At 41.4% G+C, this 51,165-nt stretch overlaps 1 long non-coding RNA gene across 1 annotated transcript; it reads left to right on the top strand.

Annotated features, from left to right (window-relative positions):
* The first annotated feature begins 8,496 nt into the window (after window positions 1-8,496).
* LOC114092448 (uncharacterized) lies at window positions 8,497-31,069 on the top strand. The gene is made up of 6 exons (XR_003582724.2): window positions 8,497-8,937; window positions 10,072-10,128; window positions 11,218-11,307; window positions 11,441-11,532; window positions 21,944-22,058; window positions 30,824-31,069. It is a non-coding gene; the product is annotated as an uncharacterized lncRNA (long non-coding RNA).
* The last annotated feature ends 20,096 nt before the right edge of the window (window positions 31,070-51,165 follow it).

Genomic DNA, 51,165 nt, shown 5'->3' with positions numbered 1-51,165 from the left:
AGCAGTTTAGCTCTTATCTCGCTTCTCTTCTCCTATCCTCAGGTAGATATGCAGCGGTGAGGGCGTGGACAGATTAGATATCTGTTGTAGGGTCACAAATTATCCCCAAATTCAGCTGCTTAAACATTTATTCCCTGCTGTTTCTGCAGTTGAGAGATTTGGGAGCATCTTAGCCAGGTACTAAGATGCTTATGAGGCTAGGATGAGGACATTGGCTGGGACTGTCATTGTCTTCAAGCTTGAATGGGACTGGAAGATCCACTTCCAAGGAAGCTCACTCCTGTGGCAGGAGGCCTTGGTTCCTCACCATGTGGGCCCTTGTATAGGGTCCCCACAGTGTGACAGCCAACTTCACTCTGAATGATGAGAGAGAAAGAGAGAGAGCGTGTGTGTGTTTGACATCAATCTGAATGTTTTATGTCAGTATACATGTCATGTTTAATTGTTTCCTAAATTAATTAGGTCTCATGATGAAAAAAAAAATTTGCTCTCACCAGTCTCAAAACACATCTATTTATCTCTTGCTACATGGTACAGAGTAAAGAGGGCTTACATGAGCTACTACTTATTAGGCAGGACTTAGGGTAAATTATTAATCCTCTGAGCCCCAATACATACATGTACAGGACAGTATTGTATATTATTTATAGTCATCAAGGCTCTGAGATTGATATACATGTTTATATTTTTTCATTTTTTGTTGTACATAGGAGATAATTAATGTACACAATTTGCAAAGCAAAGATGCATAATGTGTCCAATTTGTGATTTTTGTTAGACTTTAGTGACAGAAATAGCTGTCAACCTTTCCTTGCATTTATGTATGAACATGTGACATGGAGACAATAGAACATGAGTGTGGTGGTTTTCTTCTCGGGTAAGGATTTTATATTTATTTATTTATGTGAGACACCAGGGAGTGAATCCAGAGGCACTTTGTCACTGAGGTACATCCCTGGTTCTTTATATTTTTTTTTTATTTTAAGGCAGGGTCTCACTAAGTTGGTTAGGATCTCGTTAAATTGCTGAGGCTGGCTCTGAACTGGCGATTCTCTTGCCTCAGCCTCCCCAGTGCCTGCAATTACAGGCATGAGCCACTGTGCCTGGCAGAGAGGTAGGATTTTAGAAGAGAACATGTCTTCTCCATTCTATCTTTTCCCTTTTGTTAGCTGGATGTAGAAGACAAAAAAGTCCTTCGAGATAGTGGAACCACAAGAGATATGGATCCTGGGGTTCCTAATTCACCCCTGGGAAGACAGCTGCCCATCACCCAGGAACACCTGCCTTGGACTACTTCATAAGGAAGAAATAAACATTTCATATTAGGTTCATTTATTATAGCAGGTAGTGTTAATCACCCTGGTAAATTTATAAATTGGGATTTTGATGTGGGGTTAATGTAATAAAAAACTAAATATATTGCACTGGCTTAGCAGTTGGATGGTGGATGGCAGACATCCTGATATCAAAGGCTGAGAAGATGGAGACCTGTGGAAAGAGGACAAAGCATTTGGTAAAATCTGTTGCTGATAATAATTTACAAGGCAAGGCCAAGTTCCGGACAAGCCTCTATCTCCAGGGAAGAGGTTGGTTATTATGGACTGTATTTGAAGGTATAGTAAGACCTGTGCACTCAGGCAAGGATCTGTTTGAGTGAGTGTGGAGATTAAAGAGACTAGATAAAATTCAGAGAGCTGATGCTTCAAAGGATTGGAAAAGTAAACTACTTTTTTTTTTTTTTAATCTCAATCTGCAGACTGTATGACTGCAAAAGGCTTTGAATAGCTTAGGTTCATTTAAACATTTCAATCTACTAGAAATTATTCCAGCTACTAGAGAAGGACTGATCTCTGCCCTCAAGGACTTTATGATTTAAGAGGAGATAATACATGTGTACAAATAACTGTATAGGAAGATGATTCACAATCAAGACACATATTACTATGAACAGCACAGGAATTACCATGTTCTGAGAGAACCCAGAATACAGGTTCTTGAGAGGACTGGGGAACTTGGACTTGGTTGCTCATCTATCCCTCAAACCTACGAATGAATGGACTTCAGTCGTCTCTCACTCTCATCTTCATCTTGTTGAAGCCCCAAGGTTCAAATCTGATCTGTGGTTCAGATTTGATACATTGGGCGTTGAGATGATGCCTCAGGTCAGCCCATGCCTTCCTTATCTGTGTTCTTCCCTGACTTCACAAGTCATCCACACTGAGATTTGTATAGGTTCCACCCTTAAGAAGCTATGTTAGTCAGTTTTCTGTTACTGTGACAAAATACCTGAGATACACAACTTAAAGGAGGGAAGATTTCATTTGGCTCATAATTTCAGAGATTTCAATTGATGGCTGCTTGGCTCTGTCATTTCTGGGGTCTGTGTTGAGACAGAACACCATGGTGGAGATTGCATGGTGGAACTAACCTGCTTACCTCATGGTGACTCAGAAGTAGATAAAGAAATAAGAGGCTTAGGACAAGATAAATCCTTTCAGGACATGCACCCAGTGTGCTACTCCTTTCTATTTCCCGAAGTTTCCACTACCTCTCAATAGTGGGGATCAGGACTTCAACACTTGAACCTTTGAGGGACACTCCAGATCCAAATTATAACACAGTCACATTTCCATGAAGAGAGAAGACAGGGCCTGGGGAGTGGTAGCTCAGTGATAGAACACTTACTTAGCATGCAGGAAGCCCAGAGTTCAATCCCCAGGACCACCAGAGAGAGAGAGAGAGAGAGAAAGAGGGCCCCGTTATCCCCATCCTCCTTCAATTTCCACCCAATCCTGAATTGCCCCACTCCTGAAAGCTCCATTTGCTTGCTGAGACGGCCTGTTCCCATTGTCTCTTGCTTTTTAAAGTCATTCTCTGGGAAAGAACGAGAACTCGCAGCTCTTTATGGTTTCCTGGCATGCGCCTAGTACTTCTTAGCTTGCTTTATTGCCTCTTTAGCTGTGCAGGGCGTTTATCTAAATATAGAACAGTAGGACACTGTGGATAGGACTGGAGTAAGATAACATTTTCTTTATGATCAATGCTGTTTCATCTTCCCTTGAACAGGAGATACTGTTCTTTTCTCAGAGTGGCAAGAGTGGGCAGCAAAAAGAAACGATATTGAACTTGCAGAGCTGTCCAAAAGTGGAAGTTAATTGTTGCAAAGCCTTCTAAGGTCACAAGGCCCAGGCACTTGGTGCTCTAGACACTGGCTCAGCTGTGACCTTAGGCAAGCCACACAATGATGGTCAGCAGCTCATAGTGCCCTTTGGAGGCAGGGCAATGTGGAAGCGGCACAGTGTTCTGCAGACCTGAATTAGATCCTCTGCTTTGCCTCTCTCGTATGGGTGACCTTGGGTAAAGTACTTGTCTTCATCTATGCAAAGGGGGGATACTAACGAAACCTATCTCATAGGGCTCTTATGGGGATCAGTGAGATGAACATATCTAAATTATTCCTCACATTCTCAAGAAATAGGTGAATATTTTGTGGCAATTTGTGATCTCATTTTTAATTTTATTTCTGGAAGGAGTGATCTGTGTATGAACAAGAAGCAGCTCTCACTTACTCTATGGATCAGGTTCAAGTCCTTCAGGGGCATCACTCATCCAGGTCAGAGGGATGGTCTGCTGGAGGTAGTGGTTAGAACGGGGGTTCTAGCCAGCGTCCAGGGTTCAAATCCCTGTGTGTGACCTTGAGCAATTGCTCAACTTCTCTGAGCCACAGTCCTTTATCTGCAACTCCAAATTGAAACTTTCTGCAGCCTTCACCTATATAGTGATATATATAGTGATATATATATATATATATATATATATATATATATATATATATATATACACACACACATACATATACATACATACATACATACATATACATACATACATACACACTATTTTTTTGGTAAAGAAAATTTATGTTTGAATTTATGGGATTGCCCAAGACCTTGAAGGTAGTTCTGTAATATATATATTATATGCACTCTGTTGCCTTCACTAAACCCAGATGCTGAACTCCAAGACTCATCTGGTTTCTAGAGATTTGAACCCAGGCCTTGGGATACACCCCCACAGGGCTGCTGAGCTCCATCGACTATATGTGATCCTCTGAGAATCTCATTAGTTATTATTATCACTTTTGCAACTGTATTTTATAGCAGCTAATATTACCCCCTTTTTACATATGAGGAAAATAAGGCCCAGAGAAATAAAGTAGTTACTTAGCTCAAAAAAATCCAAATGGGGCATTGCTGACCTCAAATTCCGTACAGCCTTGGAAACAGGTGAGTTCCCAGGGACCCTGTGCCCTAGAAGAGTCAACTCCAGGAAAGATTCCACCCAGAGAGGTTAGAGTCACGGTGAGCTGGGGCTGTGCATTCCTGATGTCCCCACAGGTTGACCAGCTCTGGATGGGCTCCCCCCTCTCAGAGGCCTGGTGGAGGAGGGAAGGGTGGTGCTGGTGAGGCTGCCCACAGGGAGCTGCCCACCAGGCACGGCTGATGAGAAAGCCTGGCTGGTCCCCATCCAGCTGCCCTGCTCCGTCCCCTTTTCTAACTGTCACCGTGTGTTAGTTTGAATACTCTAGAAGATGACCTAGAGAAAAGGATCTGGATGCAAGTAGCTGATTTGTAAAGTACAGGAAACACTATTCGGCAGTGAGAGAGTGACAGAGGGGAAGGGAGACAGCCGATCACGGTGTGTCATTATGCCAGCTTCAGTTGTGAGTGACTGAGACGGGGGAAACTTGGAGTCATGGAGCACCACGTGCTTGGGAACATCCTGTGCAAGGGACGAGGGAGCAGAGGATTGATGCCCTACCTCTGCAGAGAGGCTGGTTGATGGCTGCTCCTAGAGGAGCAGGTGACCAGAAGCACAGGGTCTTTCACATTTTGGAAGGTCCAGTCTAAGGGCGAAGAGTGAAGCACTGACAGGGCCGGGACACACCCTTGGGCCCAGCTCTGGGTCCAAGCAGGAACAGCCTTATCTGTGAAAAGCCCGGGATTGGTGCCGTCTCACTCACTGTGGGTTTGTTGATAAACCCACCTGCCGTCAGAAAGTTCCCACCACTTTGCCCTTTGTGACACCTAAAACTTGTGCCACAAGTCACCAGTCTCCTGAGACCACTAATGAAATATCAATATATTACCCAGGAGAAGCAACCAGTGAACCTTTCCTTTCCTAGCTGAGAGATCTGCCTTGGGGGACTAGGACTTGGACCCAAGATATTCTGATGGAAGCAGATCAGGACAATTCTGGATAGTGGGATGGGGGACAAGGAAAGAAGGGTCACCTTGATGAAGACCCTGGGTATGCTGTCACTGTTAGATTGGAGGTGGCCTCTGAGGACAGAGACATCAAACAGAGACCCAAAAGTGTCTCCCAGAGAAGGAAGGGAACCAAGGGGATATTTTCCTCTTTGGCAGTTTTCTCTCTCTGGAAAAGAAGCCGTCCTTCCCTGTGGCTGAGATGGCTAGCTCCTGGACGACAGGCCCACATCTTCTTGCCTTCTTCTCCCGGAACCCAGCGCCCTGGGACACACCCGTCACACGATTTTGTGACACGTTTAACCGAACTGAACAGCCGAGGGCTCGGTGCCCCACTCTAGTTTCCACCTGCCAGTTCCCTTCTGACCTCGCTGGGAGCAGCCCCTCATTTATTTAAAAGAATCCTCCATCTCTCCACTTCTCTTCTATGGAAAGAAGCCACACCCACAGCTTACCTATTGGTAGTGAGACTTTCAGCAAGATACTGACTCTGTTTATCCACAGATCAAATAGAGAGGATGCCCTTGACTCAGCCAGCTGGTCATGAAGCCTCGATGAGGATATCACGAGCTGAATGTATCCCCTTATGCTGTTGCTCTGTCCTGCCATGTGACTGTATTTGGAGTTAGGATCGAGAGGGAGAAGGGGAAGCCTTCACTCAACAGGACTGGTATCCTTGGAAGAAAGCAGACATGACACTCGTCCCCCCTGCCCCCATGGTGTGCATGGAAGAAAGGCCATGTGAGGACACAGCAAGAAATCAAGTCTCTGTCAGCCAGGAAGAGGCCTCACCAGAAACTGAGTTTACCTACACCTTGATCTGGGACTTCTAGTGTCCAAAACTGTAAGAAAACACACTCTGATTGTTTAAGCCACCATTCTGTGGTATTTTGTTATGGCAGCCCCGGCAGACTAATACCCAGGTGACTTGTGGAAAAGGCTTTGGTACATCTCCTGGCACAAGGTAAGAGATTCATTAAGGATAGCAGTTTGTATTCCTTCTTAAAAAACACTTATCTTTCTAGGACAGAATTCTGGAAACTCCAAGGCCAAATAGCTGCAAATCCACTTGAAGCCTCTGATGAGCAATTGAGGGCATCAGAGAGAAAGCAAACCACAGCCACTAAACTTCTTCTATCCTGTTTCTGTGTTTAAGTCATGATGATTTGTGTCAAATAATATGACTGCACCCTTCCTCGGAGGGACTTAATGCGCTTGTGCCAACTGCTTATCCATTGGTCAAATGTCTGCATCCAAGGATGAGTTAATGGGCTGTCTTAGAGGGCCAGGTGCCTGAGGCTAGGACTGTGCACAGAGAGCCACTAATAAAATAAAATAATTGGATTCGTTCCACCCTGTCTAGTTTAGACTGTACAGTCAGGAAGCAGGCCAGGCTGAGTGGCTTTAGGAATTGCAGGGTTGAATTTACACTACAAGGCAGATTTTACTTCAATCCGTGTCAGCCTTGATCAACGGTTGATCTGTCACTTTTAGAGGTCCAGCTACTCCTGACTCGTGGGCACATCAGGGAGAGGCTGTGCACAAGACACTCTGAGGTTCTGGTTTCACAGTGTCTACATTCCTCAGAACACCCCATAAGCAAGGTCTCCAAGTGGATTTCTGGGCTACAGATCTCCTGAGACAGGATGAGGGAGGAAGTAGCTGAAGCTTCTCAAGTAATCGTGATTCTCTTTGCCTTCATGTTCAATCCTAATGAATGCTTTAAAGATGGCACTAAAATCCATTTGAGAGACTAGAACCATCTGGGATCATTGGTCAGAGCTTTAAATGGTGCAAAAAGAGGGAAAAATGGGCTGACTTCTGCTACGTAGGGAGGGGTTACATTGGCTTCATTGAAACCAGTTGAAGGTGTTCTTTTGCTTTATTCGCCCCAAGTTTTTCTTTAAATTAAGGCTGTCCAGTGGTTTCCAGAGACTCCATAGGTTCTGTTGAAATTTCTTTTGTCCTTTCCTCTTACTGAATCTCCGTGACCCTGACTTCACAGGGTTGGATGTTGCAGCCCAGAGGAGCACTTGCCATTAGTACCTCCATCACAGATGGATGAAAGGCCCAACGCTGACTCAGTGAACCTGCTTCTTTTTGTACCTCCCTGACACTAAGTGTTTGCTCATAGACTCAACGTTGTTTCGATGTGTTCATTAACTTCAAACACCCACTCAACATCCACCTTCGAAGGCCCTGGGAGCGCTGCAGCAAATGAGATGCAGATCCTGCCTTCAAAGAGCTCCAGTTTAGTGGGAGGGCAGAGGGATAGTAACTAACATATGGCCACCAAGGAGGGCGAGGCATGGAGAAAGGCTTTGAAGAGAACAGCAGTGGCCTTGGAGGTTACCTCCCAGGAGGGAAGAAAGAGAGAGGAGCGTTTGTGGGAGGAACAATTTAATTGGAAATAAAGAAGCAGCCAGCAGGTTGTTCTGACAGAATCAGTCTTTTTGATGCATGGCTGAAGGCAGCTGGTGATGCTGGTGTCGATGAAACAATTATTTGGCACACAACGAATAAGGAAAATACGGGAGGGACAAAGCAAAGACAGGAAGTGATGGAGAAAGGGAGGGAAGGAGGTAGGAGGGAGTTACTCATCTGGCTTGAGAAAATATCATCAGCCAATCCATCCATAACCCCATCCCATAATCTCAGCTCCTTCTCCAAGGAGGAGTTGAGAGACTGGTCAACCAGAGCTTCGTTCTGGTGTCCATAAGACCTGGCTAATGACACCATATCCCTTATTTCCCTTATTTCTTGGAAAACTGGGGAATGGAGTCAACTTGTAGAAAACCCATGAGAAATTTATTGACTTAGGGAAAACAATGACAATCAAGATGGTTTTTGTTACAGGGGTGAAATTAAGATGAATAAAATTAAATATGTTATTATCTTAATTGAACATTATAGTTATTAGCGCCTACCTTTGAATTTGTTGGCTGGTGGCCAAAATCTGTGACCAATAGGTTGGAAGGTTATTTCAATGGCATCATTAAAAAAAAGTTTCCAGAGACATGTCCCAGCCTATATCTACACAAATGTAGGGTAAGGAAAGAGAGACGAGGGGCAAGAGAAGGATATACTAGCTACTAAGTTTAAACTCAAACTTAAGGATTTGTTTTTACGTGAATTGGAGCCAGTGGTAAGCCCTGTCTGGTGGCCATCTGGGGAGAAAGAAGGGGCACCAGGGAGGAAGTCTTCCTGAGAGGACCCACACCCTTCCAGGTCTGCATCCCCCTCATTGTTTTCTTTTTCTGCCAGTAAATCACTGGTATTAATTAATAGGATTTGGTTTTGATTTTTTTCCACACAACTGTTTGTACATATCTGGAGGCTCAACTGTTAATGCAAAAGAAATTTCCTCAAACATTTTCAGACCAGAGACCAGACGACAGAAATCATGACTTATTCATCTTTGCATTCTGAGTACCCAGAGCAGATTCTCCATGTGTTCATCATATAAATTAATGAGTTTCCTTGCTCCACCTCCTTTTACCACCAGAAAACCTATTTCTTTAACAAATATTTATTAATTATCTCTATTTGTCAGGTGCTGAGTCAGGCAGTAAGAGTGAGCAAGAGAGACACGACCCTGTTTTTTGCAGAGTTTGCAGCCCAGGAAGAAAGACAATAATTAAAGCAGGCGTTATGATCTCATCACAGTATGGTAAGTGAGAAGCTAAGGGGTCCAGCATCGGGGGACCACATCTGTTGGGGGAGTGGATCAAGGGATGCTTCCAGATGTGAACGAGTCCAATGAAGTTAGCTGGAGTTCTGAGTTCTAAGGGAGCTTACAATCCTTTTAGAGAACAAGAGTGTCATGCATGTAAAAGTAAGAAACTGCTTCAGAAGACACTCTTGTGTTCGGTGTTAGACTATGGATCATAAAGGGTAGAAAGCGGTGAAATCAGTGAGGACCTATGTAGGCTTGGAAGTTTTCCAAGAGAAAGTGACACTTTGTCGGCCCTCAGAGATGGGTAGAGCAATGGAATAGAATGAGAGGATAGTCTGTTGGCTTACCACCCTGAACTTGCCTGATCTCATCTGGTCTCCAAAGCTAAGCAGGGCCAGGTTGGATTAGTAGTATTTGAACGCAAGACCAAAAGAAGAAAAGGTAGAAATAAGAGTCACACACAGTTGGGAAACTGAGCCCTAGATGGATGGTGTCAGGAGACAGGCAGGCTAGATTTACAAGATCTGGGAAGTCAAGCAGAAATGAAAATGTAAACAGAATCCTTTTCTCATGACTATTCTCAATAATGTGCTAAAATCTATACATGTTAACTCTTAGTCTGGGTTAAGTTTGGAGGAGGAAATGTTTAGCAACAGGTCTATTGAAAGGAAAGTGAGAAAGCGAGAGACCGGTGAGCTAGAAATGAAGGATGGAGACCAGACGAGATCAAAGCTGACAAATAAAGGCCATCCCTCTGTAGAGTGGAGAGAGGCCCCGAGATGTTCAGGGGTTCAGCTTTTGTGGGGCAGGGGCTTGGCGGTGTAGCTGTGTTGCTATGGGATAGGCTTGGGAGTGCATGCATCAGAGCTAGGCGGGTGGGAATAGCATGGGATTGGCTTAGGTGATGGTGCCATGGGGCTTTCCAGAGCAAAGGGGTCGTGTCCTTCTGGGATTGACTTAGGGTTATGGTACCATGGGGTAGGTCACTAATGGGGGTGGGGGAAATTCAGGTAAGAGGAAGTACAGGAAAGTGAAACTTATCTCATAAGATGGTGGTTAACATTTAAGATGGCTGCTCAAATGTTGTCAATACCCTATATCTATAATAAATTTTCTCTCCATATTAAGGGAGAATCCATGAGAAAGAACACAAACCAGTCTTCATGTGACCATGCAGACTTCCAGGTAAACGCACTAATGATATTTGTTAGCCCAGGGTTCTTATCTATGGAATTCTCTTAGAAAGAAGTACCTGGTTGGCCTAGCTTGCTCATTTATAACAAATCTAGAATCTATTGGTATACTGAGATGGGTTCTATGATTAAGTTCTATATCTGAGCATGATATGAAGATATTTCATGATGGCTCTTTTCCGTGAGGTAATGTGACCACATACGTGGCTTGAAGACCTGTGTTCATCTGGGCAAGAGGATATCTTGGTGAGGCTTGATAGGACTTTGGGAGCTATATTACTCCTGCTTCACCCCAGCCTTGAGATTGCTCATTTTGTTGAAATTATTAGTGAAGTTTGAAACTGGATTAAGATCCCTATTCTTGTCTATTATCTTTCACATAATCCTTTTATTATCTTATGTACAGAATATAGGATCTCTTGGATGCTCCAGTGGCGCAATCGGTTAGCATTCGGTACTTATACAGAACATAGGATCTCACATCAACCCTGTAAGTTAGGTCCCCAGAAAAAATGATTTGTCTAATATCACAGAGTAAGGAAGTAGCAGGTTACGAATTCAAACCCAGATCTGAATTCACATTCTTTCCCTGATTTACATGACTGACTCCCTTTTAACAACTTGAATTAACAGAACGGGTCATTGGGGCCTCAGGAAAGTCCTAGAAAACCATCAGGGTCCTCATCAGGTCTTTGAGATTCACTTCCCCAAAGTAAAATTTTAACCAGAAAATTCTGATGTACAATCTGATTCAGTTGAGACCCAAGAAGTAGTGTTTGTGTCACATTTTCCATGGAAATTCATTTTCACCAGAGGCAAAACACAGCTCCATTGGGACTCCACAAATCATGGAGTGTTTGTGTGCTATCTGGGGAATAATATCACATTCTTTGAAGGCTGAGAGAATATCCTCTGCCCTTGATCAAAATCAGATGATATAACTGGAGTTGCAAATTCCATGTTTAACCTTAATGTGGAAGTTGAGCCTTATGGGAAGGCTTGGGATCAGCCACATTTCACATGGGCTTCAGATTTATGACTATATTTGTATGCATTCATTCATGACTCAAATTTTTCCTAGGAGCGTTTGCAAAGCCATTAGGATCACTTCCTGCCAGGGAACTTGAGGTTCCTTTTTTAAAAGAACCAGCATGTGTACAAGAGGAAACAGGTAGGCCATAGTACATCAGTGATATTGGTCTGTAATTTTCTTTCCTTAATGTGTCTTTATCTGGTTTGGGTATCAGGGTGATACTGGCTTCATAGAATCTCTCTCTCTCTCTCTCTTTTTTTTTCTGTACAAGTGTCTAAATCTAGCTGCCTCAGGTCAAGGAACTCCCTTCGTATGGGACAGGTGTATCCTGTGGTACCTTAGGTCCTGTTAAAAGTGTCACAGGTGAGTCATTGAATAAATCAGGTGAGAAATTTTAAAATTCTTAGAATCAAATGAAAATAGAAATATAACCTACTAGAACCTCTGGATACTACAAAGACAATTCTAAGAGGAAAGTTCACAGCTTGAGTGCTACTTAAAAATTCAGAAAAATTTCCAAATAAATAACTTAATGGTCATTTCAAGGCCTTAGAAAAACAACAAACCAATTCTAAAGCCAACAGAAAGAATCAAATAATGATGATCAGAACAAAAATTAGTAAAATAGTGAATAAAAAATACAAAGAATCAATGAAATAAAGAGTTGGTTCTTTGAAAAGATAAATATTATTGGTAAATTCTTAGCCAAACTAATCAAAAGAAAGAGAGAAGACCTGAATTAATAAAATTAGAGGTAAAAAAGATGTCCCAACAAACATTGCTGAAATCAAGATTTCATTAGGGATTGTTTTTAAAACTTATATTCCAATAAATGGGAAATCTAGAAAAAATTGACAGATTTCTAGGCACATACAGCCTACCAAAATTGAACCAAGAGGATATAGAAAACCTAAGAAGACCAATATCAAGCAATGGGATTGAGGCAGAAATTAAAAAAAAAAAAAAAAAAAAAAAACTGTCCAACAAAGAAAACTCTAGGATCCATGGCTGAATTCTACCAGACTTTTAAAAAGAACTAATGCCAATGCTTCTCAAATTATTTCATGAAACAGAAAGGGAGGAAATACCTCCAAACTCATTCTATGAAGCCAGTATCACCCTGATACCCAAACCAGATAAAGACACATTAAGGAAAGAAAATTACAGACCAATATCACTGATGTACATAGATGCAAAAATCCTTAATAAAATATGAGAACACAGAATTCAGAAACACATTACAAACCTGTACACAGTGATCAAGTTGGTCTCCTTTTCAGGATTCAATAGTAACTCAACATATTCAACTCAATCACATAAAACGAGCCAACGATAAAAATCACATGATCATTTCAATAGATTCAGAAAGTGTTCAACAAAATTCAGCACCCATTCGTTATAAAAGTCCTGAAAAAAATCACCATCATAAAGTTTATATATGACAAACTCAAAGCCAATATCATACTGAACGGGGAAAACCGAAAATATTTTCTCTGAAATCAGGAACAAGACAGAGGTATCTGCTTTTACCACTCCTATTCAATATAGTACTTGAAGTTTTAGCCAGAGCAATTAGATAAAATAAGAAAATAAAAAGGATACAAATAGGGAAACCTATCTATACTTAGAAAATCCCAAAAGCTCCACCAGAAGACTTCTAGAGCTGAGAAACAAATTCAGCAACGTTATCAAGATACAAAATTAACATATAAAAATCAGTAGCTTTCTATGCACCAGTTGAATTGTTTGAGAAAAAAAAAAATCGGAAGACAATTCCACTTAGCCTCAAAAACGAACAATAAAACAAAATATTTAAAAACCCAAGGGATAAATCTAACCAGAGGTAAAAGAGCTGTACAATGAAAACAGCAAAGCACTGAAAAAAAAATAGAAGACACCAGAAGATGGAGAGCCCTCCCATGTTCTTGGATAGGCAGGATCAATATTGTTAAAATGGCCATATTACCAAAAGTGATCTACAGATTTAATGCAATCTCCATCGAAATACCAACATTCTTCACAGAAGTATAAAAGCAATCCTAAAATTCATGTGGAAGAATAAGAGATCCTGAGAAGCCAAAGCAATTCTGAGCTAAAAGAGCAATCAATGCTGGAGGTATCACGTTACCTCATTTCAATCACACCACAAATCCATAGTAACAAAAACTGCATGGTACTGGCCTAAAAACAGACACATAGACCAGTGATACAGAATAGAAGACACAGAGACAAACCCACACAGATACAGTCATCTGGTTCTTGACAAAGGTGCCAAAAACATACATTGGAGAAAAGACAGCCTTTCTAACAAATGTTGCTGGGAAATGTGGATGTACTTATGTAGAAGAGTGAAACTAGATCCCTGTCTGTCCCTCTACATAAAAGTCAATCCAAATTGGATCGCAGACCTAGGAGTTAGACTAGAACTGCAACTGTTAGAAGAAAACACGGGGCAGCCCTGCATCGTGCAGGCGTAGGCAATGACTTCCTCCGAAGGATCCCTAAAACTCAGGAACAGTACCAAAAATTAACGAGCAGGATGGCATCAAATTTTAAAGTTTCTACACAGTAAAGGAAACAATAGGGTGAAGGAAGAGCCCACAGAATGGGCGAAAATCTTTACCATACACTCTTCTGACAGAAGGTTAATATGCAGAATATATAATGAACTAAAAACATGCAAGAACTGCAATAAATAACAATCAATAAATGGGAAAATGAACTAAACACAAATTTCTCAAAAGAAGAAGTACAAATGACCAACAAATATATGAAAAAATCTTCAACATCTTCAGCAATCAGGGATATACCAATCAAAATTATATCAAGATCTGTCTCACTCCAGTTAGAATGGGGATTATCAATACCAATAAATTCTGGTAAGGATGCAGGGGGGAAAATACCCTTTTACAGTGTTGGTAGAACAGCAAATTAGTAAAAACACTATGGAAATCATCACAGAGGTTCCTCAAAAGACTAGGAATGGAGCCACCATGTAACCCAGGTTTCTCACTCCTTGATATTTACCCCAAAGAACTAAATAATATAGTGATATATGCAGACATTGGTTAACAGCAATGCAATTGGCAATAACCAAGTTATGGAAGCAACCTAGGTGTCCATGCACAGATGAATAGATTAAGAAAATATACACAATGGAGTTTTACTCAGTCACAGAGAAGAATGAAATAATGTCACTTTCAGTAAAATGAATAAAACTGGAGAGCTTTACATCAAGTGAAATAAGGTTGACTCAAAAAGTCAAGGGTCAAATATTTTCTCTCATATGTGGAAACTGGAGAGAAAAAAAACAAGAAATAAAATCTCATTAAAATAGAAGGGAGTGGTGTATTAAGAATTTTAATGCAAAAATAAATAAATAAATAATAAATAAATAAAATAGAAGGGAGAACAATAAAGTAGAGAAAGGGGATCAAGAAGGAAGGAAGAGAAGAAAGCATGGGGAAATCCTGAGGAATGAAATCAACCAAATTATGCTATGTCCAGAATGAAAATGCCAGAATGGATTCCATTATTAAGTACAAATATAATGCACTATGAAATAAAGAGTTATTAATTAATAATAATAGAAGGGACTCCAGTGGAGTAGAGCAAGAGGATCAGAAGGATGGGGAGGGGAGTGAACAAGGAGGTATTGGAGAATAAGACTGATGAAAGTATGTTATGTGCATATACAGATATGGCACAATGAATTCCACTATTATGTGTAATTATAATGCAGCAATTAGAAAATACAAGAAACAATTAATGCTGGTAAGGTATGGGGGAAATAGAACTCTTATATAATGTTGATAGGAATGAAAATGAATATAACCATTATGGAAGTCAGTCAGGACGTTCTTCAAAAGACTAGGAATGGTGATCCGGTTCCCTAGTATTTACCGCCCCCCTCAAATTAAAGTCAGCATATGATAGAGATGCTTGCATACCCATGTTTACAGCAGTGAAACTCACAATAGCCAAGTTATGGAGCCAGTCCAGACGTCCACTAACAGATGAGTGGATAAAGAAAACGTGGTCTATATACACAATGAAGTTTTACTCAGCCATAAAGAAGAAGAAAATTATGTCATTTTCAGGAAAATAGATGAAACTAAAGAGCATTATATTAGATGAAATAAGTTAGACTCAGGAAGTCAAGGACAAATGTTTTATCTCATATGTGGAAGCCAGAGAGAAAAAAAGTAAAAAAGACACCTCATGAAAACCGAAGGGAGAATGGTGAAGTAGAGGAAAGGATCAGGGTTGTGGAAAAAGGGAGGGAAAGGGGAGATACTTGGGAAGTTGATCAAATTATTTTATCTGAAAGTATGAATATGTCACAAAGAATGTCACTTTTATGCATAATTAGCATGCACCAATAAATTTTTTTTAAGTGCCATAGAACATGCATAGCTGGGATGTGACAGATTGGCCCATGCCTGGACCTCTCTCTCAGGGCTGCCAGCATCTTTAATGGACAGATGGAGCTGTCTTCCCTTCCTTGTTTGTGCCTCTTTAATCACCTTTACAGGCGGCTAGCATATATCTAGCTGATAAAAGTGCTTAGTAAACATCTGAATTGTAATAGCCCTAGAAAGATGTCTAACCTGATAATTTTTCTATCTTCTGATACAAGAACACCAGAATCTTTTTTTATTTCATGATTTGGGAAAAAAATACATTTATAGTTTCAGCCATTGAAAGAGATGTGAAGGATACAACAGATTTGTCCCAACTGCATTTCTCCATGAAGAACACCAGAATCTTTATTTCAAGAATCAAAGCAGATCCACACAGACCATAAGAATCTATACCAGTATGTCCAGGGGAACTTTAGCTTAGGTCTTTATAAGAAAAGTAAAAAGCATGGCTGAGAAAATCTATAAAGCTGGGTTGAGAAAAGACAGTAGCCTGGTGTAGATGTTGGGTTTTTCTTTTTCTGGAACCTCCTGATTCTCTTCTTAGCTTGTATTGTTAGCCTCCCTTTGGTGTTCACTGGACTATTACTGCTTTTGCTTGCTTTTGGACCTTATCATCTTCAGAGTCCTTAGTCTTTGTTCTAAGTGCTTTTATTCAGCATTCCTTTATATATGACTTTTCACAGTTTTAAGGACTTTGATTCTTTCCAAGACAAGGCAAAACACCAAAACACTGGCTATTCACTCTGTTCACCACCCACTTGCCTCCTGATGGTACGGTATCTTTCCAAACCCAGTGCTTGATGTTCTTTTTGTCCTGGTGCCATGTTCTATGCATTCTTTCACTTGCCTGCCATGAAATGAAGGGAAAAAAATCAATAAACATGGTGGTTTTTTGGAGGAAAGAGTGAACTCCAACTGAATATGGAGTCACCACAATGTGCCACAGGGCTACTTGGTAATGTCATATTCTATTGGTAGGATCTACAAGCAGACAGAATGCAACAATAAAAGTGGTTTAAACAATGAAGGGTCTAATTTTTGATGGTGGTTAAATACAGTAATGAGATTATTAGGACTCCCTATTGACTTTCTGTAATTCTTTAGCTCTTGCCTGTGGATGCAAAATGGCGCCCCAGCCATCTTTAGCTGGACATTATGTCATTTCACAGCAATATCGAAAGGAAGGCAAGGAGAGGGTGCATCTTAGTGGAATTATCTCTCTTTCTCTCTTAAATAGGAGGAAAAGTTTTTGAAGAATATGCTCCCTAGGAGATTTACCCTTAAATACCATGGGCCAGAATAGGTCACAAGTCTATTCCTTACCTTCAAGAAACTGAGAACCTAACTGGCTTCTACAGTGAAAGTGGATTTTATGTGTTACGAAGGAGGAGAGTTGTTGGGGAGCTAACTACAGCCACTAAATACCCTCCTGATGTGCAGCACCCCAGGAGTGGATTATATTTAATCATTTCACATCTGCTGTCACATGGGTTGTACATGTAGTTAATATGAAGTCATAGAAGAAAAAGATCAAAAGCCTTCAGTATGAATCCATCCTGTCTCTTCTAGGGACAGATGGTTGTCTCCCCTAAGCTTTTTTCTTTTAAATATTCATGAGCTTCATCATTTTAACCATTGTTCTGAGTGCATTTCAGTGGCCTTAAGTACCTTCACATTGTTTTGCAACCATTACCATCTCCCATCTCTGGAATGATTTCATATTCCCAAACTGAAATTGAAGAATATCTCCCCCTTCCTCCCTCCCCTCAACCCCTGGAAACCACCATTCTATTCTCTGGGTCTAGGTACCTGATACAAGTAGAATCACATAACATTTGTCTTCAAACTCAATTTTAAAATGTATAGTAGCCCTTCTTGAAGTGCCCCCTCTTTCTCTCCCTCCTCCTTCTCTACTTCCCCCTCTTCCCTTCTTCCTCTCTTCCTCCTTCTCCTTCTCCCCTCATCCCAAAACTTTTCCATACCTCAAGGCTCAACATGGAGAGACCATGGGGATCTTCCCTCCTCTTTGAGTGTTTGACTTTCACTCAGCCCTTGTGGACACTGTCTCACGCTATATTAACCATAATTTTGTGAGTGAATTATCTCCCCACCTAGACTGTGGCCTCTTGCAGAGCATAGACTACGTGTGGATCTTACTTTCTTTTCTCTCCTCCACAAATTGTCCCTCAGACAATACTTGTCAGATTCCCTGTTGTTTTTAGGAAAGCCACACAGACCAGCTTAATAATCAAGCAGTTCTCGCTTAAGTGTGGTTACGTTTCATGGGTTGAAACTTAACTTGATTTTGTTTTTAAAAAGTCTTCCCTAAGATGGACAAAAGATGTCCAGTGTCCTCATTAAGCCTGCATGTAGACTTGAGGCTGGATATCAGGCCACCTTAGCTAAGCCAAGATCATGGAAACACCAGATTCACACAACACTGTTTCCTCGAAAACCTACTTGCCTCATATTAAGATCACTTGTTTTTTAGTAGTTAAGAGTCAGCAACCATTTCTCAGTCTGAAGAAGATTCCCTCATTTCTAGAAAAGTCATAGCTGGGTAGTCCAGAGCCTCTGACAAGCCTTTAGTTTTCACAGACACACCTGCTCTGTGGTGGTTTAATATCTACTGAGAACCAGAAGCTTTAACACATACACACACACACACACACACACACACACAGACTTAACAAGAGGTAGATTTGGCTTAGCATCTTAATCACTGAATAAGTGACTAGTAAAAGATTTTAGCAACCAGGGTGTCATGTTGATGGCATATTGTCCTTGCATGATCAACACTAGCAAAGTTAACATTAGTCATCCTAGGGAGTGGTGATTCTAGGTGTGTTCTAACCCTCTTTGTCCCCCCAACCTCTAGTGACAGGCTCAGAGCTTCAAGTTCAAGGGAGAGCAATAAGAAGCTGGAATTGTCTACTTTTGGTAAACATTCCCAGGTCCCTTCTCTGAAGATGTACCTCAGAGTCACCTGGAAGAACAGGGAAGGGAGTTAATTAATCTGCTTATTTAAACATACCGTGAAAGATCAGGATAACCTATTTGAATCTCAGAAAGCACACAAACTAGTTGAATGTGTTAGTCAATGTCTGGCTTCCTGAACTGGCTTATTAAGGGATGCCAGGGACTTCCCCTTTCTTTCCTCTGCAGAACTATAAAACAACAATCTGGGTGGCTGAATGGAAGGGCACCTTGGAGAGAACCTCTGTCTAACAATGCCACAGTTTCCTCTTTAGTTTGCTTGTTTTTTACAAGCTGGGGAAAATTAAGAAACGTTAAGATTGCTTCCGATTGGTATCGTTTAATGAAAACGTTGTGTACTTCTTATAAAACAGTTTTGATTCAGATTCTTATGTAAAAGTTAGGAGGGGCTGGTGAGCATTTTGATATCAGAGAGTCACTTCCCCAATCAGAAGCAAGAGCACCTTAGGTCTCTGTATTCGGAAATGAAGTGAATGATCTCTCTAGAATTGTGGCCAGCCACAAAGGAAAGTTTGTGGGTGCATCTAAAAGGTGTGTTCTCTGTGAAAATAGGGTGAAGGGAACATTGACGATAAGAAATAAAAATGTTAAGATGGAAACCAAGATTTTCTCTTTGATAAGAGTAACAGACAATGACGGTCTTTTTCCTCTGTGTTGAGTCTGGCACCAAGGCAGACTCCCTGGGGAGATGCAGATGGCTCGGACACTTTTACATCTGTACATTTATTCACTCACTTTATCCGTCTCTTCATGGTTCATTCATCATTTGTCCAAAATCATTGATTAGGGACCTATTACATCTCCTGCACTGGGGATCAAATGATGGATACAGAGTTCCCTGGAGGAAATCTGGTCTGCTGGAGGGGGCTCATTAGAGTAAACACAGCGATGTACTGGGCTTAGTACAGATACCCACAGACACATAGAGAGAAAGAGCCCCTGACATCTCTGGATGGCTGGGAAGGATTCATAGAGAGTGAAATTTGAAGTGAGCGTTCATAGGTTAAACAATTGAGAAAGAAAATCTCACTGAGGGTTGGTCCTGTGCAAAAGCACTGAGGTATGACTGGGTAGGCAGAGATCAGGGAAGAGCATAAAGTGAGAGGATGGAGTGCCAGTCAGAAGCTGCCAGAAAGAGATGGGGCCGAGCACCGTGAGACCCAACTCAAGGGCCAAAAGGCACAAGTGCAACTGCCCACACAGTCCACATCCCCACACCCCACCACACACACACACACACACCCCACTCCCACACAGTGCACCCCACACATATGCCCCACCCTGCACTGCATGCCTACCACCCTCATTTCAGCTAAATCCCTCCAGACACAGCAAAGTGGGCTCTGCTGAATCCCCCAAGCACAGAACAGGGATCTGGGACACTGAGGGACTTTGGGGAAGAGGATCCAACTTGCTCTTCAGCTCAGGGGTGGCATGCACACATCATCACTGGCCTGTAAGTTCATTGCATCAGGACCAGATCTGACTCAGGCCCCAGTTGGTCCTCTGTGCTTAACACGGTAGCTGGCATAAATAAGTGAAGAAAGCCATGTGGAAAAAGAACTTGTGTGAAACAAACCATTGTCAGGCTCATGAAGAGGGTACTGCAAGAATCCAGGTGAGCAATTACAGTGAGATGGAGAAGAAGGGTCAGAAGGTAGACCAGCACTCTCCAATAGAACTCTCTGCAGGGATGGAAACGTTCTGTTTTTCACTCTATGTTAGGCAAGCCAGGAGCCACGAATGGCTCTTGCGTATTTGAAAAGTGGTAGAGAGGCTGAGGTCCTGGATTTTTACTTTTAATTAATTTAAATTTAAATAGTCATATGTGACCATTGACTACCATATTGAACCACAGAGTTCCAGAATTTTCTGTGGTAGAATCCAAAGTACTTGCAAACAGTTGGATTTTTTCACCAGTTCAATCAATAAATGTTTATTGATTATTGACTTTGTTCCTCGTGGGAAAGTGGGGCCAGTTTGTGGCAATAACGCCAGGTATTTAGGCTTTGTAAGGAGCATGATAAAGGAGCTCCTGCACGGGTGATCAGGTATGAATGGCACAGACACATCCCGGGCTCATAGAGCTGGCATTTTTTTGGAAGCAATAGAGTGAAAAAGAAAGAAAAAAGTTCATGAAGAAAATCAAATCAATTTTTAATGGGAGAACTTGCTGTTTCATTGTTAGAGGTTTTGAGTTCTTTATGTATTTTGGATATTAATCCCTTATTAGATGAATAGTTGGTAAATATTTTCTCCCATTCTGTAGGTTGCCTTTCACTGTTGATAGTTTCCCTTGCTGTGAGGAAGCTTCTTTGTTCGGTATAATATCATTTGCTTATTCTGGCTTTTGTCTCCTATGTTTTTGGGGACATGTGTTAAAAAGCATCAGTCAATTAAAAAGTGGTATGGCTTACATGTAGGTCCTTGACCCATTTTGGTTGACTTTTGTACAGTGTGGGAGATACGGGTCAAGTTTCAGTCTTGTCAGTTTCATAGCACCATTTGTTGAAGAGGCTGTCCTTTCTCCAGTGTAGGTTTATGGTGCCTTTGTCAAGAATCCGTTGGCTGTAGATGTGTGGCTTATTTGGGGCTCTCTATGCCATCCCATTGGCCCATGTGTGTGGTTTTACACCAGCACTGTGCTGTTTCGGTTACTATGGCTCCGTAGTAGGTCCTGAAATCAGGTATTGTGATGTCTCCTGCTTTGTTATTTTCTTTCTCATATGTAAGAGCTAAAAAAAAGTTGACCTGGATGTAGAGTAGTGCTTACTAGGCACTACTAGTGGGGGGGCGGGGAGGGATAAAGAGAGGTTGGATGACACAGTTAGATAGAAAGACTATGTTGTGGTGTAAAGCAGCCCAGTGGAGTGGCTACGGTTAACGATGACCTATTATACATTTTATGAGGACCTAGGAAAGAGGAGCTTGAAGGTTCCAAACATGAAGAAAAGATATGAATGACCCTGATTTGATCAGTGCATGCTGTAGGAACGTGTTGGGATGGCGGACGGTTCTGCATCAATACGTACAATTAATACGTGTTAATTACAAAAGTTTAGAAAGGAAATGAGCTAAAAAAGAAAAGGAAACCATCAGCTATGACCACAAGTGGAGGGATAGCGGGCAGGAGTTTACACAGGACTAGCCTAGCCAGGGAAAAGCTCTCTGAAAGGTGACAACTTGAGAATTGGATGAGGAGAAAGTTAAGGGAAGTAAGAAACAAAAAAACCCAAACAAGAACGAGAATAATCATTGACGAAGAAAAGCAATGAAACTCAACATGAGAACCCTTAGAGCAAGAGAGGATCTATTCCATATTCAAGTCTAACTTGCTCTTTTCCTATCTCCAGAAATGAAACTAAATCCCAGAGAGATAAAGAGACTCACCTAAGGCCACACAGCCAACCAATAACCTCAGTGCCAAGAGACTCTTAATTCCCAACTTCCACCTCCCTGCCCTGCTGGGTAAGTGTCTCTTGAAACTCATTTTCCTTATTAGGAAAATAGATTATTGAGAAATGAAAAATGTAACTTAGACAAAGCGTAAAAAGAGTAGCTATTTTCATTATTGGATTTGTTTTAATCTTCTTATACTGTGTCCCTCAAGTAACTGTTATGATTTTAGCACTGTGAAAGTATAATATAAAAATTTAGTAATTTAATAATGCAAAAATCATGAGAGGCCAACGAGCGTTCAGCTCCTGGTTATCGGGTTGTCCTTGTCTGGTGAATCTCAGCATTGGGCTTGGAGGCAGCTGCTGGACTTTCAGAAGCTGTCAGGACGGAGGTAACCAGCCCCTGCACTGCTGGCCTTGAAAACCCCACCTCATTAAGGGTGGTGAGTGTCACAGTCCAAAGATGATTCTGAGGAGGAAAGGGAGGTTGTGGTTTTCCCAGCAGACTGAGCTGTCATCAAGCTCTTTATAGAAAGCTGCTGCAGACAGGGGCTGAAAAGAAGATGAAGGCTTCAACAGGATGTGAAAGTTGAATGATGAAAAGGTGCGCTAGGCGCTCAGGGCCCCGGGAGGAGTTCTCTGCATCCAAGCTGAGAATCAGGCCTTCCCTTGGTTACGGGTGATTTTATATCATCCTTCCTCCCCTATCACAGCTCTGCTCTTTGAGCTTGTGTCTTTTGTGAATGTTCAAATAGGACAAATAATAGGGTAACAAGGTCATGGCTTTGCCAGAGTGACAGACAGTGTGGGAATATACCTACTGGCTCTCCTGGACCTTTCTCTGTCCTTTGACTTCTCCAACCACACCTTTGGGTTCAACCCATGCGCTTCCCATTCCATTGTCCTACATCTAAATTGGGTGTTTATGGAGCCACCTGTGAGTTATAATTAAGAGATTGATATGACTCCTACACGAGCACCAGAACTTCACTGAAAATGTGGCCATGACAACTGTGGATTGCATGTGAAAGAGGGACCTGAGAGCCACGTCTAAGGCTCATTGCCCACTGCTCATGACCTCATCATTCCAATATCACAGGACCTTTCCCCAGACCAGACCACTGTCACCTCCTACCATTCCCGAACTGCAGAGAGACCCGTCAGGATAATGTCTCTGTGCCTTCCAGCCCTCCATGTTTTCCAACACCCTGCAGTGGACACAGTGTCCTACAGAAGCAGAAGATCCACATCCTTGGTCTGAATTTATCAGGTCTCAATTTCAGCCTTTGCCATTTGGCTCACGATAGGAGCACTGGCAAATCTGTTAATTTCTCTGAACTTCCATTTCCTCAAATATGAAGTTGGAATGATGTCTACCATCAAAGGGATCTAAGAATAATAATAATAAAAAAACACTACTGTAATATGAAAATGCTTTGAAAAATACTACTCAAGTGAACACATGTATTCAATAGTCTGCATATGCCACATAGTGTTTTGTGGAAAAATTAAAATTTAATGAATATTAAATTATATTCACATCACTTTATTCATCTGTCTGCCCATGCATACACATATACATTCATATATACATTCAGTGAAGTTTTATGAAACAACCAGCTTGACCAGCACTGCACGGATGGTAGGTAAGGTGTATTATTGTGAACAGTCCAGATATTACTTATATTAGTCAGAGTTCTCTAGAGAAACAGAACCAAAAGGATGTATATATTTATAGAAAGAGCTATATTTTAAGTAATTGTTTCATGCAATTTTTGTAAACGTGGGTGAGTCCCAAGGTCTGCTGGGTGAGTCAGCTGTGGAAACCCCAGGAGAATCAGTGGTGTGGTCACTGAAGGCCAGCAGGCTCAAGACCCAGAAAGAGCCATTATTTCAGTTTGAGTCCAAAGGCAGGAGAAAAGCCACTGTGCCAGTTCAAAGGCAATCAGGCAAGAATTCTCTCTTATCTGTAGGATGGTCAGCCTTTTTGTTCTATTTATGCCTTCTGCTGCTTGGATGAGGCCTGGCATGTTAGGGAGGCATCTGCTTTCCTTAGTCTACCGATTTAAATGTTCATCTCAAAAAAAGAAAAAGAAAACAAAGAGTTCATCTTATTCAAACCACCTTCATAGAAGCATGCCAAATAATGTTGGACCAAGTATCTGGGCACCCCATAGCCCAATCAAACTAACTCATAAAACTTACCATCACATTCCTCCTGGAACTCACCATCTATGCAGGGGAAAGAGACACAGTGGAACCATAATCATGCAAATACATAGATAATTAAAGAGTGTGTGAAGTGCTATGAAGGGGAAATGCAGGTCCCCCAAGAGTGAGGATAATAGTGGAAGCCTATAAATATGACACTTAAGTTTTCACCAACTTGATGCAAGGCTTTCCCTGCAGCAGAAAATGCATAGAAGAATTAAGACCTCAAGACTATGGCAAATTCAAAGATCCAAAAGACCTTATGGAAGTTAGGTATGGTGCTGCCAGATGTGAGCAGGCAGAGGGAGAGTCCCAGACAGCTCCTGGGATTCTGTTACAAGGGGACTTAGAAGTTTGGAGAGGGGAGGAAGCATGAAATAGAGGTTACCAGACTGAGAAAACGACCTTGCTAAAGAAATCTAGTAACAGGGTCCAGAGGTTCATTTAAAGTGAGACAGGCTATGGGAGGGGGAGTATGGAAGGATTAGACGAACTCTAGATATGGCAAAGGGTTGGGAGGGGAATGGAGGGGGCTTGGGGGTAAAAAAGATGGTGGAATGAGATGGACATCATTACCCTAAGTACATGTATGAAGACAGGAATGATGTGAGTATACTTTATATACAACCAGAGATATGAAAAATTGTGCTGTCTATGTGCAATATGAATTGTAATGCATTCTGCTATCAAATATAACAAATTAGAATAAAAAACAAAGAAATAAAAAAGTGATACAGGCTAGAATCCATAAAGATTCCAATCTTTCAGGTTGTGACATATTCTTATAACATTTTGTTCAACATTTCAGTGTAAATACATAAATTAATTTTAGCTTTCCATTGTGACTCTCTATTTTACATTGTTTTATATGAACATCTCCACAGGTTTGCAACCCATAAACTTGTTAGTTTAAAGAATTGTATATTATTTCATCATAGTTCCCATCATGATATTTCTGGCCCTTCCATACTTTCATGTGGTTTTTAGTTCTATATACTTTCCCCACCTTAAATATAGTGCCACTGAGACTATCGTTTGAAATAGCTTTGCTTTCTTTTCTTTCTTTCTTTCTTATTTTCTTTTTCTTTCTTTCTTTTCTTTTCTTTTTTTTTTTTTGGTACCCGGGATTGAACCCTGGGAAGCTTAACCACTGAACCACATTCCCAGCTCTTTTTAATATTTTATTTAGAGACAGGGTCTCTCTGAGTTGCTTAGGGCCTTGCTAAGTTGCTGAGACTGGCTTTGAACTTGCGATCCTCCTGCCTCAGCCTCCTCAGCCACTGGAGTCACTGGCACGCACCACCATACCCAGCCATAGTTTTGCTTTCTCACAAGTTCTTTTTTGAAGTTCCATTCCCCTCACGGTCACTTCTCTGCATTATGGCCACTCTGATTCTATAACTGTTGTGTCACACTTCATTGGTCCTCCCTGGACTCAGGAATTCCCATGCTACCAGGTGCTTCCGGGGCATTGGATGGGGCAGGTAGTGGCAGGCAGGAAGAGGTTCATGCTCATTAGGACAGAGAGTGCTTTCTGTGTTAATGCTAAGCTTTATCCTTGGGATACTGCCTCTGCTAGAAGTTGGTTCTGAACCTAGAATCTCCATGGTCCCTGTCTCCTTCACTTTGCAATCTCCCCTAAGGGCCTATTAAGTTCTCAGTAAGTGTTTTACCTGGAACAAAATACATCTTTGGTAGTGGCAGTGAAGTGAATTGTTGTTCATAAAATCTCCATGACTGTAATTAACTGAAAGTTAGAGTTACATCATCCAAGGCAAATAGTTCCCTGGGCACCAATATTTTTATTTGTTTCTTTACTTAGTGTATTCATTCTGAATTTCTTGATGTTGTTGAGAAATTAGTCAGGGACCAATTCAGCAAGCCAAGCATGTATCAGGGAAATTCGTCCAACTCACTTCTCCTTGGCTGATCAGAGCTCACCCACTCCTCTGACCTGGTGTTATCTCTTGTGCACTTATTTTCCATACTGGCCAAGAAGCTAATTGAACAAAACAAAGTAACTGGATTCATTTGATTTGGAGCAAGGGTGAATTTTAAGTTTGTTTCTCTGGGAGGAAAAAAAGATCTATTCCTGATGTCAAGTATACTATCATAGAGTGATAATTTAGATTGAAGTTCTTGACGATTGAAGAATAAGTTCCAAAGGGTTTCTCTATTTTATTTAAGAAAAAAATGTGGGGGCAGGACTCAGGGTGTAGCTCAGTGGTAGAACACTTGACCAGCTTGCATGGGCCCTGAGTTCAATCCACCAGTTTTACCAAGAAAAAAAAAAGAGAGAGAGAGACAAAAATGGAAATGAATAACTATTTTTAATCTTATTCTTTTTATCTATTGTAAAATAAGAGATAGACTTCTACTAGAAACTTAGCTATATTGGTCAGAAGGACCATCACTGTCAGTCTATAGCTAATAATAGCAATGATGATAACATGTAACGACTACCAAGTGTGAAGTATGGGCCACACAGTCATTTGCATTCGACATCCTGAGGTGAGGTGGGTTTTTCTCAAGGCCACAAAGATGGTGGGTGTTGGAGTCAAGGTATAAAGTGTGGTCCAAGACCAGCGTCCCTAATCTCTTCTCCACACCAATGATCTGACAGCTGGAGGCAGTGTGGGCTAACAGCCCAAGCCCCTGCCCAGGGATCAGAGCATCAAGAATCATGTGTCATGTTTGACCAGGTGCCGTGGTGCATGCCTGAATACCCAGCAGCTGAGGAGGCTGAGACAGGAGAATCATGAGTTCAAAGCCAGCCTCAGCAAAAACAAGGTGCTACGCAACTCAGTGAGACCCTGTCTCTAAATAAAATACAAAATAGGGCTGGGGATGTGGCTTAGTAGGCAAGTGCCCCTGAGTTCAATCCCTAGTACTCCCCTCTCCCCCCAAAAAAGAAGAATCATGTGTCATGTTAGCCTAGAATCTGTTGGGTAAATTTAGGTAATCTCATAAACTCCTTGAGGTTCTGTTTTCTACAAAGCAAAGAGACACCTGTTTTTTCTAACTCCCACTGTAAAAGAATGCTGGATAGTAGATGGGAAAGTACCTTGACAACCATCCTTGCAGTCCTATGGGACTTTTGTTTTGTACTGTGATGGCTATGATGATGTAGCAAGATTTTCATACTTTAAATATGAGACATGCATTAGCTGCTCTGGGAAGAGGTTGCTTAAAGGGGTTAAATTTGAGTGGACCACCTCGGAATGTTGGAGTCCAAATTAAATCATCTGATAAGCTGATGTGCCAGGGCAGCAGATAATTCATAGTCAGGAGCTGTCGGGAATTATGCAGGTTGTGTATGTAACTTGATTGAGGCAGTGACAGGTGCATTCAAAGCATGTTCCAGGCTCTCTAGACATTTAGACTTCCTTCTAGGAAAGCTGGCTGTTGTGGCAGGCTCTCTCCAGCAACTGCAGGCTGGGTTTTGGTCATGACAGGTCATGAGGTAGGGTTCCAGAACAGGATAGGGGTGCAACAGGGATCAGGTGGTCTGCAGAGTGGTATAGCTCCACCGTGTCTTGAACAGGACATTGCAGCTCTATTGCATGTCTTGGGGTTCTAGATGTCGGAACCTATTTCATAACTAGTTCAGGTAGAATGCTTTATATTAATCCAAATTTCATCCATGCTTCATATAAATCCAGTACACCAGTGGACTCAATCTCCACGGAGATGAAATATCTCTTATAAAAGTTGATCAAATGCAACATTCTCGACCCCATTCCAAGAGATCACTATTCCATGGTTCTAGGGTAAGAACCAAGAATCTACATGCAAAAAGTTCTTTAGTGATTTTGATGCAGATCATGTAAAATTTCCAGTCTCAGGGGGAAAGTGTAGTAGATAAGGGAAAGCGTCTGAACAAGAACTACCATGACAAAGAGTTGAAAATCAACGTTAATTGAGAGTTGACCATGAAACAGGTGCTCTCTTCTAAATACTGGCCATCTCATTTAATCCTCATGGCGATCCTCTGAAATTCACGCTAATATTCCCTCCATTTTCCAAACAGGGCAACAGAGGCACATATTAGTTAATAAGATACAGACACTTATGATAACACCTCCTGCTCCTGCTTTCATAGTAAAATGTGTATGTTTGAATAACTCAGAACTTGGTTGAAAAGGAATAGATTGCTCAAACCCAACCCAGAGACATAGCTATTGCTCCAATCATTCCAGAAATATAGCCCCATTCTAATACTAAAAACCCATGGCAACCCAGCCATTTACAGTAGGGATGGAGCTTGGGGGAGATTGCCCATTCAAGAATCTTTTTCAGAGTAGGCACATTTTGAGACCGGGAACCACAAGTTCTAGTAATTCCTCAGCCTCTACTGCTGAAGTTGCTCTTCTCCCAATCAACTTTCTCTTATTTGGAACCTGTTGAAATGAGGCAGGCCTCGCACTTGCCTATCAGGTTTATGGAATTAAGAACATTAGGCTAGGAACATAGCTCAGTTGGTAGAGTGCTTGCCTCGTATGCATAAGGTCTTGGGTTCAATCCCTAGTACCACACACACACTAAAAAATGTGTAAGCTTCTACTAATTAAAAATAAAATGTTCATGATTTATGGCCTGTTCTCATTTAATTGAGAGTAGGAGTACACTCACTGAATTCTATATTTACCCTATTGAATTCTATATTTACCCTATGTCATAGAATAATTCATTTGACTCTCGCCCTTTTCCTTAGCTAGAAGAACAAAAAGGGAGAAGACTTAGGGAACCTCTTAACTAGAAATAGTTTTTGGGAATAATCAGCCAGCCCCAAGAGAGTTATTTCTTGAATGATTCGTTACACATGTTCTTTATGGATTTAACTATTCATGGACTATGATTTAAAAAATCTTGAAGTTGGCTGAACATGGTTCACAAATTTTGGAGCTCCAGAATTTTAGTCTTATGTTTGTAAGTTCCTGACTACTACAATGTTCCAGTTGATTATTCTGCTAGCACCCCTACCACCAAACAAATCCCAAACCAAATCAAGGTCCCCATCGATTACTTTCTCTCTCCTAATGGCCCTATTTCTGTTCAGTCACATGGTTCTCTCTGTCCAGCTTCAAATGACATCCACCCTCCCTAGAATCAGGTGTGAGAGATGTCCACAGTTTCACCCAGGCCTGCTTTTACTCTTCCAAAACCCCATCACCATCACCACCACAATTCAGATGCCTTTCCACCTGGAACTGTCTGGGCCATATTCTGGAACCTTCTCCCAACATCTTCCTTCTCTGTTCTTCCTATAGTTCTTCTTCCTACAATGGCTCCGGCATATTGAAACCTTCTTACACTCAAAAATCTTCCCATAACTTTTATTGCTGGACAAATAGAGTTCAAATTTACTAAACTCAAAGTCTTATGTACCAGACCTTCTGTAATTATCTTCTGTAGTATCTGTCTAGCCATGCATCCTACAAATTCTTTATGAGCTTTTTGCTATTCACAAGGCTGACTTAGCCATCAGATATGAGAGGCACATTGCCTAGTCCCATAATGTTTTTTAGAGTTCCATGATGTTTTAGTTTATTTTAAAGTCAAAAGAAAAAATGAACCTAATCCAAGTTGGATTATATTAACATTTATACTAGTATGGTTATAAAACGTAATTTTGAGTATTTTTTAATAAAAGAAGGAACCCATGAAAGAATTTATGTTTCAGTCTCATAAAAGTCATAATGCAAATTCCATTTATTCGTTCACTATTCATTCATTCAACCAACAAAATATTCATTGGACTTCTGCTATTTTTCAGGCACTAAGGAAACAGTCTCGATTATCAGAGGCTTTAGATGCTACTATTAGAGACAGAGAAGTAAACAAAGATAGCAACAAAATGATTATAAATTATGGCACATGTTGAGATCTAAACGTGGGCTGAGAGAGAAAGAACATTGGCAGGAAGAGGTCCTACAATAGATGTGATGGTCAGAAAAGGTCTTTTTGGAGAAGATAATATATGACCTCCGAGTTAAAGGTATAGGAAAAAAGCTGACCTTACAAATAGAAGTAGAAAGAACATTCCAACTGAATTTCTGGGTGAGACTCGTGCATCTGGGCTGTCGCTCTGTTTCCTGGATACTCCCAATGAAGAAAGAGACTCTGGCCTTGATGAGGTTCTCAACAATTTACACTCTTCTGTTTCCATGGTTTTGCTCAAACTACTCCCTTTCCCTAGAGTTCCTTCTCCTCTACCTCCCTTTCTCTATCTTTCAAAGCCTCATCCATCCTCTAAGGCCCAGTTCAAATGCCACCACTAAGCCACTGCCTCAGGGATTCCTCCTCCGAACAGACCTACTGAAAGTGAGCTAGCTTGCCCTTGAACCTGCCACTCACTCAAGTGCTTACCACTTATAATCTGCTGCCCTTTCTTTCATATCTCTCCTATATCCATGACTTGCCACAATTTCCTTGAAGGTAAAGTCTATCTTTTATATCTTGGCATTTCTTAAACTACCTCCACAGTGACCCTCACATATTAGAAATACAGAAAAGTTCTTCTGGATACATGAAATATGAATGAGGGCATGATTCCAAGGCTGGCTGTGTCTCCACATTGTATTTCCACAACCTTTCCTTTATTTCTTTTATTTCCTCTTCCAGGTTAGGGCAGCTCTGACTGCTGCTGGGACTGTGACACTGGTGGTGAGACTCTGCATATTAAAACAGTGTGGAGAGAGAAGAGGAATGGTCAATGAGCTCAGGAGGGTGTGGTGTCTTCGGCAAAGACACGAATAAATCACTAAGAAACGGAAACAGAATTCAGCCCCAGTACATAGAACTGAAAACTAAAAAAACTAAACACAAACAAATAAGCAAGGAAGTGTGTGTGTGTGTGTGTGTGTGTGTGTGTGTGTGTGTGTAGGTACAGAAAGAATGTGTACAATAAATAAAAGATTAAAAGCTAGATGCCTGCTGGTGGGACTGAAACGTAGTAATTTTACATTAGGATTGTTCTACTTTTCTTTGGGGAAATCAGTCTTCAAAGATTTTTTTTACACCTTGAGTTAGACAAAGAGATTGGCATTGTAGGTGGTTCTCCAGCAAGCCATGGGTGTAAAACAGAGCCCCGATGAGGGTGGGTATAGCTATGCATCCTTGGGAACTGTGGGGAGCAGCACATTGGGCTAGCAAAGCAAGAAGAGAGAGGAAACCATACTCCCACCAGAGCACGGGTGTTTAAATAGCATGCCACGGTTGCGTGGTTGTCAGGTTCGGGTTGCTGGTTCTTAGCGGACGGTGACAAGTCAGAGGCAGTCCATTCTACCAGTCAGAAATGCAGAAAAGCCTTGCACAATTCAAACGGCAAAGTGAAAAATACGGCAATCCGAAGAGCAGCGGCCGAGGGAGTGGTGTGAGTCCTGGGAGCTGTTTTTAATCAACTCTCTAAGAAGGTCAGGTGTGAAGAACCGGGTGAAAACATCACTGAACACTGGCCTGAGATGGGGTGAAGTATTGCTGATGGGATGAGTAAGTGGGGTGGGCATGGTGGTGAGGGAACAGTACTTCCTGAGCCCCACAAGTGATGCAGGTTTAAAGGGCCTCTAGGGCCACACCCTGAGTGCCCTGAAGGAGCCAGTTGGCTCAAGCTCCACCCACGGGTGCTTGTTTGTCCTCCAGTTGTTGGCTGTCTGTTCATTCCACAAATAGTTATTCCACCTACTGAATGAGGCACTGTCACAGATTCTGGGAGAAGAGGTGAGAAAAAAATCAGGCCAAAATCCTGCCCTCATGGAGCTTATATTCCAAAGAGTCAAGAACATAAGGACATATTTTATGGTAAAGAGAATGTATGCTTAGATTCTAAAGACTCTAAAGACAATCCTTAGCTGAATTGTCTACCTAAAATAGACAGTAAAGAAGATACAACAGAAGATACAAAATGTGCCAGATGGTGGTAAGTAGCTCGGAGCACCCAAAGCAGGGCAAGCTGACTGGGAGGTAAGGCCATCAGACAAGATCCCTCAGAAATGGAGACTGTTGAGGAAACACCTGAAGTTCAGTGAGAGGGTTAGCGTGTGGGTATTTGGGGAAAGCATTCCAAGCAGGGCAAATAGCCAGGCAAACCCCCTGAGGTAGGACATGCCTGGTGAGCTGGGGGACACCGGGGGAAGGATGTGGCTAGAGCCGAGGGAGACAGGGGAAGGCATTAAGAGAAAAGTTCGGAGAAGTCACTGGGGACAAATCATGGGGCACCCCTGCAAGGACTTTGCTGTGGGTGTAACTTTGGACAGATGAGTTACCTAGAATGACCTCTAAGAAGTGATATGCTTCTCCTCACTCCCATTTCCATCACAGGGGGAATAGCCAGGGAGAAAGGATTGCATTTCAAGGGACAGCTTGGAGCGCAGGCTCCGGGACCTCAGCAGTAGAGTTGGGTGTCTGTAGGCCAAGGGCCTCAGGAGATATGAATGCAAACATTCTATCACATCTTCTCAGGATTTCCTACAGAAGAGAGATCTGCAGTAATAGTCCATGGTGGAAAATGAACCAAGTGTTATCTTCATGGATTTATTGATCTATGAGGTGCCCTGAATCAGGACCCCAATCTCCCACATCTGTGGGTGGAATGTCCTCACTACCTGCCATCCCTTATTATCACCTCTCTTCTGAGACCTAAGGTCCAAGTCATATCACCTCCTTTAAAAAACAAACAAACAAACAAAAAAAACCAACTCAGTGAGGGATAATTTGCACATTATAAAACTCACCTCACCTATTCTTAGTATTCCATTCAATGATTTTTAGTAAATGTACAGAATCATATAGTCATCATCATGATCCCATTTTAGAATAACTTTATCACCCCAAAATGTTTCTTTGTGCCTACTTATGGTCAATTCTGCTTGCCCTTTCAACCCCAGACAACCACTGATTGATTGGTTTTCTGTGTCTCCAGATTTTCCATTTCTGGAAATTTCATATAAATGGAATGATACAATATGTAGCATATTGTGTGTGGCTTCTCTCACATAATGTTTTGCATAATGTGTTAATGTTGTAGTCTGTATCACTAGTTGGCTCCTTTTCTTTTTTAAATAGCTGTCTATTGCATGGCTAGACCAGTTTGCTTTTCCTTTCTTCAGTTGATGGACATTTGGATTGTTTCTGGATTTGGGCTATTTTGTGTAATTCTGCTGTGAATGTGTAAGTCTCTGTGTGGACACATGTTTAGAAACTCTTGTGTAGATATCTGGATATGGAATTGCTGATTGTATGGTACATATATGATTAACTTTATCAGACGTTGCTACATTGTTTCCACAATGGCTCAATCATATTTCATTTCCACGTGGACCAGGCTTCTATGCCTCCATAGAAGAGTTATTGTTTTTTTTTTAAATCTAGTCATTTTAATGAGGGTTCAGTGTAATTCAGTTTGATTTTAAGTTGCATCTCTTTGGTAACTAAGGATGTAAGCATTTTTTTTTCATGCACTTATTAGCTTTTCCTTGTTTTCTTTGGTGAAGGGTCTTCACGTCTTTTGGCCATTTTTAAATTGGATTGTCTTCCTATTATTGGGTTATTCAAGTTTCTTATATATCTGAAAGCAAGTACTTCATCAGGTCTATGTTTTACAGCTTTTTCTCTCAGTGACTGCCTTGTCCTATTCTTTTCCTCACTGGTTTTTACAAGAGCAAATTTTTAATTTTGATAAAGTCCCATTTATCCAACTTTTTTTTAATGGATTATGCTCCTGGTGTCATATCTTAGAATTCTATACCCAATTCAATATAACTAAAGTTTTTTCCTTATGTTTTCTCCTCTAAGTTTTATAATTTTATATCTACATTAAGTCTATAATTCATTTTGAGTTGATTTTTGTACACAGTATGATGTATCATCAACATTTTTTTTCTTTTTCTGCATATGAATATCTAATTGTCACAATGCCATTTGTTGGAAAGACTATCCTGCCTCCATTGACCTGCACATTTGTCAAAAATCAATTGACTGTAAACGTAAGGCTTTATTTCTGGACTCTCAGTTCAGTTCCATTGATCTCTTTGCCCATCCTTTGACAATCAATGTTTTGATTACTGTAGCTTTATGGTAAGCTTGAAAATGAGTAGTATACATCCTTTGACTTATTCCTTTTTTTCCAGATGGTTTCAGCTCTTCCATTTTCTTTGCATTTTCATATGAATTTCAGAATTAGCTTGTCTATTGCTACAAAAACAATTCCCTCCTGAGTACATTATAGGTATTATGTTGAATTATAGATCATTCTGGGGAGACTTGTTATTTTAATAATAATGAATCTATAATTCATGAATGTAAAATGTATTTCTATTTATTTAGCAATATTTTGTGGTGTTTGTTGTACAATTTCTGTCTTGCACTTGTTCTGTTAGATTGATTCCTAAGTATTTTATTCTTGATATTATTCTAAATAGAATTCTTAATTTCATTTTGGGATTGTTCTTTGCTAATATATAGAAACACAATTGATTTTATACATTTCTGTATTCTGTACCTTGCTAAATTTTTTTAATTAATACTAACAGATTTTTTGTGTAGATTTCTTAGGATTTTCTACATACAAGATTATAATGTTTGTAAATAAAGGCAGTTTTTTTTCTTCCATTCCAACTGATATGCCTTTGATTTTTTTTCTTGCCTTATTAAACTAACTGACATTGATACAAAGTTGAATAAAAGAAATAACAATGCTTGTCTTTATTCCCAATCTTAGCAGGAAAATGTTCAATATTTTATCATTAAGTACGATATGAGCAATAGGTTGCGTGTAGATGTACCTTTTTCAGGTTAAAAAAATTCCTTTGCATAACTAGTTTGATAATAGTTCTTATCATGAATGTTGAATTTTATTAAAGACTTTTTTTGCATTTCCTGAGATACTTACATGAATTTTGGTTATTATTCTATCAATTTAGTATATTATATTAGTTGATATTTAAACACTAAATCTTATGTTCCCTGGTTAAATTCCACTTAGAGATAGAACATAATTCTTTTACTATGTTTCTGGGTTAAACTTGCTAAAAATTTAAGGATTTTTTTCACATATATTGATGAGGGATATCAGTCAGATTTTTCTGTTCACGAGATGTCTACCTGATTTTTGTATCAGGGGAATACTAGGTTCATAGAATGTGTTTGGAAGAGTTTCCTGCTACTCTTTTCTGAAAGTGTTTGTGAAGAATTAGAACTATTTCTTTTTTAAACATTTGTTAGAATTCACCATTGAAGCCATTTGGGCCTGATATTTTCTTTGAGCAAGATTTTAAATTAATAATTTAATTTCTCTGGTTTAGGCTTATTTGGATTTTATAGTCTTGAATTAGTTTAGGTAAATTATGTTTCTGTAGAGATTTGTCCATACACTTAAGTTGTCCAACTTGTTGGTATAAAGCTGTTCACAATATATCACAATCCTTTAATTTTGAGGTTGGTAGTGTTTACCCTAATTTTTTCCCCTAATTTTAATAATTTGTGTCTTTGTTTTATTTTTTTGTTTAGTCTAGCTAAAGATTCTCAATTTTGTTGTTCTTTTTAAGAAATGGTTTGGGTTTCTTAAGTTTTTTTCTACTGTTTTCCCTTATTGTTTTTTGCTTAAACTTTTCTATTTTCTTTCATCTGCTTGATTTGGGTTTATTTAGCTCCTCTACTTCTAGTTCATTATGGTAGAAGTTTAGATGCTGATTTAATGTCATTCTTCTGGTCTAATGTAGGTGTTTACAGCTAAATATTTCCCTCTATTCTCTGCTGTAGCTGAATTTCATAAATTTGAATGGGCCAAGTTTTCATTTTTGTTCAGTTCAAAATATTTAAACATTTTTCCTTCTGATGTTTCATTTGACAAATGGGTTATTTAGAAGTGTTTGGTTTAATTTCCAAGAACTTGGTGATTTCCAAACTTCCTTATGTTGTTGATTTCTAATTTAAGTGCATTGTGTTTGGAGAACATACTTTTTATTATTTTGAACCTTTCATATTTATTGAAACTTGTTTTATGGCCTAGCATATGGTCTGTTCTGCAGAATGTTCCATGTGTACTTGAAAAGAAGGTCTATTCTGCTGTCATTGGATGGAATGTTCACAAACATCACTGAGATCCATTATTGTTTAGGTCTTCAGTATCCTTGTTGATTTTCTATCCTGTTGTTCAATCAGTTATTGAGAATGTGACATTAACTTCTCAAACTGTCATTTTTGGGCACTGGCATGTCTTGCTTAGGTTATTGTAATAGCTTAGAATTCCCCATCCACCATCTCAGCTTAATTTTTCTCCTTAGGACTTATCATCATCTGACTTAGTATTTATTTTATTGTATACTAAATAAATATATCATCACTGATATATACCTATCACCTAGAATAGTCCCTGACATGTATTTGTCACTCAAAATATTTGGTGGATGAATAAATGCATCACCAAACAAACGGGGAAGTGTAAGACTTTCCATCCTCACCATCTGGAGGATATCTGAAATAGATTAATATCCATGGAATGCTGAGATGGACTGGGGCAAAGGGTGGGAGATATAAAGGATACCCACTGCTTTGAGCCATAGGAAGAAATTCTCCCTTTCCCTTATTGCTTGTCCTTGGGTTTTATCTTTCTTGAATTTTCTAGTAATCATAGTGGTGGGCACTTGAAGACCAGAACTAGGTGCAGGTCTTAAGGAAATAGACCACAGTGCTTGATTTTGATCCAAGCTATTTGGCTTTATTCTCCAGGCAAAGGAATCCCTGTGGCCCTGTGCAGCTCAATAGAGTTTGATTCCCAGCAGAGAGGACAAAGAGGGGCTAACCCTTCAGAGCAATGAACACAGAGGTTTCCCCTGCATGTGTACTTTCCTCTCCTGAGCCTTAAAGAAGCTGTCATAGGAAGCAGGTCCAAGACTGAGTGTTCATTTTCCAGCCAAATATCATTCCATCCTAGCATGATTGACATGTCTACTCAGATATACATCTTGACATAGCTTTTGAAACTTAAACTTTATCCTGCTTTGGAGGGCTATGTTATACAACATCTTAGGAAAAAAGGAAAAACAAAACAGAATCCAGCATATGCTAGTTAATGGTGGTTGGCATGTTTCAAGATACTTTACAAGTATCTGGCAAGTCCAGATACTTTGCATAATCCATATGCTTAATCAATTCAAAAGATTGGCTGATATTTTCCTTTTACTCATGAAAGTTATACCTGAGTCTTTTTTTTTCCCTTATAGAGCCTGTATAACAAATGGGAGTTCAGGGGAGAGGTCTGCCCTGGAACGGAAGTTTTGGCACCATATATAAATAGACAGTAATTGAAGATGTGAAGATGGATCACAGTCCATGGAGAGTGAGAAGAGACAAACACATAAGACAAAACACTGAGGAATGATAATATTTAGTGGCTGAGTAGAGGATGATAAGCCTGATGCTGAGAAGGAGCAGCCAGAGAGGTAGAAGGAAAAGTGGGATGGTATTATATGTGGGAAGGTATTGGAACTTTTCTGAAAACTTGCAATTGTCCTTGCTTTGTGGAGTCTAACTCCTGGTTAAGCACCTATTATTAATAATAAATTCTTTATATGTGTGGTGCTAGGGATTGAGCTCAGGGCCTTATGCCTACTAGGTAAGCACTTTACTATTGAGCTACACTCCCAGTAATAATAAATTCTCCTTAGTTAAATGAGAATTGAAATTGTTCTTGACATCAGACATGTAGTTCTCAGCCTGAGGTACCTAGAACACCAGTGGCATGGAGACTTTGTGTTAACAGCACTCTGTGTTTTCATGAAAATGATTGTCCTCCAATCTTTTGTGTCACTCTGCAAGTGTGACATACTCTACTGATGACCTCATTATTCACCTATGACATTTTCATATTGTAGTAGTAATTTGAATATTTAACACTGGTGAAACATGACAACAAAAATTATACAAATAAAGTTCAACTATTGCAACAAGTTTCCTGGTAATGAAATCATTTCTTATTTTGTGTTTAATATTTGTGGTAATAAATCACCAGTGAATTTTTATTTTAGTTCCTTCATCTCAGTAGCAAATTAATTTGTAAGGAGAATACTATTTTGTTTGCTTCATTTATTCACTCATTCATCTATCAACATATACTAGGTGCTACTGCATGCCAGACCCTGGGAATGTAAAGACATTAAGGCCTAGTTCTCAAGTTCTGGTGTGCATCAAAACTACTGGCAAATCTGTTAGTGTGATACACACATCCCAACTCTACCCCTGACGTTCAGTGGGTCCAAGAATCTATTTTTTATAACATGCTTTTCATGTGATCTGATGTTCAATAAAGTTACATAACCATCGGTCTATGTAAAAACATTTAATAAAAAAACTGAATGTAATAAAATGTAAGAGTGTTAGAAATACATATAGGATAGAATGTACAATAAATTTTGTGTCTTACCATAGCAAGAATCTGTATACTTAACAATATATTGAGATTTTCAATGGTAATGGAGTTTTTTATTAGGGTTTTAATGCTGTAGCAATATGATTTATTTCTATTAATATATTGCAGAAATTTTGAATGTTCTTAAAATGATCATAAAGGTAAGAGAACGCTATAAACATACAATATTACTATATTGATGCATATAACTTATTCTAGTAGAATTGAGGAAAGGATTTGATAGTTTCTACTAAAAACTCTAGGGAGCTATTCTATGTTGTTACAGAACTAGTTCTTTCATAAATAAGAGCGTTCTTTTTTCCCCTTTGTCTACTAAGCTCTTTTGCAGACTGTTGACACAGAAGGTTCCAGTAGCATTGGAAAAGTAATCATAGTGGTTTTTCTACTGAAACTCCAGCAATGATACAAAATGCAAAACTCTGGGTCTTGCACTGAAAGAAATGAGCTTTCTTTGAAAGAATAATTGGTGTTTATTTCTTAAAAGGAGACACTCATTCACCATGTCATTTACAAGGAAACCTTGGCTATGAGGGACAGATCAGCCTACTCCCATTGGAGAGAAGCTGTGATGTTCTTTGATTTCAAGACTTGGTGGGAAGAGATACAGATTACAAGCAATTATTTAGCAAGTCCAAGTCAAAGATTGATTTTTTTTTAAAAAACAACACAGGAATTTGGAAACACTTCTGAAATTTCTTCAAACTTCCTCTGCAGAATGTCTCTTGAAGTAGCACTTCATGAAATGAGTCAAGAAGGATTAGATCATCACTGGAATTCCTATTATCCCTCTCCATACAGAGAAACTACACATCCCAGACTCCTTTGCAGCATATATGGTCATATGACTAAGTACTAGCCAATAGAATGTGCATGGAAGTGATGTGCACCATTTTTAGAGTTATAAAATCTTCCTACTGTGGTTCCCACACACCTTCTCTGTCTGTTACTGGATGATGATGACATCCAGGCAGCCTTGGAAGCCACAAGTTGAAAATGGCAGGGCCTTTGGCAGCCTGGGTCCTTGGATGACTCAATGGAGTAGAAACTACCCATCCCCTCTCTTTCCCATCCCAGTGTCAATGGATTTTGCTGGCGGGGAAAAAAAAAAAAAAGATGTTTTTGCTGTATTAATCCTCTGAAATGCTGGAGTATGTTTGTCACAGAGTGAGCCTTTTCTAACTAGCTCAGGAAGTGAGGACATAGGCAAGACTGTACCATGAAGACCATGCACGGGACTATTGATTCTGGAAGCCAGAGTCCTGAACATGGTTCCATAATTCTCCTGAATATGTTGCCCCATCGCAATTTCCCACTAAAACTGTATAGGAAAGCCTCCTCTGACTCTGGGGGACTGGGTTTAGTCTTCAAGAACAGCTCGCGAGCCGACATTTCTCCTGGCCTTCAGAATGTGGTCCTAGCACCACATAAAGCATAAATCAACACTCAGAAAATCTAACTCCAAAATATGAAGAGAACAAAATGGGATAGAAGGAAATCAGAGGCACAGCCACACAGGAACATGACATGTAGCAGAGAAAGCACCAGGGCCCAGGGCCATCTCAAGGCCCCTCATGCCTTGCCACAGACTGGCCAGCTCTGTCAACTAAGTTTAACGGACAATCCTCTAGGTCTTTTAAATGTCTTATTGTAAGGAAGTCACGGAGAAAATTTCACAATGTTCAGAGGCATCCTTACTGGTTATGAAGAAGGTTTGTCTTCCCTTTTAAGAGGCAGTTGAGGCTTCTACCCATGGAAAGCCACTCTTACACTCTAACACCTTATTCTGAGTGAGCAGCTTTCTCTGGGTATTTATGATACTGCCCATTTCAAATATGATCTTGGCATGTAGAAAAACTATTTGCAACTTGAATTTATTTTAACTTTAGTTTTGTTCGTATCCAAAATATTCCTCTAAGCCTTAAAACCTTTGGTCACTTGGGGTATCTTTCTCTCTCCTCCCTGTCCCATTGAGTAAAATGGCCGCCATCTGTGCCAGAGTTGTTTTACACCAGGCCTTGTGCATGGCCTTTACGTGCTTTAACTTCATCTTCATGTGAAGTGGACACTATCATTATCCCCATTCTGCAGATGAAAAAATGGAGGCATCAAGTGGTTAAATAGCTTGGCCATGCTCCTACAGCTAGGAAAGGGCAAAAGCATGGCTCAGAGGCCAGCACTGACCCCCAAGCCTCTGCCCTTAACCATTGTTCTATGCTGCCTCCACTGGTATTCAACAGAGTTTTGCTGGTGTAGGAGATCTCTCGGGAGGCTAGTGAATCCTTCAGGAGGGCCAATAAAGCGGTGAGTCCACCAGACCTTCAAGTTTGCAACCTTTTCTTTATTCCCGAACAGTTTCCCAGGGTAATGTGGGCAGCTCTCAGCAAGGTGCTGGGTTCTGGCATGCTGATATCCTGGGGCTGTTGCCACAATCTTCCAGGAAGGAGAAGCTAGAAGAGAAGCTTGTTGGCTCCGGCACGTTCTTAACGAGCAGGAGAAGAGCTGTTCTGTGGGTCCAATCTGTCACTGTGTCTATATTTAGCACCATCTGCCAGGAATATTTCCAACTGCCTATTTTAGTACACGCCGCTTTGTGCAAATGCGACTGTCCACCAGCAGCTCCTGGGAAACCAAGGGCACTAAGTGGATTTTCTGGTTTTTATTTTGTGTTGAGAGTTGGCCCTTCAGTCAACCTTCAGATGAGATATGGAAGAGGATGGGGGCAGGGTTTTCCCATGATGCTAGTCCCAGGGGCCCTCAATTTTAGTGGCTCAAAAGTCATCTGTGGGTGGCAGTGTCAGAGGAGGTGGAGGTGGTTGTCAGTGGTGTTGCAGAGGAAAGGAACAGAAAAGGCCCAAGGTCCTTTTGCAGATCCCTGAGGCAGTGACGGCCTTGCCCATTTCAGAGTTCCCCACTGCATCTCTGAAATCAGAACAGTTTCCGGCAGCTCAGCCAGCTCCCAGCTGACCCATCTCAGTAGAAAGTGGGGGCTCCCACTTACTGGTGACTTCCGTTGTGCCAGTGTCCAGTGCTTGCACCAGTGTTTCTGCCATAAACCTCCCTCTGAGGGAGCTTCTAATATTAGTTCCATTTTACAGATAAGGAAACTGAGCCTTAGAGAGAGTTGTGGACTTGCCTAAGGGCACATTGTTTGCAAGTGAAGGACTCAGAATTCAAACTTAGGCCCACCTAACGTCAGATCTCATGGTTTCCACCATCATTTTTGTACTGACCAATTCTATACATTCAACCTATCCAGTTTCTTCCCCCAGTTATAGACTGCAGCGTTTTTTCTTTTGTTTTGATTTTTATTTTTTTGCATGTATTTTGATCTCCAACTTATTTTCCAGGCTCACTGTTTAATTGAATTCGAGGAACTCTGACCACAAGTTTGTTTTCCAGCTCCCATTGCAACCAGGCTGTCTTCCCTGGATAGCCCTCCCACATGTGCCACAGGAATAGCACAACAAGGTAGTGTGACAACAGGGGTTGTCCCCAGCCTTGGGTAAGGACAGGTTGGTGGGAACAATAGAGCAGCCTTCTGAGAGATGTGCTCAGAAGGGTTCAGAATCTGGCTCCATAGATGGCAAGGGCCACTTGGAAAAGGAATTGCCACTAGGCCTGGGGCTGGACTGAGAAGACCGACCATGGAGGGAGGAGGCTTATTGACCCCCTGTCCTGGGTGACCTAGCAATCTTGAGAGTAGCTAAACCCAGGAAATTCCTAAATTCTTATCATAGAAAAATCTCAAAAAGTATATGTACTTTAAAAAAAATAAGCACTGTTCCGGAGATCAATTTTCATTATCTCACCCTAGGATGAAGGTTAGGAGCACTGATTGCATGCACGCTTGGGGAGGTGGGGCACTGAGTCTCTGGGCCATCCAGAGACTGAAGAATGGGAATGGCACATAAATAAAACTAAAAATCATATCTTTGACCATCAAACATCATCCTTTCTCATTATATATTCATATATAACAAGACACCCTTAAGATTAGTGGTTTCGGACTAGAGCCATCATTTATTATTATCTCCCATGGATTTGGGAGGCTGACGGGTCTTGGTTGGTGGCTCCTGCAGTTGCCATCAGACAATGAATGGGGTAGAGTCATCTCATAGACTTCCCCACTGGCTGTCAGCAGGGTCCTCTGTTCAGCTGTCTATCGGGACACTTACCTATGGGCTCTTCTATGGTCTGGGCCTCCCCTCAGCATGGAGACTGTGCTTCCACAAGGAGAGAGAGGCCAAGAGAATAAGGCAAATTCTGTATCGCCTTTTATGACCTTAGTCTTAGAAGTTGTCAGAAGTTGCACAATGTCACAGTACAATCCCACCATAATCCTAGTCAGTAGAAATGCAAGAGGAGAGAACATCGATGTATTTATTAAAGGGAGGAATGTCAACACCCATTTGTAAGAAGGACTTGTGGTGTGGGCTACATACTGTGGTGGCCATCTGGAAAAATACAACTTGTAACACCAAAGGCATTGGACTAGGGAAAGAACTTGGATTTAAAACAAATTATGCGGAGCCAGTGTCAAGAGAATCAAGAGTCCCAGCAGTTCTTTTGTCTATTCCACAAATGTCCATGGTACTTATGTGCCAGAAACTAGGGATACAGCCAGAGCCAAGGCCCTGGCCTTCGTGGTCTGTGGGGATACAGTAAGCTGGTGCTCAAATAAATACAGAAGCCCTCTGAGGAAATAATAAATTCAAGTAAGGACACCAACAATACTGGGATGTCTACTTTAGATAAAGTGCTTCAGGAAGGCCTTCCTAAAGTGGGAATGTTTGAGCAAGGAGTGGAGCATGCAGTATGGAGAAAGGGCACCCTGGACTGAGGGAGAGCCGGAGCACAGTCCCTGTGGAGGAGAAAGCTTGGCCTGGTCAAGGAGTGGGGAGAAGCCTGTGGTTAGAGTGGAGGGTCGAGTTGGAGGAGGACAGGAAATGGCGTGTGAGAGTGGCTAGTGGTTAACACTGAATTCAGGGCAAAATCCATTTCAAAACATTGCTTTTGCTGCTAGTTGTTTCCCTAGGTCTTAGGATGGAAGAACAACTCCTCCTCCCTAAAAGATATCCATCGTTAATATAGACTTCCTGTTTTCTGAATGCAAATGACCATTCCATTTGGGGCAGAGCTGAGTGAATACAAATTCCAGAAAACATCCCTGACATGAATGTAGAAACATCTGGCCACCCTCGGGGTACTTCCCACCACTCCGAAGCAGCCAATCTGGTCTTTGTCAGGGCATCTTTCTCTTCAGAGGGTAGCCATGACAACGGAGTAGCATGCTGTGGGGCTGCAGTGGCCCTCTATTTACCCACAGAATTATGAATCAATGCAGTGTCAGCTTTTGCCTTTGTGGTAAACAAACGACCTTCTCCTTGATTCAATTAATGCTTTATTTTATTTTTACTATGACTCTTTTATAACAAGATGATTGATATAGGGCTGGGGATATAGCTCAGTGGGTAGAGTGCTTGCTCTGGGTTCAATACTCAGCACCACACACACAAAAAAATTCAAAATCAAAATGATTGATATGATCTACAGCATCCTTTCTTGAAATTATTTGACCAGAATCCCTGTGTTTGTTTTCTATTGCTGCTTCAATAAAAATTCCCACAAAGTTAACAGCTAGATAACATGAGCGTCTTTTGTAGGTTGGAAGGCTGACATGGTCTCTCCAGGCTAAAATTAAGGTATGGTGAGTCTGCATTCCTTTCTTCAGGCCCAAAGGGGAGGTCATTTGTGTTCTTGGCGGTTGGGCCTGTGGTCTCCATTTTCTTGCACTTTCAGTGGAGGGTGATTCCCAGCTTCTGGAGGCTCCCACATTCTTTAGCCCACGGCTCCTTCCTGTCTCATCAAACCTAGCAGAGGTGCATCAAATTCCTCTCACCTTGTGACTCTCTCCCTCCTTCTTCCGACTTATTGCTCCCTGACAAAACCAGGAAACTTTTTCAGCTTTTGAGGTCACCCTGGTTACATTGGGCTCACCTGGATAGTCTGGGACAATCTTCCCACCTCAAGGTCCCTAACCTTAGTCTCATCTGCAAAATTTGTTTTACCACTTAAGTGAACACAGTGACAGGTCCCAGGGATTAGGAGAAGGGGTGCATTATTGTGTCTGAAGTCACACTCCTTCCTTGACCCCACTAAACCAGAGTTTAATGGAATACAGCTTGGTAAGCACTGCCCCAAAGGTATCAAGAGGGATAAATTCTAGACAGGAAAGAAATAAATTCTCTAGGGACACTGATATCAACCAAAGCACCAGGTGAGCCCTGGGCCAGGTGGAGGTTGGATTCCTCCGTGTGGTTGGAATGAGTGAGCAGAGTAGTATTAGGTTAAAGCATGAACCACGTTTACCTTCTTGCCTACCCAGAAGTTTAAATCAGGTTTCTGACGGGGCTCATCTGTCAAGAATAATCTGTCCATAATACCTAAGGGAGAGGGAGGGACAGCTACTGCTTGAGGTGTTTTTCGTAGTCCTCTTACATAAAGATCACACCAGCTGGTGACAGTGAACCAGGCATCTGAACCTCTGTGAAGTGGGTTCATTTGAGATTTGACTCAATCCTTTATGGGGCTGGTGCGCGCATTCTACAGCGGCTGTGAGCAACAGCTCATAGCTTCCCCTTTCTCTGGGAATGACCCTTACAGCGGAGGAGAGCGGCCTCAGATAGAGGTCATCCCTCGAATCACCCCTTGCCCCCAACACACACACACACACACTCACACACACACACACACACACACACACAATCTGTGATATCATTTATGCTTCAGAGTCTTCTGTGAATCAAATTTGGATTTTTCTTCCTGAGACCACATCCCTGCTCCACTGGTTCATTTCATTTCTTGCTTCCCTTCCTTCCTTACAAGTTTTTCCTGAATGAATTAATAAATCATGTGTCTTCAAAATCCTGCCTCAGGTTCTGCTTCCAAAGACTTGACCCAAGTTTTTCTGCTCCCTAATTCCAAATTCTTGCTTTCTGAAGGTACCTGGCCTAGGACAACAGCCGGAGGAAAGATTCCTGACTCACGGGGCCACTCCCTCTTCTAGGTATGTGGCTGAATAAATCCAAAGAAGTTTGTTTATTTGCAAAAGTAGGGTGTAGGGTGGGGAATTGGCGCATGATTCTACAGACTTAGGTCTGGGGGAAGGACTAGAAGTGGGAGCTGAGAATTAAAGTTTAAATAAAATGTTCTAAGGTCCACTCCACTGCAGGCTCCTGACAGGCAGGGACTGTGTTCCTCTTGTCCACTACTGTGGCCCTGGGCTTCGCACAGTAGCTGGCACGTGTGGACCCTGTGGCCTTTTGAGTGAGTAATGGAGAGAAGCAGTAGGAGGTGGGGAGACTCAGGAGGTTCTGTGGGGGCAAGAGGACCATGCTCCTTTGCACCCTCTCAAATTCTTCTGGGATAGCTAGACTTCTGGAATGTTCCCAGGAATTAGAGACCATTGACCTTTCTCCACAGGAGTCAGGATTTCCTCCTTCCATACCCAGGGGAGATCCCAGCAGCCTTCTCCTAAACAAAGAACACATTCTGCCTTTTAAAGGGCTGGTGAATCCCTGGGTTAGGCTTCAATTATTTTTATTACTATGTTATTTAAATTTGTATAAGATTAGGTGTTAAGTCACTTTACTTTAGTGCTTATGTAAGACTAACAAACTCATATGATTGAAATTATGAAAAAGTCTCCAAACAAGTATAAATAAAGATACCAACATTAATGAAATGTGACATAATATTGTTTTGCTAAAGTGCAATCTCAGCAAATGATCTGGTGCTGACCGTCCAAACCTGAGTTCTGTAGAAATGAGGCACCCACATTACCATGTCACTAGCACAAACATCTTTCTCCCCTCTTGGCTTTTCTCTCTTCAAATTACTTCTAACCCTTCGTTTTGATAAAGAGCATCCTGCTGTTTTTTAGTTTTCAACAGATGTAAACACATTTATATGTTAAGTTTATCTCTCTTCATTAATCTGATAAAGTGACTTTTACTTTGCACTGATGTGACCACAAAGCAAACAGAGGTGGGGATCATGTAGTCCCTGTGTGATATATTGACCATTCAGATCATTTAGAATATACAAGCTTATAAGAATAAACATACTCTATTTTCTAAATATGCATCACACATATGAATGTTTATACATATACATGTATATATGCACACCTATGTTACATGAGATAATCATCAAATTTTAACTTTAAATGGCAAATTAAAACATTATTTTAGAAACTCATAAACCCTTGAGGAACACTTCTTTCATCACACTGTGATCTGAAAGGCCAATTCTCTGGGTACATTTTTATTTCTCCTTCTGTCATGTGTATGCATTTGGTTCAACAGAACATAAGATTAATTTTCTTTACCTTCCCCTTGTATAGGCAACTATCATACATATATGTTTGTCTATTACAGAGCAACCAATCAGCACCATTTATTGAGTGCCTAGCATAATTACATTTATTTATTTATTTATTTATTTATTTATTGGTACCAAGGATTGAACTCAGGGGTGCTTAACCACTGAGCCACATCCCTAGCCCTTTTTATGTTTTATTTTGAGACAAAGTCTTACTAAGTTGCTTAGGATCTGGCTAAATTGCTGAAGCTGGCTTTGAACTTGTGATCCCCCTGCCTCAGCCTCCAGAGCTGCTACAATTATAGGCATGCAACACTGTGCCCAGCTGTAACTACTTCTTGACTTTACAAGAACTCTGAAAAATAGATCATCTTATTAACATTACGATGATTGTTATTGTGATTCATGTTTTAAAATGAGAAGCCTGGAACTCAGAGAAGTTAGGAGGCTTGCCCAAGAACATAGTCATGCCTAAGGCAGGGCTTGGGCACAATTCTGCCTAAGCTCAGATCAAACATTCTTGCTCCTTGCTGATTCCCCGGGGTATTGAAAGGTACGTGGCCCATGGTAGGTGCTCAGAGGATATTTCTGGAATAAGTGCAAGAAGAGTGAACTGTTTCATCACAGTCACCTCCACCCACAGCTGTTGGAACTGTTCTCCATCACAGGTGGCAAAGCCCAGGAGAGCAGCAAGGAAGGGTTACCTCACCTCGGCTTCCCCTGAATGTCTACATAAGGCAGGTGCCCAAATGCATGTTAATTTAAATTGATTTGATCTCTCCCTTGGCTCAGTCATAGAAAATTTCTTCAAAGCTGGTTAAAATGAGAAAAGAGACCTTAGGAAGAAAATGTGTTTTGGTTGACAGGAGCCGCCCGCTGGCCTCCAACAGAATGAGATGCTTTGGCTACCTGCTCCTGAGGCCGGACTGCAAGCCCTGCTAGGTAATGCAAGCAAAGTGCAGTGTGATCAGAGAGCAGCAAAACCACGGAGCAGCCTGCCAAGTGCAGAGTCACCGAAGCAAGTAGTGTAAATGATGGAATGTAAGAGACAGAGACCTTTCTAGAAAAAGCCAGGGTACCCAGAAGGGACAGTGTGGAAGGGTGGAAATGGCAGGAGTCTTCCCCTCCCCTTGCAGGAGGTTCTTGGTGAGTGGTTTATAAAACGCCTTTGAATTCGCCGAAGGAGCTGCTCTCTGGATCATGGAAGGCTGCAAAGTTCCTCTGATCTTCTGAGGTTCCTGTACTCTTTCTGCCAAGGCTTTTCCTCCGTCTGACAAACCAAACTGGGGGCTCCCCAGTTCATTTGCATCGACACTTGCCCCCTCTTTATTGCTTTTGATCTTTGCTCTTCCATAATTACCAGGCTCCTGCTTTCCCCTTGCTCAACAGTAAAATTTCTCGCTGCCCAGGCCACTGACAGCTTCTTCTCCCGCCCATTACTGGTGTGCGGAGTGCTGGCCAACAGGCCGCTTGGCTCTCCCTGCCCTGGGTTTCCTCTCACCCACTTACCCAGGAGACAGGAGACAGCTGCACCTACTCAGTCCCCAGATGTCTGCTACATTGCAAGGTGTCTTTGGTGACTGGGTTCCTTTCAAAAGCTGGGCAACTTTCCACACATCACCAGAGACGGGGTGGAGGAAGGGAACTGGTGTCTGCACACTGTCCACCGGTGCCAGACATTGGACCACGTGCCCAGGGGACACCAGCCCCAGCCAGCTGAGCGCGATCCACAATTCCCAGATCAGGAAACAGATTCTCCTGTGACACAGTGAGGAAATCCGAGGTCAGTTCCAGATGTCTGGCCCAGCTTCCAGGAACTTCTCCCACAAACACACCGGAAGGGGCTCCCACTTCTCTTCTCCACCTCCTCTCCTCAGAGGAACTTCTTCTTCCCTCTCTTTTCCACATCAAACGCTGCTGATTCAACTAACCAACTTGTGACTTATCCAGTTTTGTTCTTCAGCCCTTCTCGATATGCTTCCCTTCAGAACACGGTGTTCATTCACCCCAGATTTTCCAGGGTGTTTTCAATGTCGTGCAATGTTATGATTTTTAATAAATTTATTTTGCTACATTTATGACCCAATATGATTTTATGTTATATCATTGTAAAGCATTTCATGCAGAAAAAAAAATTTTGTCAAATGCTATTCCCTGATTTTTTAATCAGAAAATGCATTTCCTCGCCGATGTACATACCAAGTCTGAAACAGATCAGAGCAAATGTTGTGTCCTAATTATTCTGTCTGCCCTGCCCTGCCCCTCCCTCTCTCCCTCCCTCCCTTCCTTCCTTCTTCCTTTCCTTTCCTTTTCCTCCCTCCCTCCTTCTCTCCCTCCCTCCCTCCCTCTCTCCCTCCCTTCTTTCTGTTCTCTTTCCCAGGCACAGGGAGGACTCTCATGCATCCCTCATTGCAAGCCCAGCCCCAGCACCTTCCAACCTTTCTCCAGGCAGATACTTGACAATAAGGTCTCTGCTTCCCTCCGGCACCGAGAGCCAGGATGCTTTCCTCAATCCTGTGGCCACAGCTAATCCCCCTGGAGCTCCCCTCCCCAACACCCTGAGTGGAGAACGAGGCTGGGCATCTCAGACTTGGGCATCTAAGAGAAAGTCCCTGCTCTCCCCCAGGAAGCCCCTTCTGGACTGGCCTTCCTCCCTGTCCATGGACAGCACCTCTTTCCATACCACTGAGTCATTTCCTCTCAGGGACTTTCTCATTAACCGCCCCCTGTTTGCTTGAGCCCTGGAGCTCCTCTCTGAGTTCCCTGAAGTGTAATTAATGGCCCAGGACCTTCCCCCAATCCCTGCCATTGCTGTTCTCCTTCCCACTCTCCTCTCTTGGCTGGAGCCTCTACACTGTGTACTCATATGAACAAAGCCCCAGAGTTTTTAAATCTGTGAGGGAAACAGGGGTTACCACTCCTCTCCTGCATGGCATTGCTGGAAGGATAGTTTGGGAAGAGAAGTTTCTAGAAGCACACACCAGAGGCCATGCTGTCTGACCAAACAGATTGGGAGCTATCCCCTGGGTGACAGGTCTCTGTCCACTCTTCAAATCCCTGACCCAGTAAAGTGTGAAGCCCACATAATCTAATGGCTCCCCAAGCAGCACCCTGAAACTTGGAAAGTTGCTTTCAAAGTATATTTACAATCACGGATCACCAGCAGACTCTGGCACCTGCCACAGGTGTGAGTAGATGTGACTTGCACATTCCTTCCTGGCCTCTTCCCCTCTGACTCCAGGGCCATCCGCCTCAGTCCTCCACAATGCTCATCTTGCTTCTGGGCTCTTCACCTGTGACCTCCTGGATCCTGGACCATAAATGATCCTTTTCCTCTTGGATTTTTTTTTTTTTAATCTATTTCCCCTGGCCTTTCCCAATTGGTCTACAAACTACTTAAGTCTCCATTTCCAAACAAGTCTTTGGTTGGCTGGCCTCCTAGGTCCTTCTATTTATATCCCCCAGGGGGCGCCACTCACCGTGCATTCCAGGTAAAGGAGCAGCGGTCCCTGGTGTTTTCATCTACATAGACTAAACCCAGGATGAGAACTCTCTCCTTGTGCAAAGAACGACACTACAGCTCCTTCAGTTACTGCCTGTGGCTCTCCCTACATTACTGCTTCTCAAAAGGACAGTCATGGGCATGTCCCCATGGACTTCCTGCTGAGACTTCTCTGTGGCTTCCCTCTCACCCCCTCTGTAGCCTTTGATGCACCCGACAATCCCCTCCTGGAAACACCATCCTCCGACTCTCCTGTTTTTTCAGGTCTCTCAGGACTTCTTAGTCTCTGACCAGCCTGCCTTCCACAGCCCCCTCTCTGAAGTCTAGATGCTTCTAAAAGCCCTTTCTTCAGACTTCTTGTTCTTCCTGTGCTCTCCCCTGGGCAACTTCACTTATTTTCGTAGCTTTGGTTACAATTTGTACAGATGGTTTTCCTGTCCTCATTATTAAAATGAAAACCTCTTGTAACTACACATTAGCACATAAAGAGATTCTCAATAGTAAGAAAATTAAAATGCACTATTCTCACCATCCAGAGATATCCTATTATATATCCTTCTATAATTTTTATTCATATATATACATATATTATTTTACATGAAAACAATACTGTTTTGTAAAATTGTTACATACTGTTTTGAAATTTTCCATATCAAC

Source organism: Marmota flaviventris, chromosome 12, assembly GCF_047511675.1.
Source record: "Marmota flaviventris isolate mMarFla1 chromosome 12, mMarFla1.hap1, whole genome shotgun sequence".
Taxonomy (NCBI): Eukaryota; Metazoa; Chordata; class Mammalia; order Rodentia; family Sciuridae; genus Marmota; species Marmota flaviventris.
The sequence above is the reverse complement of the archived record's forward strand: the minus strand, read 5'-3'. Positions and strand labels throughout refer to the sequence as shown.